The sequence below is a fragment of the Hemitrygon akajei genome, chromosome 16 (genome assembly GCF_048418815.1).
Source record: "Hemitrygon akajei chromosome 16, sHemAka1.3, whole genome shotgun sequence".
Lineage (NCBI taxonomy): Eukaryota > Metazoa > Chordata > Chondrichthyes > Myliobatiformes > Dasyatidae > Hemitrygon > Hemitrygon akajei.
The window spans coordinates 63,470,160-63,531,107 of record NC_133139.1 but is presented as its reverse complement, the minus strand read 5'-3'; the positions used below and the strand labels follow the sequence as shown (position 1 = coordinate 63,531,107).

General features: G+C 42.0%; 2 protein-coding genes across 6 annotated transcripts in view; both read left to right on the top strand.

Annotated features, from left to right (window-relative positions):
• The first annotated feature begins 14,554 nt into the window (after positions 1-14,554).
• Positions 14,555-25,046, top strand: LOC140740396 (dynein light chain Tctex-type 5-like). Its single transcript, XM_073069533.1, has 4 exons — positions 14,555-14,666; positions 15,855-15,968; positions 16,055-16,117; positions 24,341-25,046. The coding sequence occupies exons 1-4, from the start codon at positions 14,568-14,570 to the stop codon at positions 24,686-24,688; spliced, it is 624 nt and encodes a 207-aa protein (XP_072925634.1). The 5' UTR covers positions 14,555-14,567; the 3' UTR covers positions 24,689-25,046.
• A 23,312-nt stretch (positions 25,047-48,358) lies between these two features.
• Positions 48,359-60,948, top strand: part of camsap3 (calmodulin regulated spectrin-associated protein family, member 3) — a 290,431-nt gene continuing 277,841 nt past the window's right edge. For all 5 annotated transcript variants that reach the window (XM_073069025.1, XM_073069024.1, XM_073069022.1 and 2 more), the window contains exon 1: positions 48,359-48,711. In XM_073069025.1, coding sequence (XP_072925126.1) covers positions 48,582-48,711 — 130 coding nt within the window. In that variant the 5' untranslated portion in view covers positions 48,359-48,581. The remainder of the gene's footprint in view (positions 48,712-60,948) is intronic.

Here is a 60,948-nt window from a genome sequence, read left to right as displayed (position 1 = left end):
CCTGGGATCATTCTCATGAACCTCCTCTGAACCCTCTCCAATGCTAGCACATTCTCTCTTAGATAAGGGGTCCAAAACTCACAATGGGGTCAAGGGCTCACAATACTCCTAGTGCAGTCCGGTCAATGCCTTACGAAGCCTGAGCATTACATCTCTGCTTTTACAGTATGTTCTTGTTCTCTCAAATGAACGCTAACATTGTATTTGCCTTTTACCATGGACTCAAACATCACACGAATGATTGCAAAACACACAAAGTGCTGGAGGAACTCAGCAGGTCAGGTAACATTCATGGAAATGAATAAACAGTCGACGTTTCAGGCCAAGACCTTTCTTCAGGACTGGAAAGGAAGGGGGAGGACACCAGAATAAAGAGGTGGGGGGAGGTTTGGAAGGAGAATTGCTGGAAGGTGATAGGAGAAGCCATTTGAATGGAAAAGGCAAAGGGCTGGAGAGGAAGGAATCTGATAGGAGAGGAGAGTGGACCATGGGAGAAAAGGAAGGAGGAGAGGCACCAGCAGGAGGTGATAGGCAGCTGAGAAGAGGTAATTGGCCAGAGTGGGGAATAGAAGAAGAGGGGCAGAGGAAGGAAAACTTTTTGTTACTGGAATCAAGTTGGAGGTACCCAGGTGCTCCTCCACCATGAGGGTGGCCTCATCTTGGCACACAAGGAGACCATAGACCAGCATGTCAGAATGGGACTAGGATTTGGAAATAAAGTGTTTGGCTACCAAGTACCAGTTTTAGTGGATGGAGCGGAGGTGCTCAACAAAACGGTCTCCCAATTTATGACAGGTCTCACCACTGTGAAGCTGCATCGGGAGCACGATACAATAGACCACCCCAGCAGATTTGCAGGTGAATGTTGCATCACCTGGAAGGACTGTTTGCGGCCCTGACTGGTGGTGTGAGGGAGGAGGTGAAGGGACAGGTGTATTACTGGAACATGTGCTGGGAGGGACGAATGGACAAGGGAATTACATTGGGAGCCATCCCTCTGGAAAGTGGGGAGGGATAGAATGGAATTGAGGTATAGGACAAGAGTTCAGCGGGGCAGGAGTAGGCAGAGACAATAGGCCTACCCAAACAGTCTGTTTTGTGGATCTTGGGTAGGAGGCAGAAGCAAGCAGTGCAGGGTAGAGGACCTATGAGTTTGGTGACAGTAGATGGGAGTTCTCCAGAGTTGATGAGGTCAGTGTTGGAGACAGTTTTCTGATGGTCCAGAATTGAGTCCTCTTCAAGGGGTAGGTATGAGGAGGTGTCTGAGAGTTGCTGCTTGGCCTCAGCAAGGTAGAGATCAATACACCACACTACAACAGCACCCCCAAGCCCTTTCTCTGTGGGTTTGATACTAAGTTTGGGATTGGTACAGAGAGAGTGGAGGGCAGTTATGCGACTATGAATGATTACATAATCTGACATTAAGTGTACTAGAGATTATTGGAAACACGGTAGTAGTAGTCAGGAGCATACTGGGTCACACATTGGAACAGAAATGAAGAGGAATTTCTCAAGCCAGAGATGGTGAATCTGTGGAATTCATTGCCACAGATGGAGGCCACTATGGAGGCCATGTCATTGTGTATATTTAAAATGGAAGTTGATTGATTCTTGATTAGTAAGTTTGTCAAAGGTTACAGGGAGGAGTTTGAGAGGGATATTAAATCAGCCATGATTAAATAGTGGTGCAGACTCGATAGGCCTAAATCTTATGGCCTTACATATGACTTCCCAAAGTGTAACACATCACACTTGCTTGGATAGAACAGCATCTGCTATTTCTCTGCCCATATCTCCAATTGATCCATATCCTGCTGCATCCTTTGACAAACTTCTTCGCTGTTTGCAACTCCACCAGTCTTTATATCATCTGCAAAATCACTAATTAGCCCTTTTAGAATTTCATGTAAGTCATTTACACTCAGAGGCCACAGGAGGTAACCGACAGAATGGCCACTGTTTGTACATTCTCCCCATGACTGCACGGGTTTCTCCCACATGCTCCGGTTTCCTCCCACATTCTAAAAACATAGGGGTTAGGGTAGTGAGTTGTGGGCATGCTATGTTGGCACCAGAAGCATGGTGATTCTTGCAGGCTGCCCCAGCACAATCCTCAGACTGTGCTGGTCATTGACGCAAACAATGCATTTCACTGTATGGTTCGATGTACATGTCACAAATAAAGCCAATCTTTAAAATGTTTAAGTCAAGGACGAGGTAAAATTGGGAATCAGAAACAAGGTAAATTTAGGTCTGGAGGTGAGTGGTTGAGAGTAGATAGAGGAAATGGGGAAAGGGTGAGGGGAGATGATGTTTGAAAACTTTGTGCCATGAAATCTTAGTTTTTCACAGCACAGTTGGTTTGGGCCGAGTTTACATTAGTTACCACATACTGAGTGTGCAGGAATCAGTATAAACGGCTCCCTTGGTCCAATTAATCAAGGGATGACAGTCTCTATTTAAATGTATTGTGTTTATTCAGCCTCACTGTTTGTTTTCTGAGCCACAGTTCAGTCCCCTCAGCTGAACTCATCTTTCATTGAGAGCTGTTATTAAGGGTACAGTTAAACAATGAGACGGCTGCTCTATGGTTGGATTGTTCTGGGTTTATCTACTCCATAACTCAAATGATTTTACTTTCAAAAGAGGGTAAATATTTACTTCATAGGACTGACTGTTTTGCAAATCCCAGCAAGGCTTCTCTCCCGTCCTGTTCACCCATTGATAGATTACTTTCCCAGTATTAAGGTTGTTAACAACAACTTAAAGCAAACATTGTCTTTGGGATCTCATGCATATTCTTGTGGCCCACCCACTTCACCTCCTGCCTTGCCAGCCCTCTACTGTAACTGAGATCCCTCCCTGCCATTCTAGTCTGGGATCATATTTAAGGTTCCTGAATGCTGCAGTGTGACTCCAGGACTGAGTACTGTGAATAAACCTTAAAAGCAATATAATTTCCAAGTCCAACTTCTGAAGTTGCAAGCTGTGCTTCTTTAGCTGGAGATTCTGAAGTTGATACTGCTCAGGTGGGCTTTACCCAGATCGTTTTGCAGAGTCAGGTAGGAACCGTGAAGTGAGAGAGCGCGGGGGAGGGGGGTACCTTGAGTGCACTGCTTTGGGTGGTGCTGGACGCAAGTACAACAGAGGTGTTCAAGAGGCTCTTAGGAAGGCACATGAAGGTGCAGGAAATGAAATAATGTGGACATTGGGTAGGCAGAAGGGATTAGTTTAGTTGGCCATTTGGTTACGAATTTAAAAACGCAAACACGAGGAAATCTGCAGATACTGGAAATTCAAGCAACACACACAAAATGCTGGTGGAACACAGCAGGCCAGGCAGCATCTATAGGGAGAATTACAGGTGACATTTCGGGCTGAGACCCCTTGTCAGGACTAACTGAAAGAAGAGATAGTAAGAGATTTCTTGGTTATGAATTTAGTTGGTTTGGCACAAAATTGTGGGCTGCAGAGTCCGTTTTAGTGTTGTGCAGTTCTATGTTCTATGCCACCTACAAAATACTCTGCCTTAACCCCGGAACATCCCTCCAAGTTTATTCTTACCTCTCCCTTTCAGTTCCATCCTTGGTTCTGTTTGCACCACCCTGTACAGCAGTGAGTCCCAGATCCTGCGGCTCTGAGTGAAAAGAGCCCTTCATTCATAAGGAGAAGGTTGAACAAATGTGGGGTGCTTTCTCTAGGATGGTGGAGGCTGAGGGGAGACTTGATAAAGGTGTTTATAAGATTATAAGAGGCATAGATGTGGTAGGCAGCTTTATCTTCTTCCCAGGGTTGAAATGTCTCATACCAGCAGACATACATTTAAGGTGAGAGGGTAAGACCAAAGGAGACGTGCAGAACAAGTTTTATTTTTTACACAGAGAGTGATGGATGCCTGGAGTGGTAGAGGGTGGGGAGAGGACAGGTATGATAGAGGCATTCATTAGATAGGCATTAGAATGTGCAGGAAATAGAAGGGACTGGACATTGTGTAGGCAGCAGGGATGAGTTGTTCATTTAATAATATTTTAATTAGTTTGGCACAACATCATGGGCTGAAGGGCCTGTTTAGATTTAGATTAGATTCAGCTTTATTGTCATTGTGCCGAGTACAGATACAAAGCCAATGAAATGCAGTTAGCATCTAACCAGAAATGCAAAGAATCGTGTTATTTACAAAATAACTGCGAATAAAAAGTAAGTGCTACAGCACACAAATATAGAAGTACTGAGACAGTCCAATATGGGTGCAATACTGCTTAGCGCTGTGATGTGAGGTTCAGCAGGGTCAAAGCCTCAGGGAAGAAGCTCTTCCTGTGCCTGCTGGTTCAGGAGCGGAGGCTCCTGTAGCGCCTACCGGATGGGAGGAGAGTAAAAAGTTCATGGTTAGGGTGAGATGTATCCTTATAATGCATTTCACCCTGCCCAGGCAGCGTTTATGGTTGATGTTCTCAATGGAGACAACCTGTCTCTGACTGTGAACAAAACAGAAGAGATGGTTGTTGACTTCAGGAAGGCATGGAGCAATGACTCCCTGCTGGACATCGACGGTAGAGGTCGTTAAGAACATCGAATTTCTTGATGTTCACCTGGTGGAGAATCTCACCTGGTCCCTCAACACCAGCTCCATAGCAAAGAAAGCCCAGAAATTGCACCATCTTGGATCGCAAGACCCTGCAGTGGATAGTGAGATCAGCTGAGAAGATCATCAGGGTCTCTCTTTCAACCATTACAGACATTTACACTACACACTGCATCCGCAAAGCAAACAGCATTATGAGGGACTCCATGCACCCCTCATACAAACTCTTCTCCCTCCTGCCATCTGGGAAAAGACACCGAAGCATTCAGGCTCTCACGACCAGACTATGTAACAGTTTCTTCCCCAAGCTATCAGAATCCTCAATACCCAGAGCCTGGACTGACACGTACTTACTGCCCTCTGCTGTGCCTATTGTCTTTTTTATTATTTATTGTAATGCCTGCACTGTTTTGTGGACTTTATGCCGTCCTGGGTAGGTCTGTAGTCTAGTGTAGCTTTTTTCTGTGTTGTTTTTACATAGTTCAATGTAGTTTTTGTATTGTTCCATGTAGCACCATGGTCCTGAAAAACGTTGTCTCGTTTTTACTGTGTACTGTACCAGCAGTTATGGTTGAAGTTACAATAAAAAGTGACTTGACTTGACTTGACTTGACTTGACTTGGGTGCTGATAATCTGCTGGGCAGCTTTCACCACCCGTTGGAGTGTTTTGCAGTCCGATACGGGACAATTGCCATACCACACTGAGATGCAGTTGGTGAGTATGCTCTCAATGGTACAGTGGTAAAAGTCTGTCAGTATCCTGGGACAGAGGTGAGCTTTCTTGATGTTTATGTGCTGTTCTGTTCTGTGAAAGTAGAAAAAATTATTTTTTTACGTAACTGCAGCTGTTCCGATACTCATCGACCAATCCTTTGCTTTTGCGAGGATGGTGATGGGTCAGCAGCCTTCCATGTGTAGATCATGTTCTCCATGCGCGACTGGACACCAATTTCTAGAGTTCTAGCATCCTCAGTCAATAAAGGAACCGTGTGGAAGATTAGCTTTCTTTGTCACATGTAAATCAGAACATCAAATCATACAGTGAATGTGTTGTTTGTGTGAACGACCAACGCAGTACTCTGGTTTCCTCCCACAATGGGAAGAGGTCTGGGTCAGGGTTAATAAGTTCTGGGCATTCTCTGGTGATGTCGGAAGCGTGGTGACACTTGACGCAGATGATGCATTTCTCTATCTGTTTCGATGTACTGTACATGACAAATAAAGGTAAGCTCTTTCTTTGTCTTTTGAAACAATCTTACAATTGTCTGCACAATTGCACCACAGATGTACAAATCATAGGTTAGGCCACACTTGGAGGTTATATGCAGTTCTTTTTGTCAGATCGCAGGAAGATGTGGTTAAGGTAGAGAGGGTGCAGCAGAACTTCACAAGAATGCTGTCAGTACCGGAGGACTTGAGTAACAAGGAGAGATTGGATCGGTTGGGACTGTTTTCCTTGGATAAAGGAAGCTGAGGGGTGACCTTACAGAGGTTTATAAACTCATGAGGGTCAGAGATAGGGGAGGTAATCACAGTCTTTTTTCTTGGATAGGTAAGAATAAAATTAGAGGACATAGTTTTAAGGGAAAGATCTAAAAGGGATCTAAGAGCATAGTAGATATCTGGACTGAGCTGCTGGAGGCTGGTACAGACACAACATTTAAAAGATGGTAATATGGATAGGAAAGGTTCGAAGGGATATCACCAAACACAGGTGTGGTGAACTACATATACCTCTGGACATGCCCCTCTGCTGACTGCTCCTGTGGCTCCTCCCACAGACCCCTGTATAAAGGCGATATAATTATCCCTCCTTCCTTCTCCCATTTTGTTTTAATGTATGAAGTCGAATGTGTTTTAAGATTTGACAACCCCTTATACATGCTTGAAATGATTCTACTACCATTATCTGAATTATATGCTTTTCTAAAGAGCTCTATCAAGCATGTACTTGCCTTGGTTACATTTTAAAGCATCTTATTAACATATTGTCACATCTGTAAATACCGATAAAAATCTTGTTTTTCTAATAAGTGTTTCTCTTTAAGCATTTCAAAACTGAACAGTGTTCCTTCTTTCATTATGTTGCAAAGAACTGTTATTCCTTTAGCTGTCCAGTCCTTAAATCTAGCATCCAATTTATTTAGTGTAAAATCAGAGTCATATGCACACCATTTAAGAATTGCAATATCTCCCTCGAGATTATATTCTTTTATAGTGGTTTTCCATATTTTAAGAGTCAATTTCACCCATGGGTTATCAATAGTATTTATGTACCTTTGCAGGTTGTTATCAGCCAAAATTGCTTGTATGGGGATGGGAAGTACCCGCTCCTCAATGTTTTTCCATTGAGCGTCATATGATGGGTTGCACCAACATATCACAGCTCTCAACTGTGCTGCAAAATAATAATCTCTAAGAGAAGGTAGGCCCCATCCCCCCTTTTCCTTTGCTAATTGCAAAGTTTTGAGACGAACTCTAGGCCTTTTACCCTGCCAAATATACCTTGATAGCATCTTGTTCCATTCATTTAATTGATTTTGATTAATCTCTATTGGTAGGGTCTGAAAGAAATATAACAGTCTGGGCAGTATATTCATTTTAATAGACTCAATCCTTGAACTGAGACTGAAAAAAGGAATCAGGCTCCATCTTACCACATCTTCCTTAATTTTTTTATATAGAGGCTGATAATTACATTCTGATAATTTTGCCAAATCTTTTGGCATAATGATGCCTAAATATTTGAAAGACTCTGTGTGCCATGCCCAGGTGTATCGACTTTCAATTTCTCTTGGTGGGCTATAGTAATATGAAAGTAATTGGGTTTTATCTATGTTGATCTTGTATCCTGATAATTGACCATATTGTTCAAAGGATTGCATCAATTTAGGTAAAGAGTATGTTGGTTGCCCTAGATAGATCAAAATGTCATCCGCATAACAAGCCAATTTATGCTCTGTCCCTTTAATAGTAATTCCCCTGATATCTTCATTTTGTCTGATGTATTGAGCTAATGGTTCCAGATATAGCGTGAAGAGTAGTGGTGACCATGCACAACCCTGTCTCGTGCCCCTTTCTAGGGTAAGACTATTTGACAAATATCCATTGATTTTAATCCTAGCAGTAGGATTGTCATATAGTGTCTGTATAGTTTTAATAATTGTGTCTTGGAAACCAAATCTATGTAAAACTCTGTAAAGAAATTTCCAATTAACCAAATCAAATGCTTTTTCAGCGTCCACGCTTATCACTATTGCTTCGATTTTATTTTTTTGTACATGATCCATAATGTGAAGTGTCCTTCGTATATTGTCTTGAGTCTGGCATTGTTGTATAAAACCTGTCTAATCATTACTTATCAGTATGGGTAGAAATTCCTCTAATCGTTTGGCCATGATGGAGGTAAATAACGTTAAGAACGGATATTGGTCTAAATGACCCGCATTCCATTTTATCCTTGCCTTCTTTCGGTATAGCTGAGATTATCGCTTCCTTCCAACTGGGTGGTAATTGTGCCTTTTTTAGAGCCCAGTTCAGTGTGGGGAGTAAAACAGGAATTAACTTTTTTTTGAATTCTTTGTACCACTCTGCCGTATACCCATCTGATCCTGGTGACTTGCTTAATTTAAGCCTACTAATTGCAGCTTTTAATTCAACTTCAGTTATGTCAGCAGTCATCCTTCTACTTTGTTCTTCGCTTGAAGTGGGTAACTCTAGAGAATTCAAGAAGGTGTCAATTTGGGTTATGCTTCCCCCTGGAACTTTGGAATATAGTGTTTTGTAAAACACTTCAAAAGCCTCTTGAATTTCACTTAGCTTATTTTTTATCATTTTCTTTCTTGGGTCCCTAATTCTATGAATTATATTTTCTGATATCTTTTTTTTTCAGTTTCCACGCCAGTATTTTCATAGATTTCGATCCACTTTCATAATGTCTCTGTTTCAGAAACATTAAGTTTTTCCTGATTTTTTGCGTAACCAAATTATTTATTTCAGTCCTAATTCTTATAATTTCTCCTACTGTATCCTGTGCCAAATTCAATTTGTGTTTTTTCTCTAGTTCCTTCAGCCTATTTTGTAATTCCTCTAATGTTTTATTCCTTACTTTTTTCTTATACGAAGATATCGCTATAATTTTCCCTCTTAAGACCGCCTTCAGAGTATCCCATAAAATGGGAGGTGAAACCTCTCCATTATCATTAAATTCTAAGTAGAGACCAATTTCTTTTTTAATTTGTTCCTTAAAGTACGGATCATTGAGTAGACTTGAATTTAGTTTCCAAATAGTATTCTTTGGTTGTAGGTCAAAATCAACAGATAAATATGTAGGTGCATGGTCACTTACATCTATTGTCCCAATTCCCCAGGTGTTTATTTTGTCTTTGTCTTTTCCAAATGTTATGAAATAGTCTATTCTTGTATATACAGAATGTGGAGCAGAATAATGAGTGTAATCCCATCTGTCAGGGAAAAGGTCCCTCCATATATCAATTAAACCAACATCCTCAAAAAGTGTATTAACTTTCTTATGTAAAGATTTTGTTTCATAGGTTTTTCTATTGGAAGAGTCTAAGTTTGGTTGTAATTGTAAATGTAAGTCTCCCCCACATATCAGGAGACCTTCTGTTTCCGTTACCATAATATCAGTAATTTTCTGAAAGAAACCAATATCACTTCCCGGGGGTGCGTATATATTCAACAGAGTAACTGAATTGCCGTCTATATTCCTCCTTACCAGAATATATCTGCCTTCTTTATCTCCCATTTTGAATATTTTTTTCAAAATTTAGCTTACTTGAGATAAGAATAGCAACTCCTCTCCTATGTCCTGATTTATATGAGAAAAACAGATCAGTGAAGCCCATTCTCTTTAGTTTTTTATGCTCATTATCACTTAAATGAGTTTCCTGTAAATATACTACATGGGCTTGTTCTTTTTTCATTTTGGATAAAATTCTCTTACGCTTGATTGGATTTAATAGCCCATTTACATTAAAAGAAATGAATTTTACCTTATCCTTAGCCATCTGTATTTATCTGTTAATGTATCATTGAAATTAGAATAAAACTTAATCGATCTACTCCCAGAACAAATAAGAACAAAGAAACTCAAATAATAACAAAAATGGCAATGAATGTATGATTCTAAGGCAGAGGTCTCTAGTAAATGACCCTGTGTTGAGCTAGAGGAGATGTCTAGCTGTGGGGGATAACCTCTCCTACTTGTGTGTTGAGGGCCCCCATTGCAGTATTCATAAAAGTCAGTGAACAAATCCATTACACAGAAAAGATTTCCCTATGTACTCCTATATATATATATATATATACACACACATGCACACACACACAAATAAATATATATGCATACATATACACACACATATACATATATATACATACACACACACATATACACATACACACATTACACACATACACATATATGCACACACATATATATATATATATATATATATATATATTCTCATTTTAGTGGGGAAAAAGGAGTAAGTGAGCGAATAAAGAATAACAACTAAGTAATATAAAATCCACATTATAATAAGTATTTCTCGAGATAGGTATATCACCGTGTACTTTTGCTTCTGTTTAGCTTCTCAACATTTTTAAAGTTAGCCAAACCTTATGGCTCTTCTGAAGGGGGTGAGGACTGTCTTTGGGAAACTCCCGGTCTCTTCCTGATATGTTTCTCTCGGCTTCCTCCCGTCTCCTGCCTTCTCGTTTCTCGCACTATTTCCCAAGCGGAGCGGGATAATTCCTCAGCCAGGCTTTCCCTCATTTTGGTCATGCTGACAGGCAACCCTCTGGCCTTCATGTCTGTAGTCGCCTCTTCCACTGTCTGGTACAACTGCATCCCGTTGTCATAAAACACTCGAAGTTTAGCAGGGTACGGAGTTTGAAATCTAATCTTATTTTGCTTTAATACTCACTTTACTTCGGAGTATTCTTTGCGTTTCTGGAGGACCGCGGGGGTGGGGGGTAATCTTGGTCGAAATATATTAATTTATCCTCTAAAAACACTCTCTTCTTGCCCCAGGCCCTTCGTAGAATCTCTGCCTTGGTGCTGTACCGAAGGAATTTAATTATAATTGTGCATGGCTTTCTATCCTGGGTAGGTTTCGGAACAAACGCGTGGTGCGCTCTTTCCACTTCCAGCTTCATAGCTGGGGGAAGCTCCAGGGCGTCCCACAGTAACTTTCCGACAAACTCCGTCATAGATGGGCCCTCCGCTCCTTCGGGAACATTGTAGATTCTGATATTTTTCCACCGTGATCTTCCCTCCAGATCAAGCAGTTTACTTTCTTGGTGATGTATGATTTTTATTGTCTTGCTCAGTATCCGTTCCACATTTTGAACGCAATCTTCCATCTTCTCAATGCGAGTCTCTGCCACTGCTATTTTTTGATTAATGCTGGCGAGCGCTGCCTTAATATCACAGAGCTGTTGCTTTATATCTTTCTGGACCTCCATTATTTCTTTCAGGATTTCGAAGACATTCGCTGCTTCGTCTGAACGAGGCCCAGCAGCCGCCTCGCTCGCACGCGGTCGGACCGGAGAGCCACTCGCTGCACTCCTCTCGACCACAGGCTCCGCAGTGTCGCTTTTTTTATTTCCATTTCTTCTCCCCATTCTTGCCCCTCTTTTCAGTTCAAATATTTTTTGAAAAATATTATAATTGACTGGTTAATGGGGCTTAATACACGTTTTTCCGGAGGAGCTAGTGACTTAAGCTGCCATTCTTGACGATGACATCACCAGAAAAAAACGACTCAAAACTATTCTCAACAAAATCTTTATTATGTGACTCATAAGACTGATTGTTCTATAATTTTCGCAGTCAATAGTTCCAGGAATTTTTGGCAGTGTTATAAATACTGATTTCAAGAGATCGTCAGGCAATACACTGGACTCATATATGCCATTAAACAATTCAAAAAGAGTATCTATGCCCAGATCTTCTAGGGCTTGTATCATTTCCACTGAAATTTCATCAGGTCTAGTGGCTTTACCATGTTTAATGCTTTTCATTGATTTAGTTATTTCTTAGTTGGTAATAGGTGGGCCAGAATTAGGGTGTTTGATATCTGGGTGTTCTCCTCTATTATCTTCAAAAAGCTGCTCTATGTACTGAATCCACCTCTCACATACTTTATCTGGATCTGTTTGTATGGATCCGTCTGCTGATCTTATGCATCCTGTACAGGAGGTTTTCTTAATTTCAGTAATTTCCTTGTGCATTTCTTTGCTGTTGTTAATATGGCCTTCTACTCCATTGCATTTTTGATTCAGCCGTCCTTCCTTTGCAATATTGCACAATTGTCTGGTCTGTCTGTCTAGCTCTCTGTATTGCTCTTCATTATTCTTCACTAACCTTCCTTGTTCCATCAGATCTAGAATTTCTTGGGTTATCCACCCCTTGTTGGTGTGTTGGATTTCTTGTACTGGGATTATCTCCTCTGCTGATTGCTGTATCGCATATTTAAATCTGTCCCAAATAGGTGTTGTTTCGTTTTTTTTGTGGTGTTCATCTACAGCTGTTTTGAATTGTTGCTTAAGTATGCTATCATTTTTAAGTTCTCCCAACATCTCTCTTTTTTCCATGTTTCAGTTTCTTTAATTTTGTTTTGATGGTAGCTATTACTGGATGGTGATCTGAACCACAGTCTGCTCTTGGGTAGGCTTTAGAATTTGTGATATTATTTCTAAAGCGTTCATTGATGGTAATGAAGTCTATTTGATTCCTTGTTAATCCAAGTACACAATCTACGTGGATGGTTTTTATACCAAGTATTGGTGATCACCTGGTTGTTTCTGACACACCAATCAGTAAACCTTTCTCCATTTTAATTTTTCTCCCCTAATCCAAAAGGTCTTATCATGTTATCAACCCTTTCCTGTCCAACTTTGGAGTTAAAATCTCCCGTGACTAGTTGTATATCCTGAGATTTACATTACTCATAAGTACTGTTGAGATCATCATAAAACTTGTTGATATCCTCTTCATCTGCATCTTTTGTTAACCATATAAACCATATAACAATTACAGCACGGAAACAGGCCATCTCGGCCCATGCCGAACGCTTACTCTCAACTAGTCCCACCGACCTGCACTCAGCCCATAACCCTCCATTCCTTTCCTGTCCATATACCTATTCAATTTTACTTTAAATGACAATATCAATTGTCGGTGCATAGGTTTGGATTATGCTAATGTTAAAAGGGTTACCCCTTAATTTAACTAAAAGCAGCCGGTCGGATATCGCCCAATATCCCATAAGACATTTTGATACTTGTTTGTTTAAAATAATTCCAACTCCATACATAGGCTATTGACCTCCAGAATACATTATCAGAGAACTATTCTTAGTGAATTTGCCACTGTCGGTCCATCCAATTTCTGACAGGCCTAAGATATCAACTTCCAACCTTTTCATTTCATTTAATGTGTTGTCCAACTTTCCTTTCTGGTAAAGTGTACGGATGTTCCATGTTACTACCCTTAGCCTTTTCCTATTGCTTACAGTCTCCGGATGACGGTCTGTTGTCACCTGGAGCACATGATTACCCCTACCGAGCAAGCTGTTGTTCTCTTGATTAGAATAAAACCCCATTCACGCTGTTACCTGGTTTCCTTCTTTTGTTTCTTTCCATGATTGACTAGGCAGAAATTTCAACTGTCGTTTGCCATTGCCCCAGTGCTCATCTAACCTCTTTTACCTCTACTGGTGTTCCCAAGTGGGAATTATACACTAAACATCGCCCAACCTTTGCTGTCGTTAGACAATCCTCCACCAAAGCTTGGAAACCATCTCCCTGCTTCCGAAGACTTCAGTGATTTTAGGTGACACCACCACCATTGGTCTGGTTATTTTTCCGGCGCCTCGCCATAGACAGGGTGCACCCAGACCTAAGTCCTACGTGAAGGCGGAGTTGGCTTGGGTGGGAGAAGCTATATAATCGCTATTGGCATTTCCTGACATTTAGTCAGGACCAACCCACCCCATGCACCCTAAATACACCTTGTAAATGCTAATCTCTAATCAGCAAACACGTGGCAGCGACTCAATGCATAAAAGCATGCAGACATGGTCAAGAGGTTCAGTAATTGTTCAGACCAACCATCAGAATGGGAAGAAATGGGATCTAAGTGACTTTAACTGTGGAGTGGTGGTTGGTGCCAGACAAGGTGGTTTGAGTGTCTCAGAAATTGCTGATCCCCCAGGATTTTCACACACAACGGTCTCTAGAGTTTACAAAGAATGGTGTAAAAAACAAAAAAAAATCTAGTGAGTGGTACAAACATGAGAAAATCTGTAGGTGCTGGAAATCCAAAGCAATCCACACAAAATACAGGAGGAACTCAGTAGTCCAGGAATCCTCTACGGAAATGAATAAACAGTTGATGTTCAGTGTCCAAAATATTGACTGTTTACGCTTTTCCATAAATACCGCCCAGTCTGCTGAGTTCCTCCAGCAACTTGTGTGTTAATCTAGTGAGTGGCTATTCTCTGGGGGAAAATAAGGTCAGAAAAGAATGGTCAGACTGGTTCAAGCTGGCAGAAGGGCGAGAGTAAGTCAAATAACCATGTGTTACATCAGTGGAGTGCAGAAGAGCATCTCTAAACGCACAACACATTGAACCTAGAAGTGGATGAGCTACAGCAGTAGAAGACCATGAGCATACACTCAGTGGTCACTTTGATAGGTACAGGAGGTGTAATTCTTTATTCTTCAAATTTGTTGAGTGGTGTTTTTTGTTGCAACCTAAACAACACACTACAGTAAATTCCTAATATATGTCAATATATTTTGTGAATAAAGTTGTTCCTTTGCATAAGATGGCGATATTAACTTGATTCTGATTCTGATTTTATGATGAAGATACCAAAGCCATTGCAGAGCAAGGGAATAGAGAAGTGGATCACTGAACTGAGGTTTCGAGGGCCTTACGTACATCTCAATATGGACAGCAGAGGGCAGAGTCTGGTTGCTGCCAGAGCCACAGAGAAGAAGGTGTCAGTGTCCACTAAAGAAAGAGCCAATGACAAAACTGCCCCAGAGGTAAGGCATGGGACAGCAACGACATGCTAACGTAACGTGGTGGAAGTTTTTCTCGTCTTGGCTTCACGTTTGGCCCTCCCCTCCCCCCCACCGTTCCCTGTCTATTACCTCAGAATCTGAACTACACAGTAAACACTTCAAACTGCTTTTATAATGCTGTTTACTTTGCAAATATATGCTGGTATTCAGGCATTTATGAACAGTTTATTCCATATCTGAACTTTTGGCATTATTTTTATATAATTCTTTATTCTTTATAATTCTTGAATGTTGTTTTTTTTGTTGCATATTGGTCAAGTTCCTAATGCATGCAAATGTATATGATGAATGAAATTGATCCATGATCGTTGTTTGTTGTCACACGTACTGAGATTGAGAGAAAAACCACTCCATCCAGGACTTTCAGTATTCGGTAGGTGTGCAGCCATAAACTTATTCAGTACATCCTCGGCCTCACCCTGTGCATCATCAGGACAATTCTTCTGTCCTCCAAGCATCCCAAAATATAACAAACCTTTCTGTTTCAGGACTACTGAACTATTTCATGATCATATGCCAGAACCAGCTGATATCTTACAGCATATCCTTTGGAAACAGAGAGTAGTGGATTCAGGCACTTGTGTATACAAGAGGCAATATCTCAGAAAGGCAACGTCCAACATCAGGGACCCCCATATCCGGGCTGTGCCCTCTTCTTGATATTGCCATCAGGCAGAAGCTTGAAGACCCACACCTCAAAGTTCAACAACAACTTCTTCCCCACTGCCATCGGGAAGGACGTACAGGAGCATGAAGACTGACCTTAAGCTTCAACAACAGCTTCTTCCCCACAGCCATCAGGGCTTTGTACCGACCTGAAAGCTCTAACTTTATCTCAAACTGCAGTTCTTTTCTTTTCCCTCAACTCACACTGGCATCATTTATTTTGATGTTTATTTTTTTCATGATTAAGTTATATATAATTAATTGTTATTTAAGTTTATGTTAACTTATGCTTGCCATGGTTGTAGTGTGCTAAGTTGCTGCTGCTAAAAATGAACTTTCATAGCATTTACACCGTGTGTCTTCCTTGCCATTGACAATAAGGTTGAACCTGAACCCCCATTTTAAACAGGGTCCAGTGGGAAGCACTCTCTTGACCCGGGTGATATAAACACTGTCTGTTTAATCTCCTCTATTTGTTTGCAGCCTCGAGCGGTGAAAGGGAAAAGTTCAATGGGAAACATTTTAAATGGGGCACCACCTCCCTCTTTCACTATCAGTGGACTTCTCATTGCCTGGAGACTGACGAAGAATCTGAAGGTGACTAAGAATGTTGTTCCAGTAGAAAAGAATTTGAGTTTTAAGAGGAGGAAATAAATAACCAAATTCTGTTTTTATCTTGGAAGGAAAGAACGGCATTGAAGATAGCTGCCAAGAAACCAGTTGTCACCAAGATTGTAAATGAAAAGGTCAGGTTTTTAAAGGCCAGAGAGCCTCTTTCTACTTCTAATTCTTCTAGAAATAGGCCCTTCAGCACACACATCCACAGTGACAGTTACACCAATCCACTACATCCTTAGTCTTCAATGCTTTCACAGTTTGGGTGATGTCTGGATATTGGCAGCTGGGAGCTTAACATCCAAGGAAATACATTGTATCAAAATGATAAAACATGAGGAAATCTGCAGATGCTGGAAATTCAAACAACACACACAAGTGAGTCCTGACGAAGGGTCTCGGCCCGAAATGTCGACAGTGCTTCTTCTTATAGATGCTGCCTGGCCTGCTGTGTTCCACCAGCATTTTGTGTGTGTTGTATCAAAATGATAGGCAGGTAGGCAGACAGGGTGGTGTGGCACTGCTGGTAAAAAAATGAAATCAGATCATTAGAACGAGGTGACATAGAGTTGGAAAGTGTTGCATTGTTATGGGTAGAGCTAAGGAACTGCAAGGATAAAAAGATCCTGATGGGAAGTACATACGGATCCCCAAACCATAGTAAGGATGTGGTCTACAGACTACAATGGGTGTCAAAAGGGCAATGTTACAATAGTCAAGGGGGATTTCAATATGGAGATAGATTGGGGAAATTAGGTTGGTACTGGATCCAAAGAGGGAGAATTTCTAGAATGACTTTTTTTAGCAGATCATGGTTGAGCCTACTAGGGGATCAGCTAATTCTGGATTGGGAGTTGTGCGATGAACTGGATTAGAGAGCTTAAGGTAAAGGAACCCTTAGGGGAGGTGATCATAATAAAACAGAATTCACCTGCAATTTGAGAAGCTAAAGTCAGATGTATCAGTATTTTAGTAGAGTAAAGGGAATTACAGAGGCATGAGAGAGGAGCTGGCCAAAATTTATTGGAAAAGAATACTGGCATCAGCAGAGAAGCAATGGCTGGAATTTCTGGAAGAAATTTGGAAGGTACAGGATATGTATGTCCCAAAGAGCAAGAAGTATTCTGAAGGCAAGATGACTAACAAGAGAAGTCAAAGCCAGCCACAGAGGGGGCATATAACAGAACAAAAATTATTGGGAAGTTAGAAGATTGGGAAGCTTTTAAAAATCAAAAGAAAGCAACTAAAGAGTTATAAAGAAGGAAAAGAAGGAATACGAAGGTAAACTAGTCAATAATATTAAAGAGGAACCAAAATTTTCTTCAGATGCATAAAGTATCTGAAGAGGTGAGAGTGGATATCGGACATCTGGAAAATGATATTGGAGAAGCAGTAATGGGGTCAAGAAAATGGCGAATGAATTGAATAAGTATTTTGCATCATTCTTCACCCTAAAAGACACTAGTAGTATGCCAGAAGTTTGAGAGTGTCAGGGGGCAGAAGTGTGTGGAATTGCCATTACTTGAGAGAAGACTCTTGGGAAACTGAAAGGTCTGAAGGTAGATAAGTCACCTGGACCAGATGGTGTACACCCCAGTGTTCTGAAATAGGAAGCTGAAGAGATTGTAGAGGAAATAGTAATGAACTTTCAAGTGTTGATTGATTCTGGCATGATTTCAGAGAATGTCACTCCATTCTTTAAGAAGGGAGAAAGGCAGAAGAAAGGAATGAAATAAAAGGAATAGTGGAGGCATGAGAGAGGAGCTTGCCCAGGTGGATTGAAGGAGGATACTGGCAGGGATGACGGTAGAGCAGAGATGGCTGAAGTTTCTGAGAATAGTTCACAAGGCACAGGATAGATCTGTCCCACAGAAGAAGGTGTTCTCAAATGGCAGGGGTAGGCAACCAGGCATAAAGGCCAAGGAAAGGGCATATAAGGTAGCAAAAGTGAGTGGGAAGTTGTATAATTGGGAAGCTTTTAAAATCTAACAAAAGGCAACTAAAAAAGCTGTAAGAAAGGAAAAGATGAAACGTGAGAGCAAACTAGCCAATAATATAAAGCAGGCAACTAAAAGTTTTTTTTCAGTTATATAAAAAATCAGAGGGAGCTGAGAGTTGATATTAAACCACTGGAAAATGATGTTGGTAAGGTAGTAATGGGGGACAAAGAACTGGCAGATGAACTTAATAAGTACTTTGCATCAGTCTTCACTGTGGAAGACACTAACAGTGTACCAGAGGTCTGTGAGTGTCAGGGAGCAGGAGTGAGTGCCATTGCTATTACTAAGGAAAAAGTGCTAGGCAACCTGAAAGGTTTTAGGGTGGATAAGCCCCCTGGACCAGATGGACTAATCCCAGAGTACTGACAGAGGTTGCTGAAGAGATAACGGACGTATTGGTCATGCTCTTTCAAGAATCACTTGATTCTGGCGTGCTCGGAGGACTGGAAGATTGCAAATGTCACTCCACTCTTTAAGAAGGGAGCAAGGCAAAAGAAAGGAAATTATAGGCTAGTTAGCCTAACCTTAGTGGTTGGGAAAGTGTTGGAGTCTATTATTAAGGATAATGTTTCGGGATATTTGGAGACTAATGACAAAAAGTTTGTTTCTATGAAGGGGAATCTTGCCTGGCAAACCTGTTAGAGTTCTTCAAGGAAGTAACAAGCAGGGTGGACAAAAGAGAGGCAGTGGATGCCGTTTACTTGATTTTCAGAAGGCATTTGATAAGGTGCCACACATGAGGCTACCTAACAAGATAAAATCCTACGGCGTTACAGGAAAGATACTGGCATGGATAGAGGAATGGCTGACAGGCAGGAGATAGCAAACGGGAATAAAAGGGGACTTTTCTGGTTGGCTGCCAGTGACTAGTGATGTTCCTCACGGGGTCAGTGTTGGGACTGCGATGTTTTACACTGTTTATCAGTTCTTTGGATAATGGAATTGATGGCTTTGTGGCAAAGTTTGCAGATATTATGAAGATAGGTGGAGGGGTAGGTAGTGCTGAGGAAGCAATGCGATTGCAGAAGGATTTAGACAAACTGGAAGAATGGGCAAAAAAGTGGCAGACGGAATACAGTGTTGTGAAATATATGATAATGCATTTTGATAAAAGGACAATAGTGCTGGCTATTTTCTAAATTGGGAGAAGTTTCAAACATCATAGGTGCAGAGGAACTCGTGCAAGACTCCCAGAAGGTTAATTTACAGGTTGAGTCTGCGGTAAAGAAGGCAAATGCAATATTGGCACTTACTTCAAGGGGAATAGAAAATAAAAGCAAAGAGATAATGCTGAGGCTTTGTAACAGTGGTCCCCAACCACCAGGACGCAGACCGGTACCAGGCCGCAAAGCATGTGCTACCGGGCCGTGATATGAAACAATATGAGTCAGCTGCACCTTTCCTCATTCCCTGTCATGTCCACTGTTAAACTTGAACGTGCACGAGGTCATCAGTCACCTAAGCACAGTGATACCCTCACACCAGGGATCACTGATTGGCCTCAGGTAACCGGCTGCCTCATGCGGCCAGTGGGAAGTGCTGTTGCTACTGGCTTGGAGCACGGGCAGATGGGCGCCGCCTCTAAACCTGTTTAGCACACCGAATGTTCGTGGGGAACCCGGTGCTAAAATATTCACAGACGACCTAATTCGGCTCAGGGTTTCGTAAGTAGCAAAGCAGCTACCTCACTGCGATCTACTGAAAGTCATCCCTTGACCCAAACTTTTGTCGGCCGATAGATCTTACCTACCTACAAGGGGGGGTGGGCACACACCCTGTCGCACTCCTCCTCGCTGTCCGGACTGCGACCGCCGCGGCCCCAGCACAGGGACCTGCGGCCCTTACCTTGTCCTCTCACCCCACCCACGACCAGCCACACCTGGCCAAGGTGTCTGGTGCAGGCGGGAGGCTGGAGTTCAGGCTGGGAGGCTGTCTAATGAGGCAATGAACCCCTCAAAACTGCTTTGGTACCTTGAGTCCAAGCTCCCTGCACTTAAAGACAAACCTGTTGAGTTTTTTGAGCGGAGAAAACGTGAGCAAGCGGGACAGAAGCAAGTGCTGATAGCCACGAAAACTAAATTGTGGAATAGACTGGACATAAGGAACCTCCTTCGAGTATCGCTGTATTTTGGTTGTGACTAACACCCCCCACCCCCATCGGCTGGTCCACAAGAATATTGTCAATATTAAACCGGTCCGCAGTGCAAAAAAGGTTGGTAACCCCTCCTTTGTAAGACACTAGTCAGGCAACACTTGGAGTATTGTCAACAGTTCTGGGCCCCATATCCCAGAAAGGATGTGTTATCATTGGAGAGAGTCCAGAAGAGGTTCACAAGGATGATTCCAGGAATGAAGGGGTTAACATACGAGGAGCATTTGGCAGTTTTGCATCTGTCGTAACTGGAATTTAGAAGCATGTCGAGGGATCTCACTGAAACCTACCAAATGTTGAAATGATTAGGCAGGGTGTGTCAGGAATGGGGGCCGGATGGACCCAAACGCAGGACGCAAACACTGAAGTACTAGGGGGAGGACAGGATGGGGATGCCATGGCATTTAAGGGTAGAGCTGGGATTCAGGTAGATAGAGTTCAGGCAGGCAGAGCGGAGCGGGCTCCCGGAGTTCGGACAGGCAGAGCGGAGCGGGCTCCCGGAGTTCGAGTTCAGGTAGACAGGCTCCCGGGGTTCAGGCAGGCAGGCCCACAGGTCCCCGGGGTTCAGGCAGGCAGGCAGGCAGGTCTAGGTGGCTAGATAAGCTGGCGGAAAGCCCTCCCTGGGCGGGTCGCATATATCCCGGGTAGAGCCGTCTCCCAGGCGGAAACACCGGAGGCCTGGGCACGACACGGACCCCTAGGCGGGTGCGGGGCACAATCCCAGGGTTCGGGCGGAAGAGGAGGACGGGGTAGAACCCCCGCTGGGCAGTGGCAGGTCAGCCGGACCTGCCCGACGGAGGCAAGGGGTAGGAACAGGCATAGGTCCAGGGTGACCAACACAACAGCCATGATAACAGGAAAATTGGGAAAGGCCGGCAGACAGCGCGACCGCGTGAACAAAACAAACAAGCGGAGAAGCCTGACCAGCGCATGGGAAGAAAGGTGGGGGAGCGGACTAACCTGGCAGTACTGGTACGGGGCAGAGAAGCATGATGAGTAGATCTGAGCCCAGGCAGGATAACAGATAACAGAATGCAGAGAAGAGTTCGGAGCCGGCGGTGAAACAGGAAACAGAACAAAATGACCACCCGCCTGGTCCCAGTCCCAAGGCCTCTTATAAACACCTGCAGCTCAATGAGTTACAGGTGTGCCTCCTTGAGCCAGGAGGGTCCTAACTAGTTCATGGGTGACGGGAGGGGCAACTGCAGGACCCAGAGTCCGGAGCCCTCGGACCGGATCGAGACCCGGAACGCGGATTCCAGACTGGACCGGACCCTGACAGGGTGGGTGTGGAAAGGATGTTTTATGTGGTTGGGGTATCCAGAACTAGAGGGCACAGCCTCAAAATTGCGGGGCAACCTTTTAGAATGGAGGTAAGGAGGAATTTTTTAGCCAGAGAGTGGTGAATCTGTGGAATGCTCTGCGGTAGGCTAGTGGAGGCCAAGTCTATGCGTATATTTAAGCCAGAAGTTGATATTTTCCTGATTGGTCGGAGTATCAAAGGATATGGCGAGAAGGCAGGTGTATGGTGTTGAGTGGGATCCAGGATTGCCATTATGGAATGGCAGAGCAGGCTTGATGGGCTGAATGGCCTAATTCTGCTCCTATGTCTTATGGCCTTAAAGGAAATGATAGGTCAGTTAGTCTGACCTCAGTGGTTGGGAAGATGTTAGAGTCATTTGTTAAGGATGTGGTTATGGGATACTTGAACACGCATGATAAAATAGGCCACAGTCTCCTCAAGGGAAAATCCTGCCTGATAAACCTGTTGGAATTCTTTGAAGAAATAACAAGCAGAATAGACAAAGGTGGATGTTGTGTTGGATTTTCAAAAGGCCTTTGACAAGGTGCCACACATGAGGCTGTTTAACAAGTTAAGAGCCCATGGTATTACAGGAAAGATTCTAGCATGGATAAAGCAGTGGCTGATTGGCAGGAGGCAAAGACTGGGAATAAAAGGAACCTTTTCCGGTTCGCTGGTGTTCCACAGCCGCCTATGTTGTGAACGCTTCTTTTAAAATTGTATGTCAATGATTTGGATGTCAGAATTGGTGGCTTTGCAGCAAAGTTTGTGGACAATACGAAGATAGGGGAGGAACGGGTAGCTTTGAGGAAGTAGGGAGGAAACAGAAGGGCTTATGCAGATTAGGAGAATGGGTAAAGAAGTGGCAGATAGAATACAATGCCCGGAAGTGTATGGTCATGCACTTTGGTAGAAGAAATAAAAGGGTAGACTATTTTCTAAATGGAGGGAAAGTTTAAAAATCTGAGGTGCAAAGGGACTTGGGAGTCCTTGTGCAGGATTTCTTACAGGTTGAGTCTGTGGTGAGGAATGTAGATACCATGTTAGCATTCATTTCAAGAGGACTAGAATATAAAAGCAAGGAAGTAATGTTAAGGCTTTATAAAGCACTGGCGAGGCCTCCCTTGGAGTATTGTGAGCAGTTTTGGGCCCCTTATCTAATACAGGATGTATTGACATTTGAGAGGGTTGAAAAGAGGTTCACGAAAATGATTTTGGGATTGAAAGGCTTGTCATTTGAAGAGTGTTTGATGGCTCTTGGCCTGTACTCACTGAAATACAGAAGAATGAGAGGTGACCTCATTGAAACCTATTACACGTTGAAAGCCCTCGATAGAGTGGATGTGGAGAGGATGTTTCTTATGGTCTTAAGGACAGGCGGGAAGGCATAGGGGGTGGTGTGGCTCTATGGGTAAGAGATGGAACTACATCTTTAGAAAGAGGTGACGTAGGGTTAAAGAATGTCAAACCTTTGTGGGTGGAGTTAAGAAACTGCAAAGGTAAAAAAAGCCATTATGGGAATCATATATAGGTCTCCAAATAGTAGCCAAGATGTGGGAGTGAGTTTGAAAAGGGTTCTAGAAAAGAATGATATAAGGGTAATGTCACAATTATAAAGGGGGACTTCAATATGCAAGGGGATTGGGTAAATCAGGTTGGTGTCAGATCGCAAGAGATGGTGTTTGTCGAATGCCTACGAGATAGGTTTTTAGAGCAGCTTGTGCTTGAGCCTAGTAGGGGAAAGGCCATCTTAGATTGTGTAATAACCTGGATCTTAGTAGTCAGCTTAACATAAAGGAACCCTGAGGAGGCAGTGATCATAATATGATTGAATTCGTACTGCAATTTGAGAAGGAGAAGCACAAGTCACATGTATCAGTATCGCAATGGAATAAAGGGAATTATAGAGTCATGAGCGAGGAGCTTGCCCAGGTGGAATGGAGAGGGATACTGGTGGGGATGACAGCAGAACAAAGGTGGCTGAAGTTTCTGGGTATAGTTCACAAAGCGCAGGATTGATTTGTCCCACAGAAGAAGTTGTTCTCAAATATCAGGTCTCGGCAACTGTGACTGACAAGGGAAGTTAAGGAAGTTAAGCCAAGGAAAGGGCATACTGTATAAGGTAGCAAAAGTGAGTGGGAAGTTGGATGATTGGGAAGCTTTTGAAAACTAAAAAAGCTATAAGAAGGGAAAAGATGACAGATGAGGACAAACTAGCCAATTATATAAAGCAGGATACTGCAAGTTTTTATTTCAGTTAAATACAGAATAAAAGGGAGGTGAGAATTGATATTGGACTACTAGAAAATGATGTTGGTGAGGTAGTAATAGGGGACAAAGAAATGGCAGATAAACTTAATAAGTACTTTGCTTCAGTCTTCACTGTGGAAGACACTAGCTGTATGCCAGAGGTCCATAAGTGTCAGGGAGCAGGAGTGAGTGCCATTTCTATTACAAAGGAAAAAGTGCTAGGCAAACTCAAAGGTCTAAATCCCAGAATCCGGAAAGAGGTTGCTGAAGAGATAACAGATGCATTGGTCACAATCTTTCAACAACCACTTGATTCTGGCACAGTCCCGGAGGACTGGAAAATTGCAACTGTAACTCCTCTCGTTATGAAGGGAGGAAAGCTAAAGAGAGGAATTTGTAGGGGAAGCAGTATGAAGTAAGAAGCTGGGAGGGAGAAAAGGTATTCCTCCCCCAGAAGATTAACTTGATTGACTATTCTAGTTAGTTCCCCCCACCCCCTCTATCTATGACCCCTTCACTGCACTGCAAAAACTTCAAACCAGTTCTCTGGTGCTGTAAAGTGATATGTTGCCATGCTGTCTGTATAATTACAGAATTGCCAGGGCACAGTAAAGACTTATCCCCTGAAAACTGTTTCTTCCAATTCTAGGTACCACCTTTTCCCTCAAAACCCCCTCAGAAATTCTCCACCTTCCCTGTCCAGAAGTTCCTGGAAGAATATCTGCCCAGTAAGCTCAACGTCATCTCCTATGATCCTGACATTGCCAGAAGGCTCACGTTAGAAATGAGCAACAAAATCAAGGAGTTTGCCAAGGGGAGACTGCCGCCCAGGTACAAGTTGGTGTGCATCGTGACGGTGGGCGAGAGGTGCCAGGAGGATGCCCTTTTGACCAGCCGTGCCCTCTGGGACACCAATGCTGACACATTTGTCTCCCACAGTTATGAGAACAGGACCATGTTCTGTGTTGCCAGCATCTTTGCCTTGTACTGTGAGTAAGGGGTTCTCAGGCTGGTTATACTGGATAGCAGAGTGCATTTTTCAGAGGTGTTTTCCTTGTTGATAGCTGATCTAACTGTGCTTAAGAGTAAATAAGAGAGAAACTAATTCACCTGGTAAAATTATCCAGAATAAGCAAATGTAAGAGGACATGCCCTCTTCTCTACCATCAATATGGAAATACATGGATAGGAGGAGATTAAGAGGACTGTGGACCAAATGTGGGCAGGTGGGATCATTCAACATTTTAGGAACACTTGAGTTGCCTGAATTATAGGGAAAGATAAAGTAGACAAAACAACAAATGTCAGCGATAATAATTCTGATAATTACATTTTTTTTAAATTAAAAAATTTAAACCCGGTGGATGAATATGAGGAGGGGTAATAGGCTGATGAACAGAGGGGAGGGAGAGAGTGGTAATTGTGACAGAAGCTGGGGGGTGATGGGTGGAGGTGACAAAGGGCTAAAGGTGATGAAATCTGATAGGTGGACCATGGAATCAAGTGAGGGAGATGGATCGGTTGGAGGAGGGGAAAATAATGTGGGGGTGATATACGAAGAATTGGGTAGATTAGGGGAGATAAAGTGAACAGAGGAGGAGCAGTTTACCAGAAGATAATTCTGATTCTTATAACTAGAGCTGTGATGTTCAGGGTTGACAATTAAATGCCTCACCACACAAAGATTCATAGAGGCATTGTCTTAAAACCATGCCAACTGTGTTGCCCAGCAAACCACTCCCATCTGCCCATGTTTGACTCACAGACCTCTAAATCTCCTCCAATCCATGAACTTTTCCAGATGGCTTTCAAATGATGCCAATCTTAAACACTATTTCTACCATCTCATTCAAAATGCAGGACTATCCTGCTGGCTGTGGATGGAACATTCTGGTAGAGATTCTGCAGCTGCTCCTAGTTTACTTTTCTAACTTTCCAACCTGATTTAAAACTTACTTTTGAACATGACATTGTCTTACCATGGCTGCAAGAACTGCTAAAGGTCCTAAAAAAGAAGATCCTTCTACACCTTTGGATTCTATTATTGAATTGCTGCAAAAAAAAAGAAGTGAAGCTTCAGAGGAATTTTAGCGACGCAGAAATGAATCCTCCGAAGAGTTCCAGCAACTTGGCTCTGAAATTAAACAACTAGGTATAAAACTGGATTCTATTCAAAAAACCTTAACTGAGCACGATAAATGAATAAAAGAGAATGAAGAAATCCTGTCGATTCTGGATAAGAAAATGGATGACCTGCAAAAGCGTTATGAAAAACAATCCAAGGCTAATGAAGAATTAAGACAGAAGATTACTGATCTAGAAAACAGAAGCAGAAGAAATAACTTACAAATTCTTGGTCTCGAAGTTAACTGAAGGTGATCACCCTACGGAATTCACAGGCTGAGCTCACAGAGTGCCTAGGAGTAGAATGCTTGGATACAGACCTCATTCAGTAATAATCTGTTTTCATGAATTTCAAACAAAGGACCTTATAATTCATGAATCCCATTGGAAAGGTATGATCGATTACAATGGCAAGAAGTTTAGGATTGTTGAGGATTTCTCAGCAGAGATCATGAGGGAGCAGCTAAGTTTGAAAGTGTCATGTCAGAGCTGTTCAACAAAAATTTTAAGCCTTCTTTACGGTATCCAGCTCAGCTCAGAATTACACTGAGGGATGGTTCGAAGGAAAGGTTCCGTTGGAGTTTAGAGGCTCAGAAATTTTTAGAGTCAGAAAATTGACTGTTTATTATTTTTTACACGAATAACTGCGTATGTTACCTATGATAAACCTTGTAGTCAACTCTCTTTTTGAACCTTTTAAGGCTTTATTTTGAGAATAAGACTTCAATGAGCTAATACTTTGTGTGTTCATATTATTTTATATTATACCTATTTCTCTAGAGTTCTTGATATCAGAATTAAGTTTCTTTTTTATCTGTTGTTTTGACTAGGTTGGAATACTTCTAACCTTGAAATTAATTTGGAGCTAAGCCAGTAGGTTCTCTGGGGCAATGTTATATCATTAGATGTAGGCATCGACTTTCTTCAGTCGACTTTTTCTCTTTGGAAGGGGGGAGGACAGTTGGGTTTTTTTCCCTGGAAGCTGCTTTGGATTCTTAGCCAAATCTGTTGCTTGGTTACCTTATCTCAAAGGTCATTGTTAAGTTTTATTAATCATTTCAGGGATTATCCCTCTAACATTTCTTTTAAATAGTATTAAAATGGATTATACTACTAACTTACTTAGTCTTAACGTGAAAGGGTTAAATCACCCTGTGAAATAAAATAAGATTTTTGACTATATTAAAAAACTTAAGGTCCCAATTTTTTTTTTACAAGAAACTCACATACGTAACTCTGATAATTCATGCCTTTTTTAGCCAATAGAGGGGATAACACTTTCACTTTTGTTTTCAGGCCAAGTCTAGGGGAGTTTCGATTTTTATAGATAATACAGTTCCCTTTGTTCAACACAAGGTAGTCTCTGATACTAATGGGCATTTTGTTATAGTATCAGGGAAATTAGAGAATAAATTAATGGTATTTGCTAATGTATATGTCCCAAATATACAAACGTAGATGACCCAGGATTCTTTGAGCGATTTTTTTTCCGTTTCTGCCTGATTTGAGTTTGTACTCATTGGTGATGGCAGGATACTTTAATTGCTGGTTAGATCCATTTTTTGGATCGGTCATCTTCTAAACCAGCGATACTTAATAAATCAGCTTTGTTTATTCATTCATTTCTAATGAAATGTGGTGTTGTTGATGTATGGTACTTTCTACATTCAGCAGATAGAAAATTTCTCTCATGTTCATCATACGTATTCCAGAGCTGACTATTTTTTATTGATAGCCAAATGATTCCACTAGTTTGATCTTGTGAATATAAGAAGATTGCTATCTCTGACCATGCTCCTGTGTTTTATCTTTAAATCTTCTTGGTTTTCCTCAAACAAACAGATTCTGGCATTTTAATCCAACTTTGTTATCTGACAAGGATTTTTAAAAAGTTCTTGAAGAGACAAATTATTCTCTTTTTTGAAGAGAATACAGTGGAGGAGAATGCTAGCCTTGTTATATGGGATACCTTTAAGGCATATATTAGAGGACAAATCATTTCTTATACTGCAAATATTAAGAAAAAAGCTAATAAAGAGAGAATTAGTTTAGCCAATCAGCTGAAACAATTAGACCAAGAATATGCCTTGGCTTCAGATCCTGTTCTATATAAAATACAGGTTGAAATTAAAACTAAATATGATCTTTTATTAACATATCCTATTGAAACTCAATTTCTAAAGGATAAAAGTCAATTTTATATTCATGGAGATAAAACAAGTAAATTATTGGCTAACCAAATTAAAACTTCTATTGCTAAACGACAGAGTAAAGAAATTTGTAAAGCAGGACAACTGATCATTTAGAAATAAATGATACCTTTAGAGAATTTTATTCTAAACTTTATAGTTCTGACCCTCCTAAAGATAATACTGTAATGAATAATTTTTTAGACCAAGTAAATATTCCTACACTTTCTGTGGATAACTGAAAACAGTTAGATCAACCTATTTCTCATGAAGAAATTGCCGAGGCTGTATGTTCACTGCACTCTGGGAAGGCTCCAGGCCCTGATGGATTTTCTGGAGAATTTTATACGGCTTTTTCTTCACTGCTTACAACTCATTTATGTTCAGTCTTTTTGGATTCTTTTAACTTGAGTAGGTTGCTGCAATCTTTTTATGAAGCTTCTATTTCGCTTATCCTTAAAAAGAATAAGAACCCAACTGAATGCTCTTCATACAGACCAATCTCTTTAATTAATGTTGATACTAAAATCCTATCTAAAGTTCTGGCTTGTAGGATTGAAAATATCTTACCATCTATCACTTCTGATGATCAGACTATATTTATTAAAAATTGATATTCCCATTTTAATATTTGCCAGTTATTAAATGTTACCTACTCTCCTTCTAAGGAGATATCAGAATGTGTGATATCCTTAGATGCTAAGAAGGCTTTTGATTGGGTTGAATGGCACTATTTATTTAAAATTTTAGAAAAATTTAATTATGGGCCCAATTTTACTCAATGGATTAAATTACTTTATTTATCTCCTTCTGCTCGGGTTCTTACTAATTCTCAGAATTCTAAACCATTTAAACTTCAACGTGGAACCAGACAAAGTTGACCTTTTGGCCCTTTGCTCTTTGACCCAGCCTTAGAACCCTTAGCTATCGCCTTTCGAGAATCTAGTGATATCACTGGTATTTTGCGAAAGGGTACTACCCACAAAGTTTCACTTTATGCGGATGACTTGTTGCTTTTTATTTCCAATGTTGAGACTTTGTTACTTTCTGCACTTTCTCTACTCTCTCATTTTAGCCAGTTTTCTAGTTATGAATTGAACCTACATAAGAGTGAACTTTTTCCTTTGAATAATTTGTTATCAACTAATACTAATCTTCCTTTTAAAATTATAAGAAACTAATTTACTTAATTTGGGTGTAACAATTACTAAGAATTATAAATACTTATTTAAAGAAAATTTTCTTACTTTATTAAATTATATAAAAAGAACATTATCAAATTGGTCGCCTCTTTCATTATCATTGATTGGCCGAATTAAATCTAAATCCTTTTTGAATCTCTTGACTCTATTTTATCCTCTTATATATGGAAAAATAAACGTCCTCGACTGAATAAAGTTCATTTCCAGAAAGTTAAAAAGAATGGAAGTTTAGCTTTACCAAATTTTAGGTTTTATTATTGGGCAGTTAATATACGGAATCTTACGTTTTGGTTATACTATATTAATCATGAGGACTGTCCGGGATGGGTTTCGTTAGAAGCTAACTCTGTTAATAAATTCTCTATCTTCTCTCTTTTGGGATCTTCACTTCCTTTATCTTTAAGTAAGATAACTGAAAATGTGGTAGTTAAACATACCTTGAGGAATATCTGGATACAATTTAGAAAACACTTTGGTTTATTGAGATTTTCCCTTTCTAGTCCCATTTTTCTGAATTATTTTTAAGCCCTCTATGACTGATGTAGTTTTTAAACAATGGGATAGATTGGGTATTAAATGTTTCCAGGATATGTTTGTTGGAGGAAGTCTTTCTTCGTTCAAACAACTGTCAACTAAATATAGTTTACCAAAAACCCACTTATTTCGATATTTACAAATTAGAGACTTCCTGCAGTCTCAATTATATACATTTCCTAAAAGTCCTAATAAGAACTTATTAGATGAAATTCTTAATTTGAAACCTTTTTATAATGGTTCAATATCCAATATTTATGATATGTTGATGAGAATGAGAAATGATTCTTCAGACAAAATCAAAAGTCTTTGGGAACAAGATTTACAGACTTCAATTTCTGAGGAAACTTGGAATGAAATGTTTAAACTGGTTAATACTTCATCATTATGTGCCTGTCATTCCCTCCTACAATTTAAAGTGGTCCATAGGGCTTATATGACCAAGGATAAGCTATCTCTTTTTTATATGGATATATCTCCCTACTGTGATAGGTCTAACAACGGAGAAGCTTCATTCACTCATATGTTTTGAACATGTCCAAGTCTTGAAAAATATTGGAAGTATTCCAAATTTTTTCTGCACTTTTTAAAGTATATTTTAAGCTAATCCTTTGACCACTTTATTTGGTATTGTTGGAGGGAAAGATATCATTTTGAAGACACCTGACCTGCCCATTCTGGCTTTTATCTCTCTTATGGCTAGGATGGCGCTCTCGCTTAAATGGAAGGATGCTGCTCTGCCTAGTCATGCTCAGTGGTTACGGGATGTTACGGCATGCCTAAATTTAGAAAAGATTTGTTGTTCAATTTCTGAATCTAACCAAGATTTTCAAAATTTGTGGGGACCGTTTTTGAATTATTTTCAAAACTTTTGATTTCCCATTAAAATACAGATGCTAGTTAATAGCATATTTCACTATCTGATAAGGTTTTATTTCCCTTTTTATCTTTACCAAACAGCTTCGGCTTTGGTAGTGGGTTTAGATTTTATATATATATATATAAATAAATAAATAAAATTATTCATATCTCAACATACAAATTAATCTAATCTACATGAATATAGGGTAAGGAGTTTGTTAATGTGATTCAAATATAATGCTTTTGGTATTATTATTTCTTCCTTTTGTTTTATAACATATATTTTCTTGAACTCTGTATTCTTCTATGTAGAAATTAATAAAAATATTGAAAAAGAAAGAAGAAATACGTACCAGCCTTTGCATGAAAAAGCTGCCCGATATCTCTTTTAAATCTCTCATCTCTGATCTTAAACCTGTGCTCTTTTGTTAGTATTGCCTCCTCACTGGAAGGAGAGTACGTGAGACTATCCTATCATGATCTTATATACCTCCGTCACCATCAGGTCACCCCTGAGTCACCTACATTCCGGACAATAGAGCCCTGGTTTACACAATCTTTCCTTGGGTGGTGGGGGCTTGATGGACCAACGAGCTTGTTACTGTGCTGTAGCTTTGAATAAATAAAGTAACTCAGACCCTCAAGTACAGGCAACATCCAGATAAATCATCTAGAACAGTGGTTCTCAAATTTTTTTGAGTTAATGCTACCTTAGCTCCCAGACTGCATCCCCAGAGAACCCCCCCACCCCCCATCCCCACCTTTCTGGCCATTACATAACTCTATGAAAGAATTTTGATTTACGCTGCACAGAGAAAGAAAATAGGACCTGCAAATTCAAAGCAGTGACAAACAATTGCAAATAATTCAAATCTACAAAGAAAATTATTTATTTATTTAATTACAGCAAGAACAATTTTAATCAAAAATTTTAGAATGTACATTAGTAGTCCAACTATTCACTACTTCATTGATCTTTCACCTTTCAATGAGATGGATATCAGTGATATCAGCTTCTCCATGTCAGGCTGAATGCCACTCAGAAAGAAGCCCCAGGTTTGAAAATTGATTTAATTAAATTTTGTGAATAATTCTGACAAGTAGGCAATGTCATGCCTAATATTCTTGGGTTTATTACTGAATGAAGCATTTGAAACTTTAAAGGATTTTATCACAGTTTGAAAAGACACATAAAAGCAACTCAGGCAGCTTCCTTTTGCGAGACACCTGACTTCAATGCGCAACAACAAGCATTCAAACTGTTCATTATTCTCAATACAAAGCTTTCAAAATAGTCGAGAATTGAGACTTTATTTTATTTACCGCTGTGAAAACAGTATTTAATGATTTGTGCAGCTGATCACTTAGATATTAACTGAATGGTAAATGTATTAGGTACAGCATTTTTCAAGAAGCTAATAACCCACGGTGGCACCCTGTGATTGATGGTGCCCTATCTGTTTCACAAGCAAGAATGTTGGTGAGTGGAATGTCCTTCTCTTTGAAAAATTGCTCAACAACCCAAAATATTGGCTCCTCCTTCGTATCTCTTTCTAGTGCCCTTGCAAGTAACAACTCTTCAACCATGCTTTCATCTTTTAGGAAACAAACATGTTGCCAGGAAAAGTTAACTCATTCAACTGCAGAGCAAATTCTATTGTCTAAGTATGTTGCACAATGTGTCTTCCACATTTTGAGACATTTCATTAATTCGTCTTTGAACAGAGTCGTTGTTGAGCAGAATTGCTTTAATTATTTGGTCTAGTGACTTATGTAAAACTGTACTCAGAACCTCCTTTACTGCTAGCAGAATCAGTTCTTCTCCAATTGTATGGGGCTTTCCAGAGTTAGCATTGAATAATGAAATGTTGTAAGAAGCACACAAACTATCACTGTTTTGTTGTTAAGTGTTGGCAAACATATTTTGAAGTGCTTTCCGTTTCTGCATGTTTTCACAAAGTGTCTGAAAATAAGCAAATTCTTGTTCACTTTATCAGAGTGTGTTCTCTTCAAATGTTCAAGGAACCTGGATGGTTTCATTGCCTCATTTGACTGATTGGTGCTGGTATAAATCTATATTCAGATACTCCACACTATACTGTCTACACTTCTTTTTTGTTAGGTCTGCTTCTGCCATTTTTGTTATGCATTACTGTTAAACCCACTGCTTAAGTCTTACCTCAAGTGCCGTGGTCAATAAAAGGGAGAGTTAAAACATCATCATAACTCAGGCAAAACCTGACTCTGAAGGTACATAAAGTCGGGTAGTGAGATCTTGGTTGGTTCATGGGCTAGAGAAATGCAGTCAAGACCATTCAAACAGGCAGATTCTGAAATTTACCCAATTGAATTCCATACCCTAATTCACTGGAATTTTGTCACTGTGTGATTTACCAGCTAACACTATACTACTGTAGTGAATGGCAATAATGCACTTACCAGGCCTGGAAATAACATAATTTCCTCAGCCCAGATTTCTCATGATATGCCAAATACAGAAGTGACACATTGCTTTTCAACAACTATAAGGTGCTTTGAGCAAAATCTATGAGAACTGTGGGTTAGCAAGAGTTGAGGCTGTGATCATTGTAATATATATGAGACAATGTGGATAAAATGTTTATAACAAGTAATTCATTTCTTAAATTCAGCTCCCTCCTTGCTACCAAGTGCCCCCACCCCCTTTATCTTTTTCTCCCCCATAGAAACTCCCACCACCCAGGGGGTTGGTTGATATCCCCCACTTTGGGAACTACTAATCTAGAACAACACACAGGAAAATGCTGGGGGAACTCAACAGACAAAGCAGTATCTATGGAGAGGAATAACCAGTTGACTTTTCATGCTGAGTCCAGGGAGGGTGGGTGGGAGGGATAGGGCTTGCTATGTTGGTGTTGCTTTATTGCTTGTTGTGTTGGATTTTGTTGTGTTCTTGTTGTCCTGCTGAACATTTCAAGCAGGTTATGTCGGCTCCGGAATGTGTGGCAACACTTACGGGCTTCTGCCAGCAATCCTTATGTTGTGTTGGGTGCTAACACAAATGCACATTCCGATGTTAATGTGATAAATAAATCTGAATCTGAAACTGGATCAAGTGTAGACTTCAGAAAATAAAGGACCAAAGGCAAGGAAACCTGTTAGAGTAGAGAACCTGCTTTGCGTTTGGATCCAAATGGACAGTTCCAAAAAAATCATTCAATATCGAAAGTTCTAAAGAGAACGTGACAACTCCAAAAGCCAATTACAAGACTAAATTTATAGTTGAAGGAATATATTATTAATTCACATATAGTTCACTGATCTTTTTTTTAAAGAAGAATGTAGAGTGTAATAAATCTTTAAGCAATGAACATGTTTTTTCTGCGTCTATGGAAGGGATAGCTCCTTTGGTGAAGGGCTTGTCATGTTCATTCTGGACCACTCACTCACCTTTGGTCTCCACTGGACACTCAGGTCTCACCTGTGACACCAAGTAGCTGTTTGCATGTGACAGCGGGAACACCCTGGTACACCACTTCAACAGGTGGGTGACGGTAGCTGATGTGCCTCGTACCGCAGTAGGGATAGGGATGTGCCTGTCCTGGCATGCAAAGTTAGATCCAGCAAAATGGGTGGATAAGATAACAGTGAGATACAACAGTCAGGAAGACAGTTCTGTGACACTTCATGGAGAATGAAGGGCATGTCAAGGCACAGAAGCCAAGGACCCAAGGAAGACCCCAGTTATGACAATTACTCGTACCACTGAACCCCAGACTTCCGAGGTCGAGAAAGTAGAACTAGCCCAGTGTAACGGTTTTTCCACTTTACAAACTGCACAGATTTCTTGAGTGATTGGTGATCAGTCATCAGATACAACAGACAATCAATCATATGTATGTTTATTATATAGTCCTATTGGACAACAGAGTCATGTAATATGCCTGCTTCCGCAGAAATAAAAATTTCACAAAGATTCAGTTTGCAGAAATTTGCAAATAGTAAGTGTGTAATTTTGATATTAAACTTTGGCTGTTAGGATAAATATACACCCAGTGGCCACTTGAGTAGTATCTCCTGTGGCTAACAAAATTGCCTCAGAGTGTATGTTCATGATCTTCTGCTGCTGTAGCCAATCCACTTTACAGTTCAACATGCTTTGCATTCAGAGACACTCTTCTACATACCACTGTTGTAATGCATAGTTATTTGAGTTACTGTCACCTGTTTGTGAACTTGAACCTGTCCGGCCATTTCTCTCTGATCTCCCTCATTAACAAAGCATCTTTGTTCACAGAACTGAATGTGTTTTTTAGTTTCTCACACATTCTCTGTAAACTCTAGAGACTGCTGTGCATGAAAATCCCAGGAGATCAGCTTTTTTTTGAGATACTCAAACCACCCTGTCTGACACCAACAATTATTCCACAGTCAAAGTCACTTACAGCACATTTCATCCCAATTCTGATGGTTGAACTGAACAACAACTGAACCTTTTGACCATGTCTTCATATTTTTATGTACTGAGATGCTGCCATATGATTGGCTGATCAGATATTTGCATTGATGAGCAGATGTACAGGTGTACCTAATAAAGTGGTCACTGAGTGTGTTTGTGATATCTCAACACATTGTGAAGGTATGCCCCATTTATTCTGTGATACCAGTACCACGACGTTTCTAAACCCTTATCACTGTGATAGTGATCCACATGTGTGCATGTGAATTTATTCCATGTGTGTTGTTGGCCTCCTACCCAACACTCCGTGTCCTGGCAAAAATTAGCCAAAGACTCCAATCAAGAATCTCTTTTAAAAGATTGTAGAAATAGTCGGATTAAAAGGCAGTTGAATTTTTTCCTCACCTTTTACCTTGATACTTTGCTAAACGTAAGGAGTGTAGGTCTAGTTGGGAAATCATCTATTAATTCTTGTGCAAAAGACTCGTGGCCTAAACATTAAACACAAAGTACACTGCAGATGCTGTGGTCAAATCAAGACGTACAAACAAGCTGGATGAACTCAGCAGGTCGGGCAGCATCATCCTTTCATTCCTTCTTCACCTCTCCAGCCTATCCCCTCCCTGCTTCCCCTCCCCCACCCCTTGATCTTTACTCCGATTGGTTTTTCACCTGGCACCTTCCATCCTCCCCCAACCTTCTTTATAGGGCCCCTGCCCTGCCTTCTTCAGTCCTGACAAAGGGTCTTGGCCTGTTGACTGCTCATTTCAACGGATGCTACCCAACCTGCTGAGTTCATCCAGCTTGTTTGTACGTCTTGGCATAAACATTGATTTCTCTAACTTACGATGACCCACTGCTCTCTGTTTCTCCCCTACCCCCCACTGCTGATTTTATTGCTTATTCCCCCATCCTGGTGGCCCTCTCCCTTTTTCTCCTTCCCACACTCTCATGAACTGCCACCACCTCCCTCAGGTTCCACATCTCCTCTGATTCCACTGTTGTCTCCTGTTAGATTCCTTTCTTTTCAGCCCTTTACCTCTTCTGCCTTACCTCTCCCAGCTTCTCACATTATTCCCCCTCACCTTGTGTCACCTTGTATTTCTACCCTCTCCCTCCACCTTCTTATTCTGGATTCTGCCCCCTTCCTTTTCAGTCCTGATGAAGGGTCTCAGCCTGAGGTATCGACTATTTATTCCCCTCCATAGATGCTGCTTGGCCTGCTGAGTGTCTCCAGTGTTTTGTGTGTGTTGCTCCAGATTCCCAGCATCTGCAGATCTTCTGTGGTTTTAAATTATTGTTGTGGATCAGTTGTACTGCAGAGAGAGCTCCCAAGGCCATTAGGCCATTCATTTTATTGAATGCACCAAAACCTGAGATTGCTGTGAAAGCTGAACTAAGAGTGAGACAAGAACTATAAAAGTGAATAACTCATGAGTGAGCAAAACCACAAAATAATATTTCTAATTATAATGGAAAGGATCTAACCTACACCAGCCACAAAGACCATTAAACACCTTCCACAGCAACTCTCTCCTACTTCCTCTGGGCACCTGCAAGAAAGTGAAAATGATATACATACATTGATAATAAATGTACTTTGAACTTTATTGTAGCTTAACTCTCCTCTGCTTGCTTGTGTTTTTATACAGTATAATTGCCTAAGTAACTGTTCAGTGAACTTTCCAGTAATTGCAGTATAGCTATTTCCATGTTTTTCTAGAAGTTTCTTAGTGTTCCTGTAGAAGGTGTCACACTACTTGAATCTGGCTATTTTATAAGTTAATTGTTATCATTGGAATGTTGTTATCTTTCCAGTCGGAGCTAGTTTTTGTATGAGAGGACCACAGCTTTTTTTGCTCTCTATTTTGTTTGTTCTTTGCTCTTGTAACACTCAATAAATGACTGCAAGCAACAGATTTCATGCCTCATTCTTGACTTCTGCATATGTGGATCACAAAAGCACCAGCATCGAATAATCCTCAAAATATCTTTTGCAGGTAAATGATTAAAGGTCTAAGGAAGCAGCAGAAGGAAAGGTAAGAAACAGGTAGCGGTGTCACTGTGTAACAATTCCTAATGGAAACACAGACAGTAATTAGTGAGGGTATCGCCAGAAAGAGGAGTAATCATGTTTGAGTCTTTACTGCTACTCAGTAAGACCTTATCCCCTTCATCTACCTGGCTTACCTCTGTTGCCCCGGTCACCAAATACAACTCACCTCTGCTGAGATAACTCCAACTGTTCCCTTTCATGGTCCACTCTTCTCTCCTGTAAAATTTCTTCTTCTTCAGCCCTTTACCTCTTCCACCTATCCCCTCCCAGCTTCTCACTTCATCCCCCATCCTCTACGTACCCACCTTCCTCCTCACCTGGTCTCATCTATCACCTGCCAGCTTGTACTCCTTCCCCTCTTCTTATTTTGGTTTCTGCTCCAATCCTGATTAAGGGTTTCTGTCCAAAACGTCGACTCTTCATTACTTTCTGTCGATGCTGCCTGACCTGCTGAGTTTCTCCAGCATTCTGTGTGTGTTGTTCTCGCAAGTTCCACTTTTCTGTTCCCTCTGCCTCCTGACTTCCTTCCTCTCTGACCAAGATCTAATTCCACGTCCCTTGGGATTAATTCTCCCATGTCCCAACCTTTCAGATCCACCTACCATTTTATAACTCCTCAGCTGGATTATCATTCACTCTCCATTTCTTCAGGGAGTGCCAATAAGCAATGGAATCTGTCCTCGGAACAACTCTCTAAGCCCAGAGGTCACGCTGTGGTATCTGCTTGGAAATTGGGATATGTGCAATTTATCATCTTAGCCTGTGCTATTATCTTAGTGTAGGAAGGCCATATCATTCAACACTTCCCTCACAAAAGGTAGGGGTCTGTGTTTCATGATAAACTCTTTGTGATGCTTGGACACAGTGGTCTTGTTTCACTGTTGTTCCCCCAACCTGTAACATCTAATGATTAAGTGCTGACCATTCAACTTACCAACCGAGTTCTCCTCTGTGATCCTGACTGCAGTTTACACACCACCAAAAGTTGATGTTAATCAGGCCCTCGAGATGTTGAATGTTGACATCACTGAACAAGAAACAGCCCACCGTGACGCCTTTTAAGTCATAGTCAGGGACTTCAGTCAGGCTTGTTTGAGGAAGTGTCTGCCCAGTTATTACCAACATATAACCTGCCACACCAGTGGTCCCAACACACTAACCACTGCTATAGTGGTACAGCGTGGTCCACTGTACCACGCTGGACTGCATTTCAGAAAATCGGATCTCTTTGTTGTTCTTCTCCTATTTGTATACTGGCAGAGGCTACAGAGCCAGGCTCCTGAGATAAGGACAACAAAGAGGTGTTCAGGGGAGGCAGAGGATCAGCTACGAATCAGTGGGATGGGATGTGTTCAGGAGCTCTGCTCAGGATGGCACCAGCGAACAAAGCTACCTCAGATGACTTCTTCTAGATAACCCACTAAACTGTTGCTTTTTATTTTGAGTGTGTTTCTGGTACTGTTGGAGCCAGTTTGAAGGTGAGTTTTTGGGCCGATTGAACGATCTGGTGCTTTGCTGTCTCAAAGAAGATTCCAGAAGGCAAGCAATCTCAAGGCCAAGGAGCTTAGAGACCATGATCAACTCCATTTATCACCAATCTCACCAATTAAAACATCAAGGAAGATCGACACTTCGAGGCGAATGCGGAAGGAGAGCAAGTGTTCAACATTATCTAATAGCTTCTCGCTCACTGCTGCCAAAGTAAGGTGTATGTATGTGACAGATTCTCTCTTGCTGTTCCTGAGGGATGGCCTCTGCATTTGAATGGTCTCTCTCTCCCTCGATGCCGTCAGGGGATGGTACTGAAGTTCTGGGTCTGAGGTTTATGGGTTGGACTGAAGTTCATTTGGACTCTTTCAATTTTATGTTCTGCGTCCGCCCATTCTTTCTAGTTGCCATTTGTGTGATTGATTTGTTTTTTGTGCATGGAGGGTTGACGTTCTTGTTGTCATTTGCACAATTTGTTTCTTGTGCATGGGTATTTGATGTTTTTTTTCAATAGGTTCAATAGGTACATTTAATGTCAGAGAACTGTATACAATATACATCCTGAAATTCTTTTTCTTCACAAACATCAACAAAAACAGAGGAGTGCCCCAAAGAGTGAATGACAGTTAAATGTTAGAACCCCAAAGCCACCCCCAGCTCCCCCTCCCACGCACAAGCAGCAGCGAGGCAATGACCCCCCCACCAGCAAAAAAGCATCTGTGCCCTCCACCGAGCACTCAAGTGTGCAGCAAGCATCAATAAAGACACAGACTTACAGTACCCCAAAGACTACCTGTTCTCCCAGTAATTCAACATACCACAGTGTCTCCGTCTGTCTGCTGTCTCTCTCTCTCTCTCTCTCCCCCCCGTTCTCCCCCTCTCCCTCCCCCTCTCTCCCTCTCTCTCTCTCCCCCTCTCTCTCTCCCTCCCTCCAATAAGGGAAAAAGAGGTGCCCCCGTTTCACAGCAAGAGGGGAGACATAACAAACAACTCGCTGATTTATAATGTTGAAAGTTTGTTGTGTTGCTTTTTCCGAGTTCTGCGCCCAGAGAGTCAGCTCAGGTCTCTGGAAACATAACCCTTGGCAGCTAACCCACTGCTCCTGTTCTCCCGCGATGCTTTAGTCAGGGGCACTGGTCTAGAATCAGCACGTCTCCAGAGTCACGAAGATCCAGAACCCTGAAGGTAGACTCTCCTTCCAAGCCGCGTCCTGGGGATATCAAAAAGCAGCCAGTCGTGAGGCCCTGAGAGTGGGTCACATCCCTGCAAAGAACCAAAGTCCACATGTAGCTCCAGGTCAGGGTCTTCAAAAGAAGCTTGAAAAGGAAAAAGAGAGATATCAAAGATAGAAACAGAGCTGTTTCCAAAGATGCAAGCAAAGGAGTGGCCGTTTAGCACCATCTTGACTTCGCTTCACAGCTTCCATAGTTTTATTTGTTTCATGGCTATCGGAAGAAGACAAATCTCAGAACTGTATACAACATAAATACAGTACTTAGATATTGAAAGTACCTTGTACCTTGACTCATCAGAGGATCTGAATGAATACACCACGGCTGTCACTTTCTTTATAAAACCAGTCGTTGATGATTGTCTCTCCACAAAGTCATTCAGATTCTTCCTCAGCCAGAAGCCCAGATAAACGATGAGATCCTCAGTCTGCTGAGGGCTCAATCAATGGCATTCAGGCCAGGCGACTGAGTAAAAGAGAAGAAAGAGTTCCAGATACAATCTCCGGAAAGCCATCTCATGTGCGAAGCGGCAGTTCTGAACCAAACTTGAATCACCCTAATGCTTGATAGCTGTGGCAGGGCTTGAATGCTGTTACCTCTTACAAAGAGAAACCAAGTGACATAGGTGACAGCAAGGCTTCACTCCCAGGTGAGCTCAGTGCCTTCTGCGCTCGCATTGACCATCGAAACATGGAGGAACCATCACAAACTGATGATACTGTGATTTCCGTCTCTGAGGCCAATGTAATAGCATCTTTCAGGACTGTGAATACATGGAGAACATCCGGCCCAGATAAGGTACTTAGTTGAATACTAAAGACCTGCGCTGATCATCTGACTGGAGTGTTCAATGATACCTTAACCTCTCGCTTAAGCAGTCTGAAATACCCACTTGTTTCAAGCAGGCTTCAATTATACTGGTGCCTAAGAAGAACATGGTAACCTGTCTCAGTGATTATCGTCCAGTAGCACTTACATCTTCTGTGACGAATAGCTCTGGGAGGTTTGTCATAAAACATATCAACTCCTGCCTAAGAAGTGACTTGGATCTGCTCCAGTTTACCTACTGGCACAACACGTCCACAGCGGATGCTGTGGTGAGAGGGGATTCATTAGTCAAGGGAATGGACAGGAGGCTCTGTGGGCAAGAACGAGATTCCTGGATGGTATGTTACCCCCCAAGATATCTCAGATTAAGTACTCAGCATTCTTAAGTGGGAGGGTGAACAGCCAGAAGTCGTGGTCCATGCAGGTATAATGACATAGGTAGGACGAGTGACAAGATTCTGCATAGGGAGTTCAGGGAGTTAGGTGCTAAGTTAAAGCCAGGACCTCCAGGGTTGTGATCTCAGGATTACTACCTGTGCCATGTGCTAGGGAGGCTAGAACTAGGAAGATTATAGAGAATACACGGCTAAGGAATTGGTGAAGGAGGGAGGGCATAAGAGTTTTGGATCATTGGGCTCAGTCCCAGGGAAGGTGGGACCTGTACAGAAGGGATGGTTTGCACCTGAACTGAGGGGTGAGTAATATCCTAGTAGGAAGGTTTGTTAATGCTGCACAGTGGGGTTTAATCTAGAGTTTCAGGGAGATGGGCACCAGAGAGTCAGAGCAGTTATTGGAGAGATTGTGGAGGCAGAAGTTGGTAGAACCTCAGACAACATTAGGAATCAAACGTTTGAGCATGATGTCACAAAACTGAAAAGGATAAATACAGGACTGAAGGTGTTGTATCTGAATGTGTGCAGTATACAGAATAAAGCAGATGAACTTGCAGCACAAATGCAGATTGGCAAGCATGATGTTGTAGTATCATTGCATCATGGCTGAAAGATTGTAGCTGGGAGCCTAATGTCCAAGGATACACATTATGTATAGGCAGGAAGGCAGAGGGGGCGGCATTGCTCTTTTGGTAAAAAATGAAATCAAATCATTAGAAAGAGGTGACATATTGATGGTGTTGACTCATTTTGAATAGAGCTAAGGAACTGCAAGGATAAAAAAAGTTGATGGAAGTTGTATACAGACCCCCAAACAGAAGTAAGATTGTGGTCTAAAAATTACAATGAAAGATAGAAATTACTCTCATTCTATGTGCAGAAACTGGAGAGGGTTCAAAGGAGGTTCACAAAAATGATTCCAGGATCTCCGGAGATCCAATCAGTGTTGGGAGCAGAGCTCTTCGAAGAGGTCACTCACAGATCAGCAAAGCTTGTATAAAAGGAGAGCTTCGCTGGCATTCGGACATTCTGGAGACCCAATCAGCAGCGAGAACAGAGCACTGTGAAGTAAATAAAAGTGCAGAAGGGAGAAGTGGAGTGGCCATTGTTGGGAGTAGGCCAGCAGTAAGAGTAGGAGTGTCAGGCTTTGAATCAAGGGGCTTCGACGAGAAGAGGCTCAGACCAAAGAAACAGGTTAGAGGATTTGGTCTTGGTTACCCGTTGTACAGTGCAGGCAGGATGGCAGATATGGCAGTGGAATGCTCCTCCTGTAGGATGTGGGAATTCCTGGAACCTGATAGTCACCCCTATGACTACACCTGCGGGAAGTGCAGCCAACTCCAGCTCATGAAAGACCGCATTAAGGAGCTGGAGCTGGAGGTGGATGAATTTAGGATCATCCGGGAGGCAGAGCAATTGATAGATATGAGTTTTGAGCAGGAGGTTACACCCAGAGTACAGAATTCAGGGAGTAGATGGGTGGACACAGGGAGAGGTAAGGGGAGAAGGAAGTCAGTGCAGGGTCCCCCATGACCATTCCCCTCAGCAACAGTTATACCCCAATGGATACTGCTGTGGGGGGTGACCTATCTGGGTAAGGTAGCAGCAGCCAGACCAATAACATTGTGGTCAGCTCTGAGCCTCAGTAGGGTAGGGTGAAGTCAAGCAGAGCAATAGTCATAGGGGACTCAATAGTTAGGGGGACAGATAGGAGATTCTGCGGCAGCAAAGGAGATGCCAGGATAGTGTGTTACCTCCTGGGTGCTAGGGTCCAGAAAGTCTCTGAGTGGTTGCAGAATATTCTTGAAGGGGAGGGTGAGCAGCCAGAGGTTGTGGTACATGTTTGTACCAATGACATAGGCAGGAGAGGGGTACTGGTCCTGCGCAGTAAGTTTAGGGAGTTAGGAACGAGGCCGAAGAACAGGACCTCCAAGGTGGCAAATTCCCGATTACTGTTAGTGCCCCAAGCTGGGAAAGGTCAGAACAGGAAGATAGCACAAATGAATGAGTGGTTGAGAAGATGGTGCAGAGGGTAGAGTTTCAAGTTCTTGGATCAATGGAACCTTTTCTAGGGAAGGGGTGACCTGTACAAGTGGGCCGGGTTGCACCTGAACTGGAGGGAGGGTTTAAGCTAGATTTGCAGGGGGTGGGATCCGATGTGAAGAGGCAGAGGATGGGGCAGTTGGTGCACAAGTAGAGACAGATTGTAGGGAGTTTGTGTGGAAGGATACACAGATGCTAGAGCAAAGATGCACTCAGCCGGATGGTTTGAATCATTGTCTACTGAGTCATTGTGGGTGGAAGTCAGAAACAGGAAGGGGACAATAACTTTATTGGGTGTTTTTTATAGACCTCCCCCCAATAATAACAGAGACATCGAGGAGCAGGTAGGGAGGCAGATTCTGGAACAGTGCAATAATAATAGGGTTGTTGTGATGGGTCATTTTAACTTTCCTAACATTGACTGGCATCTCCTTAGAGCAAGGGGTTTAGATGGGGTGGAGTTGGTTAGGTGTGTTCAGGAAGGTTTCCTGACGCAATATGTATATAAGCCAACTAGACGAGAGGCTGTACTTGATCTGGTGTTGGGAAATGAACCTGGTCAGGTGTCAGATCTTTTGGTGGGAGAGTATTTTGAAGATAGTGATCACAATTCTAATTTCAAATTTCAAATCTCTTACTATCTTTCCTTTCAGTTAATCCTGACGAAGGGTCTCAGCCCAAAATGTTGACAGTGCTTCTCCTTATAGATGCTGCCTGGCCTGCTGCGTTCCACCAGCATTTTGTGTGTGTGTTGTTTGAATTTCCAGCATCTGCAGATTTCCTCATGTTTAGTCTTTCAAATCTCTTACTATCTTTCCTTTCAGTTAGTCCTGACGAAGGGTCTTGGCCCGAAACGTCGACAGTGTTTCTCCTTATAGATGCTGCCTAGCCTGCTGTGTTCCACCAGCATTTTGTGTGTATTGTTATCACAATTCTATCTCCTTTACCATAGCATTGAAGAGAGATAGGAGCAAACAATTTGGGAAAATATTTAATTGGGGTAAGGAGAAATATGACACTATTAGGCAGAGACTTGGGAACATAAATTGGGAGCAGATGTTCTCAGGAAAATGCACAACAGAAATGTGGCAAATATTAAGGGAACATCTGCATGGCATTCTGCATAGGTATGTTCCATCGAGGCAGGGAAAGGATGGTCGGGTAAAAGAACCAGGTGTACAAGGGATGTAGAAAATCTAGTTACGAGGAAAAGAAAAGCTTATGAAAGGTTCAAGAAACTAGGTACTGTTAGAGCTCTAGAAAATTACAAGGTGCCAGGAAGGAGCTTAAGAATGAAATTAGGAGAGCCAGAAGAGGCCATGAGAAGGCCTTGCTGAGCAGGATTAAGGAAAACTCCAAGGCATTCTACAACTATGTGAAGAGCAAGAGGATAAGCCATACGAGAATAGGACCAATCAAGAGCAATAGTGGATATGTGTGCATGGAGTCGGAGGAGGAAGCGAAGGTACTTAATGAACACTTTGCTTCAGTATTCACCAGTGAAAAGGACTTTGGTAATTGTGGGATGACTTACAGTGGGCTGAAATGCTTGAGTGTATAGACATTAAGAAAGAGGATGTGCTGGAGCTGTTGAGAGGTGTTAATTTAGATAAATCGATGGGATCGGACGAGATATACCCCAGGCTACTGTGGGAAGTGAGGGAGGAGATTGCTGAGCCTCTGGCAATGATCTTTGCATCATCATCATCAGGAATGGGAGAAGTACCAGAAGGTTGGAAGGTTGCAAACATTGTTCCCTTGTCCAAGAAAGGGAGTAGAGATAACCCAGGAAATTATAGAGCAGTGAGTCTTATTTCAGTGGTGGGCAAGTTGTTGGAGAAGATCCTGACAGGCACGATTTAGGAGCATTTGGAGAGAGATAATCTGATTAGGGATAGTCAGCATGGCTTTGTCAGGGGCCGGTCATGCCTTATGAACCTGATTGAATTCTGTGAGGATGTAACAAACACATTGATGAAGGTAGAGCTGTGGATATAGTGTATATGGATTTCAGTAAGGCATTTGATAAGGTTCCCCATGCAAGGCTCATTCAGAAAGTAATGAGGCATGAGATCTAAGGAGACCTTGCTTTGTGGATCCAAAATTGGCTTACCCACAGAAGTCAAAGGATGGTCGTAGATGGTTCGTATTCTGCATGGAGGACGGTGACCAGTGGTGTTCTGCAGGGATCTGTTCTGGGCCCCTCCTCTTTGTGATTTTTATAAATGAAATGACCTGGATGAGGAAGTAGAAGGGTGGGTTAGTAAGTTTACTGATGACACAAAAGTTGGGTTGTTGTGGATAGTCTGGAAGGTTGTCAGAGGTTACAGTGGGACATCGATAGGATGCAGAACTGGGCTGAGAAATGGCAAATTGTGTTCAACCCAGGTAAAAGTGAAGTGGTTCATTTTGGAAGGTCAAATTTGTAGACAGTATATAATGGTAATATTCTTGGCAGTGTGGAGGAACAGCAAGATCACAATAGGACACTGAAAGCTGCTGTGCAGGTTAATGGTGTTGTTAAAAAGGTGAGTGGTGTGTTGGCCTTCACCAACCGTGGGATTGAGTTCAAGAGCCGAGAGGTAATGTGACAGCTATATAGGACCCTGGTCAGACCCCAGTTGGAGTACCGTGTTCAATTCTGGTCACCTCACTACAGGAAGGAGGTGGAAACTATTGAGAGAATGCAGAGGAGGTTTACAAGGATGTTGCCTGGATTGGAGAGAATGCCTCATAGGTTGAGTGAACTTGGCCTTTTCTCCTTGAAGCGACAGAAGATGAGAGGAGACCTGATAGAGGCGTATAAGAGGCATTGATCGTGTGGATAGTCAGAGGCTTTTTCCCAGGGCTGAAATGGCTAACGCAAGGGGGCACAGTTTTAAGGTGCTGAAAAGTAAGTACAAGGAGGATGTCAGAGGTAAGTTTTTCTCACAGTGTGGGTGCATGGAATGCACTGCCAGTGACAGTGATAGAGGATACAATAGGGTCTTTTAAGAAACTCTTAGATAGGTGCATGGAGCTTAGAAAAATAGAGGACTATGTGGTAGGGAAATTATAGACAGTTTCTAAAGTAGGTTACATGGTTGGCACAACCTTGTGGACCAAAGGGTGTACTGTGTTGTACATTTCTATGTTCTATGTTGTATGAATGGCTTGTCATATGAAGAATGTTTGATGGCTCTGGGCCTAAATTCACAGGAATTCAGAAGAAACCTCATTGAAACCTATTGAATGGTGAAAGGCCTTGATAGTGTGGATGTGGAGAGGACGTTTCATATGGTGGGAGAATCTAAGACCAGAGGACACAGCCTCAGAAGAGAAGGGTGCCTTTTTAGAACAGAGGTGAGGAGGAATTTCTTTAGGCAGAGAGTGGTGAATCTGTGAAATTCTTTTATATATTTAATGAAGAGGTTGATAGATTCTTAACTAGTCAAGGAATGAAGGGATACAGGAAGAAGCCAGGAGATTGGGGCCGAGAGGAAAATTGGATCAGCCATGATGAAATGGTGGAGCAGACCCAATGGTCCTAATAGCCTAACCCTGCATAGGTAAAATGGAGGGAAGTGTCTTGGAAGGTTATGGGCCAAAAGCAGGCAGCTAGAATTAGCAGGGAGGATGTTAGGGTGAAATGACCAGCGGGCCATAGGGCTTGTTTCTGTGTTGTAGTACTGTATGACACGTCAGTCAGCAGCTGTGGAGAGAGGAGTGGTGACCTCCCGGTGGATTCCAGAGTAACTTTCAAACTGGGTATATGAAGGACACGCAGGGATATCGGGGGAAAACTAAAGTAACTATCTGGGTGACTATCAACCAGTTGCACTCACATCTACTCGATGAAGTGCTTTGAGAGGCTGGTCATGGCTAGAATCAATTACTGCCTAAGCAAGGACCTGGAACCACTGCAATCTGCTGATGCCACAATAGGTTTACAGCAGATGAAACCTCACTGGTTCTCCATGGGCTTGGATCACCAGCCAGTAGCAATAGTTATGTCAGGCTGGGGCTTATTGATTACAGTTCAGCATTCAACACCATCGATCAATAAGCTCCAAAACTTGACCCTCTGTACCTCCCTCTGCAGCTGGAGCCTTGACTTCCTCATCAGGAGACCAGTCAGTGCAGATCAGAAATAACATCTCTTCCTTACTGACAAACAACACTGGTGCACCTCAAGGATGCGTGCTTAGCCTACTTCTCTACTCTCTTTATGAGAAGGCGTACCAGAGTGAGATAAATCAGCTAGGTGAGTGGTGTTGACACAACAACATTAAATTCAATGTCAGCAGGACCATTGCAGACTTCAGAAAGAGGAAGCTGAGGGAACGCAAAGCAATCCACTTTGAGGGCCCAGCAGTTTCAAGTTCCTGGCTGTCAAAATCTCCGATGATCTATCCTGGGTCCAACACATTGATGCAATTACAATGAAGGCATGACTACAGGGATATTTCATTAGGAGTTTGAAAAGACTTGGTAAATCACTGAAGGCACCTGCAAGTTTCTACAGATGTACCACGGCGAGCATTCTATATGGTTGCATCACCATCTAGTATGGAGGGGCCACTGCATAGAAAGGGAAAAAGCTGTGGAAATTTGTGAACTCACCCAGCTCTATCATGGGCACTAGCCTCCCCAGCTTTGAGGACATCTTCAAGGAGCTGTGCCTCAAAAAGGCAGCACCTGCCATCCCCCATTACCCTCTTCTCATTGCAACCATCAAGGAGGAGGTACAGGGGCCTGAAGACACACACTCAAATGTTTTAGGAAGATCACCATTAGATTTCTGAATGGACAATGAGCCAATGAACACCACCCCACTATTTTTCTCTTCTTTTTGCAACTTACTTGTTTTTTCTATGTGTATTCCTTATTGTAAATTGTAGGTTTTGTAATATATTGCAATGTACTGCTGCCGCAAAACAACGTATTTCACGACATGTGCCAGTAATATTAAACATGATTCTGAGCCAAAATTGACGAGTCTTTTTCTTGTTTCCAGTCCAATTAGATATATTACCCTCGTGGTCTGAAACCGGGAACTGAGCTTTCAAGTAATTCATGACCAAGTAGGCACATTGTTTCTTTGAGAGTAACCGGGTTAATCATTCAACGAGAGTGCATAGGCACACAATAAACAGGCGGGCTGACTGTGAATCAGCCGGGAAGTGGCCGGCTGCCCGTTGTTCGGCGAATGCGGAGGTGACGGGGATCTTGGAGAGATTTCCTCTAGATGGAGCTGTCTGTGAGCGCACAGAAACACCTGAGCCCATTAGGAAAAAAATGACGAGCAAAGGCGCAGCCCACTCTCCGCTGTGAGTCAGCGCAGTACCTGCGCCCGAAGCCGGGGGCAAGAGGGAGGGAGGCTGTTGAATGAAGGCTCTCTGACTATTATGGTCTAACAGGCGTGAGGAAGAGAGCTTAAAGCAAAACCCGCGGCGGAGTGGGACCCTCGCTTCTAGTGCTCTGTTTTCACCGTCGCTGCGGATGGCCTCTTTCTCCTCCTGCTATGGTAGACGTGGGTGAAATGAGGAAGACTTTCCTCGTCCCGGAGATCAAACCTTTGGATCATTACGATTTCTACAGGGCGAAAATCGCTGGGAGCCTGTCGTGGCTGATAGCGCGATCCTACGGATCAGGTACAGAGTGAAGCCCCTATTGTCTGCTAATGTTGCAAAGGCTCTCTCTCTCTCCCCCTCATTTTTTGTGTGTATGAAAGGGAATGCGCAACCGGAAGATGTCTCATTAAAACTAGCCAACGGCATTGAACCTGTTTTGCAATGTGAATCTCTTGGAACAGACTGAAAGCGTAGGCGCGTTGTACCCCGAACCTCAATTCTTCGTCAATACTATTTGCCTGTGTCGAGGCGTCGATGTATCAGTGACCCGGTTCCTATTAATTCAATGAATTTATCGGTGCTCTCTCCGAGCCATTGTGTTACAATGGACCCAAGACCTGGGTTTCTTAAGAAAAACCACTCACTGCAAGATGTTTTTCTTTAACCGAACGGTAAATGTGTTTTGCTTAGCGACGTGTTAAAGGCCCCAGTGCGTTTCTGTTAATTCATTAAGAGCGATTGAGGAATCATAGGCCGGATCCCCATTTTTAATCCGGCTCGGGTTTTTTTTAAAGTGAAATGCCCTTTCACACCAGGGGAAAATGGTTTACTTCAGACACGGGACGCGGTCCACAGTGATCAGAGGAAGACGGCGATGGGAGCCTTGACAATGTCAGTGAAACTGACAGGTCGCACTCGCTGGGCGAGCGCTATTGTGGCTTCCATGCGGTTTACTTGGTGAAGGTGGTGAACATTAATTAACTATTTTAATCCTGGTTTGGAGACATTTTCTATCGACACGCCCCCTCCCATCCCTGTGACATCACCATATTGTTAACCCATCACGTGCAAATTATTGTTTGACCGTGACTCAAGGGGGTGAGGACAATTAACACTTTCTGCTCCTGGCGAGCGAGAGACTAGACAGTCGCTTTGTTAAATTTTAAGATTAGTTCCAAATATTTGTCATTTAAAAATACTCTACAGTCCATATTGTAGTGTTTGGATAACCTGAGCCATGAGAGGGTTTCGAACAGAAAGACGTTGGATGCAGTTGTATATTGGTCACAGGGCCAGTAAATTTGATTATGTATTTTATCGCTTCCGGCTTGAGTTGAAACCCAGGGTGCTGGGACCGTAACAAGTCAGCTGATAGAATATGGTTGTATCTCCAGCACCAGGAAGGGTGAGGATATTTTATTCAAAGTAAATTCATTATTATGCCACCATATACTACTACCTTGAGATTAGTTTTCTTACAGACATTTACAGAGAGATAAGAAACACAATTGGAATTTTTGAAAGACTATACATAAAGACTGACAAACAACCCATGTTAAAAGACAAATTGTGTGAATAAGAATTAAAAAAAGTAGGTATTGATTTGCAATATTGCTGTAGATTAGTTTGGCAGAAGTTGGTGATTTCATGGTGATCCTACTGGGGTCAAATGCCTTCTCTCCTTTAGTTATCTCATAAGTCTCTGTTCTATTTAAATACTGTAACTTAATGGCCATATTTAACACATTACAAACCAGGTGATAAATCAATATTTTATTGTATATTTATAGGGAGTAGTTGAATATCAGCTCTCCAATGAGTCATGGGATCTGGGAATCGGAGGAACAATGGAAGGAGGACATTTGGCCCATTAATTTTGTGACTAGCCCTAAAAGAACAGGGCACCTATCTGTACTGCGTTTGCAGCCCCACACACCTCAGCTTTTGCAGAAATGTTGAAATGTGGCGGGAGTTTCTGGCCCTCTCATTCTATTTTTAAGGATCAAGGATTAACTTTATTCACCATATACACTGAATGCAACAAAAGCAACAACATTTGACAATTATACAGAATAAAATTAAATAAAATATTTAGTACAGGTATGAAATAAAATGTACAAAAATACATAAATATCAGCATGTATTTGCAATTTAAACAGTATTGCAAAAAGTGGTTTAAAGTGTTTACAGTGCACTGCAGTGATAGGGGTAACAGAGAGGTGTGAAAGTGAGCTAACTAGAATTTTTGATCAGGTTAACTGCCTGGGGTGAGGGACACACTTTTAAAATGGCATGAAGCATTTGTTTGAATAGCTCACTGTGTTTGCAGTGAAGTGACTGAGGTAATGTTTCTGATTCTCCCCAACAATTTGGGTGAAAATACAGTATATTTCCCCATCTCTTCTCTCACCCTTTTATAAATAACTTCAAATCCATGTCTTCTGTTTCTTGACGTGCCCCAATAAGAGAATTGTGTCCTTCTGATTTGACTGTGTCCAGGCCCCTGGTAATTCTATCTACTTGTTCAATGTGGATTACTGTCAGGTAATCGGTTGTTCTAGTTGAATGATGGGGCAATATTACATGTTTTAGTCATCATTCTGACAGAGACCCTCAGTGCACATTTGCCAGACCTTTTTGTGATAATTAATCTGTAATTAAGACGCTTGTTAATACCCAGCACCCAGAGCATTCACCCTTGTGCGTTACCTGTTACAATTCCTAGCAGTTACTTGCCTAGAGACATGTAAATATGCCTGTGACTGTAGCCAAGCTGACCTGGTCTTCTGTCTAGTTCCATTTATCTGCAGCCGAGGTCACTTTGACAGTACCTCCACTACCTAGATGACCAAGGACAAGGCCATGGGTATCCTAACCTGTGCAGATTCCCCTCTCAATGACATTCTGTCCTTATTTGGAGATGTATCAGTGTAGTTTCATTGTGATTGAGTCTGAATCCTTGAGCTCATTAATCAGAATCAGGTTTATTATATTGGCAGATGTGAAATTTGTTGTTCTGCGGTAGCAGTAGAGTGAGGGTAAATAAATTACTATAAAATAAATACAGTAAGTTATGCAAAAGAGGAATAATGGGGTCATCTTTGTGGATGGTTGAAAAAATCTGATGGCAGGAATGAGTTCTGTGCCGGAATGTGTGGCAACACTTGTGGGCTGCCCCCAGCACGTTCTTGGGTTGTGTTGTTGTTAACGCAAAAGACCTATTTCAATGCATGTGATAAATAAATGAGTCGATATTCCTAAATCATTGAGTGTGGGTCTTCAGGTCTCGTACTTCCTCGTTGGTAATGAGAAGTGGGTTCACCCAGATGATCAGGGATGCATGGAGGCACCACCTTCTGAAAATGCCTGTGATGGCTGGGATTGCAGTGGCTCAAGAAACTGGATAAGTGCCTGTTTGAGTAAGGATAGGCTCAAAACATCAGCTTGCCTGGAAGCTGCGAAACTAATACCTGCCGAAGGGGTGGCATTTTTGACAAGGAAAAGTGGGCAAATAAACCAGTGCGTTCTTTTCGATATTCATTACAAGTTGCAGGTTTTAACCAATGATTAAACTGGGAATAAGGTTAGTTATAATTATCTGAATAGATATGAGTGCCTACGGAGTTGTAAGAAGGATTGTGTGTACAAATGGTTAAGCACCAGCCGTTAATGGCAGGCAGTACTACTGGAGTACTTGTGGTGGGGTATAACTTCTGAGCTTCAGCAACTTGGTGGTTACGGAGCCAACTGTGTGTGAGATGGAACTAATGAGTTGGAACTGGTTACGAGGAACTGTGATCGAGGAAGGGAACTGGAATAATGTCAGATGATGCTCAAGACTGTGAACAGGAAATGGTTGGGCTGATGTTCAGGAAGTTTGTGTTCTAATGGACTGAAGAATTTGGATGAAGATGGGTATGCACTCTTTTCCTTACTACCATTGAGTGGGAGGTACAGGAGCCTGAAGACCCACCCACTTTCCTCCTCACGTGGTTTCACCTAACACATGCCAGCTTGGACTCCTTCCTCTCCCATCCCACCCTCATCTTATTCTGGCTTCCGCCCCTTTCCTTTCAGTCCTGATGAGGGATCGCGGCCTGAACCGGAGTGCGTAACTTCACTCACCCCAACGTTGATGTCCCATCTGATTCCTCAACTTATGGACTCTACCACTCCTGTTCTCAATATTACTTACTTATCTTTTATTATTGTGCTACTTTTTGTATTGATGCAATTTGTTGTCTTTTGCACATCGGTTTTTTGTCCGTCTATTTGTGCATTTCTTTCATTGCTTCTATTGTGTTTCTTTGTATTTATTGTGAATGCCTGCATGAAGGTGAAACTCAGCGTGGTATATGGTGCCATATATGTACTTTGAAAATAAATTTACTTTGAAAGTCTCTGGATTTCCAGAATGTGCATAATCTCTTGTGTTTATGTTTTAGGAACAGCTTCTTCTCCTGTGCCATGAGATTTCTAAATGGTCCGTGAACACAAGCTAATTTTCCCTCTTTTGAACTATTTATTGTTTGTAATTTATAGGTTTTAAATCTTGCACTGTACTGGTGTCACAGAGCAATGCGTTTCACACTGTACAATAGAGATAATAAACTGATCCTGATTGCTTTGTGATTAAATTTTAATACAAGAACATGACCTGTTCTGTTTTTTTGTATTCAAATATGTCACTGTTTTGAACACAAGAGGTTGTGCAGGTGTTGGAAATCCAGAGTAACACAGGCAAAATGCTGGAAGAATTCAGTAGGTCAGTCAGCAGCTATAGAGAGATTTGTGTGTGTCACCTCTTTGAATTTGACCTCTTTGCAATAACTGAATAAAGATTGTGATCATGTACAAACCTAGTTATTAAAACTAGCTGAAGTTGAGTGCTGGAGTAGAGGAAATGTGTGTAGGAAAGAACAGCAAATGGAATTTTGACAGGCGATCTTGCATTTGGAGAACCATGATGAACCATATCAGATCGATTGACAAACGAGAAGATCTACAGATACTGGAAATCCAAGCAACACACGCAAAATGCTGGAGGAACCACAGGCCAGGCACATCTATGGAAAAGAATACAGTCGACATTTTGGGCCAAGACCCTTCATTGAGCCTCCCATGTGTAGAGGACTCTCTCTCTTTCTTTCGGCGTGAGCTTTCATGTGCACTTGTTTATATTTTGGTGGGCCCGGTTCTTCGCTCCCACTCTGTAAGTTGACAACGTGTACTATTATTAACATAAAAACAGAAAAAGCATTTAATCATTATACTCCATTGTTGTTCCTGCTCTGCACATACATAACTTTTGATGACGAGGATGGGATTCAAACCCATGTATGCAAAGTACACACAGACGGGGAAACCCAATCTTTCCTTATTGGTACAATGAATGGGAAGAGCTGAAGAGATTTAAGCACAAAAGGACCTTGGACTACATGTGTCCAGATCTTGGGAAAGTAGCAGGTCAGGCCAATAAACTATTTAATGAGGTGGATGGGGAATGTTTTGTTTTACTGGCTGAGTCTGTCACCCTCCTCCCTTCGGTATTCTGAGGCTGTGCACTCCAGTCCTAGGTTCTACTATTAGAAATATCCTTTGCATGTCTACTCTAGTGGCCTTTCAGTATTTGGTAGTTTTCAATAAGATCCCTCCTTATTCTAAACTCCAGCGAGTACAGGCCCAGAGCTATTAAACATTACTCTTGTGTTAACCATGTCTTTCCTGAGCTCATCCTCATAAACATCTTCTGGACCTTCTCCAATGACAGCACATACTTTCTTCGATATGGGATCCAAAACTGCTGAGAGAATTCCAATTGAGGTCTGACCAATGCTTTATAAAACCTCAGCATTAGATTCTTGCTTTTATATTTTAGTACTCTTGAAATGAATGTTAATGTTGTATTTGCCTTCCTTACTTCTGACTCAACCTGCAAATTAACCTTTGTTAACCCAAGTCCCTTTCTACTACCAATTTCTAGATTTGCTCCTTGTTTACAAAATAGTCAATGCCTTTATTCCTTCTACCATTTCTTTGAATATTATTGTAAATGTATTGTTTTATTAAGCATCCTTATTCATTTAAATAATTATAGGTTACCTATAAAAATAAGTGAAATGCATACATCAAGACTCTACATAAGCGTGCACCTCACTAAAAGTAAAAATGAGCTAAGAAATATTCTCTTGGGTTCCCGTCTTTTTCTTGAAATATGTTTTATGTTTTGGAGATACAAAACATAACTGGTACTAACAAAATTTTAAATCAATCTGAGATGCTGAAGCTCAGTGAGACGTTCAAGTTTTGAAAAAAGCACAGCTAGACATTTGAATTTAAAACAGCTTTGAGGCATTCGAGTTTTTAAAAAAGTGCACTACAGCATGTTTTCTCAGAAAGGAGAGAGAAAATGATCGTTTTTTTTAAAAGGTAGAAAATGGAAGAAATCATGGGTCTGTAAATGGTTAACATTGCGCTATAATAACACTGGGCAATTTTTTTTTCAAAACTTGCTTACTCAGAATTTTTTGATGTAGGAATCTGGAGAAACAAGAAATTTACTTTTATTGAATATAATGTGTTTAATTGCATAATAGTGCTGATGCTTTGCAATAGTTCAACTAAGCTAAAAATGTTTTGTTGATGGTTTTCATTTTGCACTGAGAGAGGCTCCTGGATTCCAGTTGCTCTGACACCGTTTCTTCATGACCGCAATGTCCTGGTGAAACCTTTCACCTTAGTCATCACTGAGAGTGCCAGGATTTGCAGCGAAGTCTAAATGGGAATGCAGAAAATGAATCTTTCACTGACATGCTTGTATGCTTAAAGTATGTTGTCAATCAAGTGCATGTAGTTTGGTGCTCTGTAGTTGCCAAGAAAATTTTCAACAACATCCTTTAATGCCTTCCATGCAATTTTTCTCTGGTCTCACTGGAAGTTTTTCAAATTGCCTGTCATTGATGACCTGTTTGATTTGTGGACCAACAAAAATATCTTCCTTTATCTTGGCATCAGTTATTCTGGCTTGAATTATGAACTGAAATAACAAATATTGGCAGTTTATTTTTTTTACTTTTTAAAAAAATGGTGCATGCTAGGGAAATTTCATGGTGATTTTCATGATTAGCAGCCCAAAATCCACTAGATATACACAGAAGTACTCGGGAAGCAAAATCTTTGTTGTCCAGAGTAATTGTAAATAAAAAGAGAGAGCAGAAATGGCTGGCTGCATTGGAAAGATAGACATGCTCAATTGCATGAGATAACTGGCTACTGTATACAGAACAAATTGAGCAGTATTTTTAAAGCAAATGGAATAGGCGATGAGAAGCAAATACCACTTTTGCTGAATGCATTGGATTTAAAGGCAAACAGTTTACTTAGAAGTTTAACTGTTCTAACCAAACCAGACGAAAACAGCTTTGCTGATATCATGAGTGTAATGCAGGAATATTTAGAACTGAAGCTTTTGATGATTGCAGAACATTTTAGAAACATAGAAAACCTACAGCACAAAGTTGTGCCGACCATGTCCCTACCTTAGAAATTACTAGGCTTACCTGTAGCCCTCTATTTTTCTATGCTCCATGTACCTATCAAAAATGTCTCTTAAAAGACCCTATGATATCCGCCTCCACCACCGTTGCCGGCAGCCCATTCCACGCACTCACCACTCTCTGTGTGTAAAAAAACAAAACAAAACAACTTACACCTGACATCTCCTCTGTACCTATTCCCCAGCACCTTAAACCTGTGTCCTCTTGTGGCAACCATTTCAGCCCTGGGAAAAAGCCTCTGACTATCCACATGATCAATGCCTCTCATCACCTTGTACACCTCTGTCAGGTCACCTCTCATCCTCTGTTGCTCCAAGGAGAAAAGGCCGAGTTCACTCAACCTATTCTCATAAGACATACTCCCCAATCCAGGCAACATCCTTGTAAATCTCCTCTGCACCCTTTCTATGGCTTCCACATCCTCCTTGTAGTGAGGCGACCAGAACTAAGCACAGTACTCCAAGTGGGGTCTGACCAGGGTCCTATATTGCTGCAAAATTACCTCTCGGCTCCTGAATTCAATTCCATGATCGATGAAGGCCAATGCACTATATGCCTTCTTAACCACAGAGTCAACCTGCTCAGCTGCTTTGAGCGTCCTATGGACTCGGACCCCAAAATTCCTCTGATACTCCACACTGCTAAGTGTCTTACCATTAGTACTATATTCTGCCATCATATTTGACCTACCACAATGAACCACTTCACATTTATCTGGGTCGAACTCCACCTGCCACTTCTCAGCCCAGTTTTGCATCCTATCAATGTCCCGCTGTAACCTCTGACAGCCCTCCACACTATCCACAACACCTCCAACCTTTGTGTCATCAGCAAACTTACTAACCCATCCCTCCACTTCCTCATCCAGGTCATTTATAAAAATCACGAAGAGTAAGGGTCCCAGAACAGATCCCTGAGGCACTCCACTGGTGACCAACCTCCATGCAGAATATGACCCATGTATAACCACTCTTAGCCTTCTGTGAGCAAGCCATTTCTGGATCCACAAAGCAATGTCCCCTTGAATCCCATGCCTCCTTACTTTCTCAATAAGCCTCGCATGGGGTACCTAATCAAATGCCTTGCTGAAATTCATATACGCTACATCTACTGCTCTTCCTTCATCAATGTGTTTAGTCACATCCTCAAAAAATTGAATCAGGCTCATGAGGCATGACCTGCCCTTGACAAAGCCATCCTGACTATTCCTAACCATATTGTACCTCTCCAAAAGTTCATAAATCCTGTCTCTCAGGATCTTCTCCAACTTACCAACCTCACTGGTCTGGGCAATCTCTACTCCCTTTCTTGAATAAAGGAACAACATCCGCAACCCTCCAATCCTCCTGAACCTCTCCTTTCCCCATTGATGATGCAAAGATCATTGCCAGAGGCTCAGCAATCACCTCCCACGGTAGCCTGGGGTACATCTCATCTGGTCCCAGCGACTTATCCAACTTGATGCTTTCCAAAAGCTCCAGCACATCTTCTTTCTTATTATCATCATGCTCAAGCTTTTCAGTCTGTTGCAAGTCATCACTACAATCACCAAGATCCTTTTCCATAATGAATACTTTACTAAGTATTCACTGTTACGTACCCCGTAACTGGCTCACTTACCAGCAAAGATAGAGAGGTCCGTTGAAGTCTGATGGTACTATTTTTAACGGTATTTATTGATAAAAATACACAAAAATAATATCAATGCAAACATACATATAATATACGTCGTCAATACTAAATCTAAAAGCGCAGGTATAATAATAATGATCAATAAGAAATAGCTCTATCATTGTCTAGGGGATAATGTATTGTCCGATGGAAATATAAAAGTCACTTTAGTTCATTCAAGCTGCAGGCTGCAGCCTTTGGTTGGAGTCAAGAGAGAGAGTTAAACTTGCCCATTCCTTTTATGAGGTCAATCCTTCGAGAGTCGGTGGGGGCTGAATTTTCCTTTGTTGTAACTAAAAGCGTTCTTCCGTGGCAAGACCCACCAATTCCGAGGCAAATGGAAAAGGACGCACGTGGGCTGTTTCCACCGGCTTTCGCTATTACGCTGTTACAGGAGTTCTAACGTTTCTTCTGGTGCGTCTGAGGGGCTGTTCCCACAGACCCTCTTTTATCCTGACTCACAGGGTCTCAGATATCAATCAGGTTGGGATGATGCAATCCCTCCACCAACCCCCCTCGGTTCATTGCCTGGGGGGACTTTGATGAATCGTACAGTTCTCAATACACAATTACGTCTCCAAAAGACAATGACCTGTTCCGTGGCTTTGTATCGCTGAAGGGCCAAACATTCCAAACGTCTCTCTCTCATTTCCTGGGCCTCCTGACCTGAATTAATAGCGATCTTGCGATTCTCAAAAAGGAGGGGGCTCAGGCGTAACACCCCCTTTCTTCAACGCGTTTTTTACCTCGGAAAAAAACGAAGTAATACAGAGTCTTACAGGGTTTTAGAATCCAAACCAATACAAAAGTTTTTTTTTCTACAGAGTAATACAGTTATACATTCAATTCAGCATCTAGATAAACAGTCCGCGAGCACATTATCACTTCCTTCAATATCTTAACATCTTGTACCTTACTAAAGTCTTGTAGCATCAGACTCCAATTTAATAACCACCTATTTGTAGGTCTTATTTTTCTTTAGCAAACAAAAACTAAAGAGTTGTGATCTTAGCTTACGGGTATACTACAAAAGTTCATGCAAATACTAATCTTTATGTTGCTTTCAAACTTAACAGGCAGGCTTCCATGGGGTTGTCTTTATTATTCACATGCTTTGTTGAAATCCCGTAAAACCGGTTTCTGCTATTTAAAAATGGCGTCCCATTAACCCTCGCCTCTTTTCCAGTTAATTCCCACGTGGGGATTTTGTGCACCCTGGCGAAATAGGCTTTCGTCCACTCCTTCCATAGGAGTTATTTTATCAACAATGTGTTCCAAACTTAGACCATCTTCTGAATTTCCACCCAATTCTTTAATTTTACGCAAGTTGCTAGTTTTCAGGACCCTTCAGGCTATTAATTTTCAGTTCAACCTCTGTTCAAACCGCATTTCAAATTCTGCCTTTTCACCCCACACTCTGGAATAATAATAGCGTGTGGGGCCCCGTTACCTTCCAACTCAACCTGTAATTGAGCCACAGGCCTTGTGGTACCACGCCATTGTCTCTGTAGCCTGGTTGCTGCCTTTGATATCAGTCCAGCCTTTAAATTTTCTTCATTCAATTTGGGAACTACATATTTTCCTTTTCCTTCAATAATAATATTCATCTCCCCACTAACTCTTAACACACCTTCGAGCACAAACACCTGGGAACTCTCACTTCCCACTATTAACAAGGTTAACCCTTTCTTCACTGAACCAAGTCTATCTGACCCACAAGGACTGCATTCCTTTTCAACTGAATCAAATACCTCAGACTCTTTCTGAGCTCCATTACTAGGTTCAGTACCACGTGCATCCACATCTTGGACACACTCAAACGGGACATTTGCCCCTTCCAGGCTTTCAATACCCGTATCCGGTCCAAATTCTAAATTCCCCTGATTCTCCCAGCTACTCTCTGGGCAGCTCCCTTCCGAGGTAAACTCAACCCCGCGGGCGGAAACAACCTCATCTGCCAACCCAGCAGACTTCTTCAAGGTAAGGACATCCTTTTCATCTAGGACTGCCCTCATTTCATTATCGGGAACACCTTTAGAATTTTCAACTTCTTCAAACAGTTCTGCCAAACCAGACAGATCATCCATGTCCAACTGTGGACCTTTTAACAGCTCTATCTGTTTCTCATCTTTATTTCGTGCCTCTAGAACGTTTCTCCTCGCTAAGGGCAGGTCTACCCCCTCTCCCTTACTCTCTTTCACTTTCCTATTCTCCGTTTTTCCACCCTCCTGGTACAGGGTCGGTAAAAACGTCTCGGCCAAATCGATACTGGCCGGATTTAAACTGCTCTCTGTCTCAGCTGCCTTTCTCGACATGCTGCGAGTGATCGCGCATGCGGGATAGATCTTGGAATCTAGGGGCGGGACCGCAACGCTCACCGGCCGGCTCGTCAGCGTCATTGCTGACCAAACCTTACCACCGGCTAAATCATTACCCAGAAGGATGTCCGCGTCAGTTCTCGGGAATTCTGATCGCACCCCCATTTCAACTGGTCCAGAGACTAGCTGGCAATTCATAATGACCCTATGTAAGGGCACCATTTCCGTCCCTTTTCCTATTCCTTTCACATCTACCACTCCCGTCTTGCGACCAAAATCTAGTACCTTACTACTAATCAATGACAGTTCAGCGTCCGTGTCTCTCCAGATTCGTACTGGAACTGGTGTATCTCCCTCCCTCACAGACACGGTTCCGTTTGACATACAAATCTCAGACCCTTCTCGTACTCTGTTTACCCGGGGATTTCTTGTCGATTTACTGATTACCACGGCACATCTGATAGGGACCGCTGCTTTCCCTCTTCCTGTCTCCTTCCTCGGAGCAAAGCACCTAGATGCAATATGTCCCCCCTTTCCACAATTAAAACAGGTCAAGCCCGGAAATCTCTGGCCGTCTTGCCTCTCCTCCCCAACCTTACCACTAGCTCCCGGCGGGACCTCCGCCTCAGCCGGCGGACTTTCTCTATCGTTCCCATGGTCTCTCTGGGAACTTTTATTCGAGGAAAACTTTGTCTTGTGGGTTAGGGCATATTCATCTGCGAACCTAGCAAATTTGGAGATGGACTTACTGGGCTTCTCATTCAAATACGTCCGGATATCCTCCGAAACACAACCTTTAAATTCCTCAATCAGAATTAACTCCCTGAGACGCCAAAAATCCTCTTCCACTATCTCTGCTGTGCACCAACGGTCCAAGAGCACACCCTTCTCATAGGCAAACTCGGTATACGTCTGATTCCACCCTTTCTTTAAATTTCTGAACTTTTGTCTATACGCTTCAGGTACTAATTCGTAACTCCGGAGAATGGCCG

Coding starts and splice junctions, on each gene's coding strand:
- LOC140740396 (XM_073069533.1), top strand. CDS start 14,568: ATGGACAGCAGAGGGCAGAGTCTGGTTGCTGCCAGAGCCACAGAGAAG. Junction 14,667..15,854: donor ATGACAAAACTGCCCCAGAG/GTAAGGCATGGG, acceptor ATTTGTTTGCAG/CCTCGAGCGGTGAAAGGGAA. Junction 15,969..16,054: donor GACTGACGAAGAATCTGAAG/GTGACTAAGAAT, acceptor TTATCTTGGAAG/GAAAGAACGGCATTGAAGAT.